General features: G+C 48.7%; 2 protein-coding genes across 2 annotated transcripts; one reads left to right on the top strand and one right to left on the bottom strand.

Moving 5' to 3' along the window:
- The first annotated feature begins 1,009 nt into the window (after positions 1 to 1,009).
- On the top strand, positions 1,010 to 12,357 carry crmp1 (collapsin response mediator protein 1). The gene is made up of 14 exons (XM_037473269.2): positions 1,010 to 1,605; positions 2,860 to 2,948; positions 3,125 to 3,309; positions 3,400 to 3,564; positions 3,899 to 3,960; positions 4,062 to 4,142; positions 4,924 to 4,992; positions 5,070 to 5,190; positions 5,313 to 5,469; positions 6,684 to 6,825; positions 9,410 to 9,580; positions 10,509 to 10,688; positions 11,746 to 11,911; positions 12,056 to 12,357. The coding sequence occupies exons 1-14, from the start codon at positions 1,255 to 1,257 to the stop codon at positions 12,145 to 12,147; spliced, it is 2,031 nt and encodes a 676-aa protein (XP_037329166.2). The 5' UTR covers positions 1,010 to 1,254; the 3' UTR covers positions 12,148 to 12,357.
- Positions 12,358 to 29,048: 16,691 nt separating this feature from the next.
- Positions 29,049 to 64,896, bottom strand: pcdh7a (protocadherin 7a). The gene is made up of 5 exons (XM_037472230.2): positions 62,388 to 64,896; positions 59,623 to 60,799; positions 53,634 to 54,416; positions 33,142 to 33,346; positions 29,049 to 31,452 (listed from the first exon to the last, which is right to left on the bottom strand). The coding sequence occupies exons 1-5, from the start codon at positions 63,809 to 63,811 to the stop codon at positions 30,908 to 30,910; spliced, it is 4,134 nt and encodes a 1,377-aa protein (XP_037328127.2). The 5' UTR covers positions 63,812 to 64,896; the 3' UTR covers positions 29,049 to 30,907.
- Between the last annotated feature and the right edge of the window lie 6,394 nt (positions 64,897 to 71,290).

Genomic DNA, 71,290 nt, shown 5'->3' with positions numbered 1-71,290 from the left:
ACTTCCTGCCTTGTCTTGTGATTGCGTGATTGTCTCCACCTGTGTCCAATCACCTGCACTTCCCTTGTGTATTTAAGCCCTGTGTGCCTGTTGTCCTTTGTCGCGTCATTGTCTAATGTCCCTCGTCGTTGGAGCACGTCTTCGGTTTTGTTTCAAATAAAGAGCACTTGGTTCGAGAAACTCTGCGCTTGAGTCCTCCCTGCAACCTGCCCCAGCCCGATTGTGAAACAGATATTCTAATGTAACCATTTAAAACTCATAACGGCCCTTTCTTCTCTAGAAAAAAACTTAAATGATGCCATTTGATTATTTTAATTATTACTCGCCCACAACGAGTTACACGTTAGGAGAGGTAGCTAACGTATGTTATTTGGGGGTTAAAAACCCACTTTTCATTTTGAAAGCTGTATATTCAACTAACTAGATATTTTCTAATGTTTCTTCTGAATTTCCAATATCATCAATATGCAATATTACGGCAAGTGAATACTCTAAATTTTATATATATATTATCAGGACATTTTGTGTGAGTAATTTTGTCTGTATACGTTTTTTTATGGGAAGTATCTCAACAATTAGAGGTAAATGTTGTTTGGTGTCATATTAAAAAGGGGTTTGTGCTCTTTAAAAGGATAGTTCACCCACAAATGAAAATTGTGTCATCATTTACTCACCCCCAACTTTTTTTAAACCTGTATGAATTTCTTTATTCTGCTAAACAAAAAGAAAGATATTTTGAAGAATGTCGGTAATCAGTTGATGGACCCCATTGACTTCCATAGTATTTTGTGGGGGGGGAACGGAACAGTAGATAAGCATATCTACAGGGACCGCAAGGATAGTGTACTCGTTGGTGGTTGTGTCCGACCGATTGTGGTGGGCCGGTCTGAGCAAAAAATGCCAGGGCCCTTTTTTTGTCCCAGTCCAGCCCTGTGCTGGTTTAATCCGCTGGTGATGTTACCTCCTCACGCACCGCCCCCCCCCCTCCCCACACCTCCTCCAAAGAGAGAAAGACTTGCTCTCCTTTTGCAGAGCGGATGCTTCGCATAAAAACTAGTCCACTCTCCACCACTCCCTAAACTGGATCATACAAATATATTTATATATTGATGCATTCTGAGCTGTTTTTTTTTACAGTTCATAGCTTCGGCGCGCGCTAAAGGGGCGGGGCTGCGCGTGACCCCATTAAAATAAGCGAGACTCCTGTCTCCATCCTTTCAGACAGGCTAGATTCCGTCTGCCGTGAATGCTACAATGTCCGACTGCAGGAGGGAGTGGAACCGGGAGGATGAGCTGCCGGTCTACCTGGCGGGTCCGATTGCCACCGGGCCGAACCAGAGGAAAACCTACGGGATGTTCAGCTCCGTAGAGGGGGCGTTCGATAGCAAGACCATAGACTTCGACAACTACGCGGTGGGGAGGATAGGGAGCCGCACCCCGAGAAGCGGGAGCCGCGAGAGGGTGTTAGACGCCGGGGTTCCCGTCGGCAAGACGTCCAGCGAGGGCCGGGAGGGGTCTCAGACCGACTCGCCCGGGGAGACGGAGGATGTTCGCCCCGGTGTTGTGGTCCGATATTTGTCGGGGATCGAAAGCTCCAGCGGGGAGGTAGGAGTGAGGATTTAGCTCCTTGGTTTTTATATTACTGTGTGGCTTTTTGTCGGAAATTCCAAAATTCTTGTAACTATACAACACGCTTCACGATTAAGACGTTGTGTTAAGTCGGTTCTAATAACGGAACGCATGCAATTAAATGATTATTTGTATTCTATAATGTAAATGGGTTGACGCTTACTTCAACATTCCCGCGGGAGTTTTTGTTGTGAGACAAAAGCCTCAGTCTGCATAAATTCAGAAGTGTTGTGCTGCAATGCAGCATGCCTATTTTAATTTACCTCCACCTAGCTCATAAAACATGAATCGATCTGTTTCCAATGAAGCGCGTGCCAGTCTGTGGTGCTGAACTGGACAGCGCCGGATAGCTCTCCTCTATATTGTAGTTTTTTTTGTCTATGCTTACCTCACGTGAGCAGTTTGCGTGAACGCGTACAGACGTGTGCAAAACACAGGCGCGCTCACACGCACGCACGACAGCCGGCATAGGGGGAGAAAAAAAGTGGGGCGCAGAGTGTCTTCACAATCCGAGTTTTTTGCCAGAGGGAGTGGGGGTGGGAGGGAATTGTTACAGCTACCAGGAGGAGAACGACACCCCCCATTTAATGGTAAGAGACCCAGCCAGCTGCAAAGCTCCCTGCTCGCATGCAGAGAAAAGAGGGATTAAAGCACAAGGTTTGATACGGGATGTTTGCAAAGATGCATCCTTTTCTTGGCACAGAAAGCATGCATTCTGCAGAAAGCCTCCTCTTCATCACTAAACATTCACTTCCGTGTGAGTGATAGAAAGTATTACACCCCCTTATTACTGGACAAGCATCCTTTGTGGTTGAAGATGATGATAACGCAGCAGCGCCGTCAGCTGCCTTCACCAGCGGATGATCGCTGGTTACCATGGTGACACACCATCCTCTTAAAGCTGTTGCTATGCAGGCCCCATCTACAGTGGTAGAGGGTGTGGGGGCATAGAGAATACATGCTTCTACATTCTGAATACAGGGTATATGATTGTATTTATAAAATCAATCAATCAAAAGAAAGTACTAATATAAGCTGTTGTGAGACCCCCCCTGCACCTTTTGAACATTACTTGTGTTGCTGCGTGTTTCCTTCCACCATTGTCCACCACTATACAGTGTCATAATACCTCTGTGAGGTCAAGGATTACATAACTGATTGTGCAATAAATGAAGATGTCAGGATCGAATTGAGCTGCTGCCTTACCTCCCTCTCTCTCTTCCTCTGCAGAGTGAAAGGCTGCTGATCAAAGGAGGGCGAGTGGTCAACGATGACCAGTCTCTTTATGCAGATGTCTACATTGAGGACGGGCTCATCAAGTACGTACACAACGAGCAAAAGTATACCAAATATTCCCAAACACTTTTACAGTCGATAATGATTTTCTTCCTATTTCCCTCCTTATGTCCCTCCCCCTCCTCCTTCCGGCTGCTGCATTTCTCCTCCCTTTCCCCCCTCATCCCTTTGTGTCCCGCGTATATCTTATCCTTGGCAGGCAGGTGGGGGAGAACCTGATGGTGCCCGGGGGCGTCAAGGTGATCGAGGCCAACGGCCGCATGGTGATACCGGGGGGGATAGACGTAAACACCTGTCTGATGAAGTCCCACCTCGGCACACAACCTCCAGATGACTTCCTCCAGGGGACCAAGGCTGCACTCGCCGGGGGCACCACCATGATCAGTGAGTATTACAGTACACACCTTAAAACTGTATATATTATGAGTGGCAGTCTTTCCACCTCAACCTTTGCCTCCACCCCTCGCCTCTCAGTTGACCATGTGACCCCAGCGCCCGGACAGAGCCTGCTGGAGGCATTTGAGAGGTGGCAGGAAGCCGCAGATAAGAAGGCCTGCTGCGACTACTCGCTGCACGTGGACATCCCCCAGTGGAATGAGACGGTCAAAGAGGAGCTGGAGCTGTTGGTGCAGGACAAAGGTATAGGCCCGTTTCTGCAGGAGTTCTCCTTTTGGCTCCGCTTTTGTCTTCAAAACCATTTTACTAGATCAACGGGGGGCATAAAGAAAGAATTTGGCGGAGTGTTGAATCCTCTTACAGCCGTGCTGTCGTGGTGGTGTACAAATTGTCCTTGTAATCTCTTTTTCAGCTAGTTGTGTGTCCTCATATCCTCGAACATGAACTTGAAAGATTGCAATGGAGTCCATCTTGTCTTTATTTATTGCATTTCATGATATCATATTTGGGTGATATATGGGTTTTTATGGCGGGTCCTATGGCCTCACCTGATTTTCGTCTTCCCAACTGTGTCCAGGCATCAACTCCTTCCAGGTGTACATGGCTTACAAGGACTTGTACCAGCTGTCGGACTCCCAGGTACGTGTCACAATCACTACTGCCCATAAATCCACCACTCACTGCTCCCACCTTTTACTGTTAATCCTCCCCTCTCTCGTTTCTCCTCATCCCTCCCTCAGCTGTACGAGGCTTTCTCCTTCCTGAAGCAGCTGGGCGCCGTGGCGTTAGTCCATGCTGAAAACGGAGACCTGATCGCTCAGGTGAGCGCTGCGTAGCCTCCTCTTGTTAGGCTCCCGGAAATGTGCCTCGTCACACAGCTCGTCGGAGAACATTCCTCTTACCTAACTCCCTGGCTCTGGTGGATAGAGAGAGAGAGAGAGAGAAGGAGAGAGAGGGAGGATTAATGCTGCTGCCTCGGCCAAGTACGACAGGTTCTTCTCATGCCAGCATGGCGCTGGACCGCCGTTACACTAATGATGATGATGATGTAATGGTGATTAAGGTGCTGAGAGCGAAGGTGCAGATTGCGCTGACGGCGGTGATGAAAAGTGGAAGTTGTGGTGCTGGAGATGGTGGTCCCGATTAAGGGGACAATTAAGGCGAGAACCGTAACGCAGGTGGAGATGAATGAGGGTAATGAGCGATAATGGGAGCCCCGATGAATGATAATGACGTCCTTGTTAACCTGACTACGGTGGGAATGGGGAGACGGGCGATGAGGATCATTTGGAAAAACCAACCCTCTCGAGAGCAAACGATGAAGTTAAACGTACTTTTTACAATGGCAACCAGAAAAGGGGAGGTGGCGTCTGGTTTTCATCCCAGTTCTGCTGCTCCCCAGAAAAGCTCCGTCAGAAGACCAGAGCAAAAAAGCTCCCACACAAAGAGCTGGTATTCAAGGGATCACAATGCACACTGTTTTCTTTGATAGCCTGACACACTGAAGGTTTGTCATTCGCAAAGCCACTAAAACCAGAGTGTTGTGGGTTAAACATGATTTCACAAGGGCTGCAATGTGAAGATAGTTATTTGTGTTTTCAGGAGCAGACAAAGATCCTGAGGATGGGGATCACCGGACCCGAAGGCCATGCCCTGAGTCGTCCCGAAGAGGTGATCCTAGTACCATTTATTATCAGTCCATCCATCCATCCAAGGTCTAAATGTTCATTTACTTCCTGTCCGCGCAGCTGGAGGCTGAAGCGGTCTTCCGTGCCATCACTCTTGGGAACCGCGTGAACTGCCCCGTTTACATCACCAAGGTGATGAGCAAGAGCGCAGCCGACACTATCGCCCAGGCCCGCAGGAAAGGTCAGCCCCTTTTTATATCTTCTCGCTCCAAGGGGATTTGTTCAAACCACTCTTCCAGCTTGTTTTTACGCGTCTTCCCGTTGCATCCCGACCTTCATTTTCACGCTCCCGCCCCGGTCCAGGTTCTGTTGTTTTTGGCGAGCCAATAACAGCCAGCCTTGTCACTGACGGCTCCCACTACTGGAACAAGAACTGGGCCAAGGCGGCGGCGTATGTGACCTCCCCGCCTCTGAGTACAGACCCCACGACCCCAGACCACCTCAACACACTGCTGGCTAGGTACGTCCTCAACTTTCTTTTTAAACTAAGCTCATATATTTACGTCACGTGATCATTCTTTGACAAAGTAGCTGATGTTTCATCACTGGGACAACGTCAAAGGGATGTCTTTCCCGGTGATACAAAAATACCAATATGTCCTTTTACCTGCAGAGCAGGCTGTGCTATGCTGCGCCACTCATACTTCACACTTTGGGGTGAAATGTCAAGTTAAAACAGAGTGAGGGGCGATTTCATTTAGCTGCAGCCTGGTTTGACACCAAAGGATACAACGTCAGAGACAAAGGTAAACAGATGGAGAGAAGGTGGGGAGAAGGTTGTCCCTCCCAAGGATGTTGGGAGGGACGAATAAAGGACGACATCATTAGTTGATAACCAATTTATATGCAGTTAACTCTAAATGTATGTAGTAAGTATAATAGTATATGCACACTATTATCATTACATAAAGGAAAAAGATATTTCGGTAGTTTAGTAATTATCCTAGACAGAGAAAACCTCACAGGACCAAACCCATCTAACTCCTTACATCACACGCACACAGACACACACACACAGACACACACACACCTACACACACACCCGTTGCAAAGACCATCTCACTGTACACTTCTGACTCCTCCGTTCTATAAATAGCACAGGAACTAGAATCCTTCATCCCCTGTTGCCTTGGTTACCAACTGCCTGCCTCCTCTTCCTCCTTCCAACTCTCCCTCTCTGCTCCTCCGCCCTTTTGTCTGCAACTCCAGGCGGGTGTGTGATGTCACAGCGCCGCTGGATAATGCTGTTGTCTTTTCAGCTTTTGCTGAAGCGACTTTCAGGATCGAAAGCAGCAATAGTTTTCCTCACATTCCAGCCATGCCCTGTTGTTTTTATAATGAGCCTGGTATGTAAATGGGTGTATGGTATTGCAGTGCATCTCTATGTACTCTGGGATAAAAGGACTGGTCCCGCCGCTGCATCGCTTCATTCTGACTGGTTCAGCTGGTTGTTTTTTCTGCCTCTGGCAGCCATATGACTTTAGGTCATGTGCTCTATGAGGGCACCTGGTGGCCCAATAGTAGAAATACAGATATTAAAATTCAGCACATTCTGAATTGTCATCTGAGCACAAAGCCTGAGCAGTCTGCAGTGAAAAATCCAACATTTCACCGGCTGATATTCCTGCATTGGGGATGTGGATCATTTCATAACATTCTGTTGCCTCAATTCAGCGGGGACCTGCAGGTGGTGGGCAGCGCTCACTGCGCCTACAGCACTTCTCAGAAAGCCATCGGCAGAGAAGACTTCACCCTGATCCCAGAGGGAACCAACGGAGTGGAAGAGAGGATGGCTTTCGTCTGGGACAAGGCCGTGGTGAGCGACAAGGACACGTGCCTGCACTGAAAGCAGCCGCGATTGTCACGGTTTGGCTTCGCTTCCGGTTTTAGTTTGAAGTTTCATGTCTCTTGTGGTCCTGGGTTAACTTCACTTCCTGCCTTGTCTTGTGATTGCGTGATTGATTCCACCTGTGTCCAATCACCTGCACCTCCCTTGTGTATTTAAGCCCTGTGTGCCAGTTGTCCTTTGTCGCGTCATTGTCCATGTCTATGTGTCCCTTGCCGTTGGAGCACGTTATTGTTTTCTTGTCAAGATTAAAGAGCACGTTGTTCGAGAACCTCTGCATTTGAGTCCTGCTTCCGCCTGCTCCAGCACCGTTCGTGACAGAATGACGCGACCAAGGAAGGACTCAGCAGGGTTTTACCCTAATGATAAATATTTGGGAACTCGCCTTGCGTTTGGGGGACCACGGAGCATGCAGCAGGCTGCCCGGCGAAACACCGGCATGCCAGCGGACTCCTGGAGCGACCTGGGGCCTGACTACCTCGACGTAAGAAGCCCATTTTTTCAATGGAAGACTGATGTCGTTGTTGGCCCCAGGAGCTACCAGGAGGAATGCTTCAGGCTCCGGGACCTCCTCAATCCGAGGAGAAGGAGCCGACGAACCCCCGCAGTCCCGGCTCCCGACTCGGCCCCCAGATATCCGTTCCAGCCTGAGCGGGCCCCAAGACGCTCGTTTCAGCCTGAGCGGGCCCCAAGACGCCCGTTTCAGCCTGAGCGGGCCCCAAGACGCCCGTTCCAGCCTGAGCGGGCCCCAAGACGCCCGTTCCAGCCTGAGCGGGCCCCAAGACTCCCGTCTCCGCCCGTTCCGGCCCCCAGACTCCAGTCTCCGCCCGTTCCGGCCCCCAGAGTCCAGTCTCCGCCCGTTCCGGCCCCCAGAGTCCAGTCTCCGCCCGTTCCGGCCCCCAGAGTCCAGTCTCCGCCCGTTCCGGCCCCCAGAGTCCAGTCTCCGCCCGTTCCGGCCCCCAGAGTCCAGTCTCCGCCCGTTCCGGCCCCCAGAGTCCAGTCTCCGCCCGTTCCGGCCCCCAGAGTCCAGTCTCCGCCCGTTCCGGCCCCCAGAGTCCAGTCTCCGCCCGTTCCGGCCCCCAGAGTCCAGTCTCCGCCCGTTCCGGCCCCCAGAGTCCAGTCTCCGCCCGTTCCGGCCCCCAGAGTCCAGTCTCCGCCCGTTCCGGCCCCCAGAGTCCAGTCTCCGCCCGTTCCGGCCCCCAGAGTCCAGTCTCCGCCCGTTCCGGCCCCCAGAGTCCAGTCTCCGCCCGTTCCGGCCCCCAGAGTCCAGTCTCCGCCCGTTCCGGCCCCCAGAGTCCAGTCTCCGCCCGTTCCGGCCCCCAGAGTCCAGTCTCCGCCCGTTCCGGCCCCCAGAGTCCAGTCTCCGCCCGTTCCGGCCCCCAGAGTCCAGTCTCCGCCCGTTCCGGCCCCCAGAGTCCAGTCTCCGCCCGTTCCGGCCCCCAGAGTCCAGTCTCCGCCCGTTCCGGCCCCCAGAGTCCAGTCTCCTGGCCCGTCCCCACGGCCCCTGATCGTGCCCCCTCCCTCCCATCCCTTGGTCCTCTCCCCCCCACCCCTGGGGGCCGTCTGGGATCCGGCCCTTGAGGGGGGGGTGGGGTCAGGGGTTGGGCCGCCGCACTGCTCGGCGCCCCCCGCCACGACGACGCCGGAGCCGCACAGCTCGGCGCCCCCCGCCACGACGACGCCGCAGCCGCACTGCTCGGCGCCCCCCGCCACGACGACGCCGCAGCCGCACTGCTCGGCGCCCCCCGCCACGACGACGCCGGAGCCGCACTGCTCGGCGCCCCCCGCCACGACGACGCCGCAGCCGCACTGCTCGGCGCCCCCCGCCACGACGCACGGCCGCCGACCCGGCAGACCCCCCGAGACCCTGAGGCCCGGCCGCCGGCCCGGCAGACCCCCCGAGACCCTGAGGCCCGGCCGCCGACCCGGCAGACCCCCCGAGACCCGGAGGCCCGGCCGCCGACCCGGCAGACCCCCCGAGACCCCGAGGCCCGGCCGCCGACCCGGCAGAACCCCCGAGACCCCGAGGCCCGGTCGCCGACCCGGCAGACCCCCCGAGACCCCCACGCCTGGCCGCCGCCCCGGCAGGCCGCCGGACCTTAGCTGTCGGGTCCCCACCCTCCCTCCCCTTGTCTGATTTTTTCCGGTTCTGCTCCCCTTTAGGACCGTCTGGAATTCGGTCCTTGAGGGGGGGGTTCTGTCACGGTTTGGCTTCGCTTCCGGTTTTAGTTTGAAGTTTCATGTCTCTTGTGGTCCTGGGTTAACTTCACTTCCTGCCTTGTCTTGTGATTGCGTGATTGATTCCACCTGTGTCCAATCACCTGCACCTCCCTTGTGTATTTAAGCCCTGTGTGCCAGTTGTCCTTTGTCGCGTCATTGTCCATGTCTATGTGTCCCTTGCCGTTGGAGCACGTTATTGTTTTCTTGTCAAGATTAAAGAGCACGTTGTTCGAGAACCTCTGCATTTGAGTCCTGCTTCCGCCTGCTCCAGCACCGTTCGTGACAGCGATGGGTTTGTCCGTCCCTCTAATCATGGGACCCCTCTGCCTCACAGGCCATGGGCAAAATGGACGAGAACCAGTTTGTGGCGGTCACATCTACCAACGCGGCCAAAATCTTCAACCTGTACCCGCGCAAAGGCCGGATAGCGGTGGGCTCGGACGCGGACGTCGTCATCTGGGACCCCGACAGCTCCAAAATCGTCACTGCCAAACAGCAGCAGTCGGTGAGAGAGTCAGGGCAGAAATGGATAGATTGTTGGATATGATATGATGGAGAAACAGGGTAATGAAACTGAGGAGGCAGGAGAAAAGGGGTTTCATATGTGAGAATGTGGAGATTGAAACAAAGGGGAAAGATCTCAGAGAAAATGACTTCAAAGCCCGGTGTTGCTGAGAACAGAACGATGCCTTTTTCCATAGCCTTGGTTTTATCGAAATAATACAATATGTGCAACACATCTGATACAAAAGCAAGGGTTATTTAAGATAAAGTTTAAAAAACAGTAAAGGATTCATCTTTGGTGAGTCGGTAACCCAAATTAAAAAAGAAAAATTGATTGGATATTTTGAAATCTTATTTTGACGATGACATATTGTTTCAATAGAAAGTTGCTCTGGTGGGGTGGGGTTATTGGGACGCCTAAAAGACATGCATCATAGTCAGGCGCTTTGCAATGGGCTGGCATCAAAACCTACAGGCATATTTTCTTTCTCTTCGTAATTTTGCACAAACCCAGGCTTTGAATTGGAAGCTTTTTAGACCATGAATGCACCACAGCGCAGTGAGGACGTTGGACAGTGGTTGATGTATTCAATCTGCTCTGCCACTCTGCAAGGCCCTAATCCCGAACTGGCTTTAGGTCATAATCCCCCCTTCACCCCTCACCCATTCTGCACCATCTCCCCCTCCCCATCCCCCGGTGTTCACTGCATTGCTCCCCCCTGTATGCCCCCCACTTCTGGTGTATTCATCCGCCGTGTTCTCAACTGCTGGATTTCTCCTGCATGCATGTACTAAGCCTTCGGACACAAAGCTTGCTGGAACAGCACAGACATTGCAGAGACATTGTGTGAATAGTAGGGGGGGGGGTGAAAGAGTTCTCCATCGTTCATCTGCCTAATCCCCTTTTCTGCTCATCGCCATCCACACAGGCTTCAGAATACAACATCTTTGAGGGTCTGGAGTGCCGTGGGGGCCCGGCGCTGGTGTTGAGTCAAGGTCGCGTGGTCTACGAGGAAGGCCAGCTGCAGGCCCAGCAGGGCGCCGGGCGATTTATCCCCCGCAAGCACTTCCCCGACTACGCCTACCAGCGCCTCAAATTTAGGAACCAGGTACAGTGCACAAGTCATTTGAAGACATTTTCAAGAATATTTTGCATTAAAGGAAATGATGTGAAGTCAACATCCAGTTCCTCACAGCTGAATTAATGCTTCATTAGACCCGAAACAAAATATATTAAAAGCACCACTAACTAATTGTTCACTTTAACAGGAAACACTCATGTTGCATTTTGGGTTTCGGTCTATTTTACTTACACGTCTTCTTTCATCAGAGTTACACGTGTTTATTTAAAAGTCTATTTGTGTCTATTTGTGTCATGAAAGTTACCATTAGATAATGCCTCATTTGTAAACATAACATTTTAGTAAATTGTAATACAAAACCTAATTTATTTTACCCTATTCCCTCGAATAGTGTTCCATTTTAGGATGCATGTCTCCAAAGGCTCCTCCACCTACACACAAGAAAACAATTTAGTTTCATTCCATCTACATCATGAGGGGTTTTACTGAGGGCATCATTAATATTTAATTCATTTCATTAATGATTCATTATTAATTCATTTGAGCCATTGAGGGTATTTTATCATGGTGGAGTGATCCAAAGAGATGCCCACAAAACGAAACAAGAACAACAGTTTTGAACCATACAATGTTTTTGCACATTTAAACATTTTCAGGGAACAATGAAACCAAAAGGCCTCAATGTAAATAACTAACTGGGGCAGATTCATGGCAACACCTATGAGATGAGTGTTTTATCCTGTTCACCTCCCATTGCCTCTGATTACTATGGTTTGCTTTCTTGGTGCATTCTAATATAGTTTTATTGACACCACACATGAGACTTTGTAAGGCATTGGACGAGAAGGTTCAGGATTTATTTCCGTTCCTGTTTTAAAAGGGAAAACCTTCTAACGCACGAAGCATTTGCTGTTTAACATTTATAAATATTAGACAACTAACAATGTAGAAAAACAAAAAAAATCTGACAATCGTCACGATCTGACGCTTCAATGTCATTTTACCTCAGACACAAGAACAACTCACAGTGTGTGCGTGTGTGTGTGCGCGTGTGTGTGTGTCCGTGTGCGTGTTCTCTACCCAGGCAAAGAGCGCGCAGGGCGTTACCCGCGGCATGTACGACGGCCCTGTGTACGATGTCTTCAGTGCCCCCAAATACATCACACCGTCTCCATCTGCCAAAACCTCCCCCACCTCTCACCAACCACCACCCATACGCAATCTCCACCAGTCCAACTTCAGCCTATCAGGTAACAGGAATCTTTTGCTTTAGCTTTTCAAATCTAATCCGCTGACTCCTTTGAGGCTTGGAGCATATGAGGTGTCACCATATGCGATATGTTAAATGAAATGCATTTCAGGTAAAGCATGTTGATTGTGTTTCTATTTCCCAGGAGCGCAGGCTGATGACTCCGTTCCTCGTCGCTCTGGCCACCGTATCGTAGCCCCCCCTGGTGGTCGCTCCAACATCACTAACCTTGGCTGAACACTGGACTATGCACTAAGTTTGTCCACCTCTCCAGTGTGTGTGTGTGTGTGTGTGTGTGTGTGTGTGTGTGTGTGTGTGTGTGTGTGTGTGTGTGTGTGTGTGTGTGTGTGTGTGTGTGTGTGTGTGTGTGTGTGTGTGTGTGTGTGTGTGTGTGTGTGTGTGTGTGTGTGTGTGTGTGTGTGTGTGTGTGAGAGAGAGAGAGAGAGAGAGAGAGAGATTTTTTGATTTTTAAAAAACCTTTATTTTTCCGTAAAGCAATATCAATCAACAATCTAACAGGTATATAATTTATAATTTATTTAATATAATCAATCAAAAATCAGTCTCTTTTCCAGTGGGCCGCCCCGCTCAGGAACCTCCTCAGCCGGACTGACGCCTCACTCGGTCCCGGTTGTGCTCCCCCCTTCTCGGTTAAGCTTGAGGAGGAACTTCCTCAGCCTGTAGACCTCCTGCTGAGTGAAGTCTCCAGCTCCTTTCTTCATGCTGCCGTGTCGGGCAGAGCGAGCGAACTTCTCCACGTCGGAGAAGTAGTCCTCCAGCCTCACTCCCCTCTCGTTCTTGGTGGCCAGCAGGAACTCCTTCACCTGCCCAGCCCCGTACCTCCTGGAGACCGTCCCACCTGAGGAGACACTGATGGCAGAGCCCCACCCCGAAGAGGAATCGGACTCCCCACCCCCCGCCTCCCCTCTGCTCGACGCCCCTCCCCTCTTTGCCTGAGAGCCTCCTCTACTGGCCCTCGTCTTTCTCTTCAGGTGGGGGACCTTAAAGCCCACCCTCCCCTCCTCCATCTCCTCCTCACTGTCGGAGACGCCCATCCCACCATCGAGCGACCCCCTAGCTCCTTTACAGTCGCTCTCACGACTCATCCCACTCGTCCCCTCTTTCACTCTGTCACACACGAGACTCGCCCACTGGGCTACATTCACTTCTCCATTCACTCCTACACTCACCCCCTCACCCACCTGACCGACCGGCTGGGCCACGCTCACCCCCTCACCCACCTGACCGACCGGCCGGGCCACACTCATCCCCACACCCACCTGACCGACCGGCTGGGCCACACTCACTCCCTCACCCACCCCCTCACCCACCTGACCGACCGGCTGGGCCACACTCACTCCCTCACCCACCCCCTCACCCACCTGACCGACCGGTTGGGCCACACTCACTCCCTCACCCACCCCCTCACCCACCTGATCGACCGGCTGGGCCACACTCACTCCCTCACCCACCCCCTCACCCACCTGACCGACCGGCCGGGCCTCACTCACCCCCTCACCCAACTCTCCAACAACCTCCTGGGCTTCCCCAGCCCCCTCTTCCTCCCCGGCCCCCCCAGCACCCTCCCGGTTCTGGTCCTGAGAGGAGGACTTCACTGGACATCCCCTCGCCAGGTGTCCCTCTCCACCACACCGGAAACACCTCCCATCGTCCGATGTAGCGAACATCACGTATTCGAACCCCTCGATCCTCACCTTGATCACCAGGTTGAGAGCCTGGGTCTTGGTGAGGACCATGTGGAGCTGTCTCCTGTGCGACACCACATGTCTCAGCAGAGGAGACCTGCAACCTGAGGACACCTTCCTCATTTGGGACACCACCGTCCCGTGCTTCACCAACTCGCCGAGCAGCGCATCGTCCGGTACGAACGGCGGAACGTTCGAGACCGTGACTCTGACCGCCGGCTCGGCGAGAGGCAGCACGGGAACGAGGGTGCCGCGCACCACCACGCCGCTCGCCACCACCTTGCGCGCCTTCTCCACGCTGTCCACGAAGATGACCACCGCGTGGTTCATCCGTGCAGCGGACTTCACGCTACCGTGACCCACCAACCCCCCCACGGCTAAGCCACAGTCCTCCACGGAACACGCGAAGCACGGCGCGAGCTTCAAGCCGTGCTTCCGCGTTAGCCCCGTGAGGTTCATCTGTGCGTGCTGCACGCCGATCGGCTACAAACACGCACAAATTAAGACAGACAGAAACCAAAAATCACACACACACACAACCACACATTTACACTAAAAGATCCGAAATTAAACGAAATTACAGCTAGAAATCACAATCAAACAATTCACCTCACGCCACGCTCCGTTCACTCCGCACTCCTTCCACTCAGAGAGAGAGAGAGAGAGAGAGAGAGAGAGTGAGAGTGTGAGAGTGTGAGAGTGTGAGAGAGAGAGATTTTTGATTTTTAGAAAACCTTTATTTTACATAAAACAATATAAAACGAGCAACAAACATGCAATCAGACGACAACAAAATGCACTGCAAGCCTATGGCTCCTCACATCGTGTTGAAGGGAGGTTTAAAAACTAGTTCTTTTCCAGGCACACAACACACTATTTCCCCGTAACACCATTTTTCATTAAAATCTTTCATGTTATCCATGCTAGTAAAAAACCTAAAATCAACCCAGATTCTGGCTCTGACTCTTGCAATGAAGATATTCAGGGCCTCCTGCCCTACTCTGTCTTCTACTCTGTTTTTTCTGCTGGTGTAGATTGCCAGTTTTGCCTCTCCAACCAAATGGTTGAGCAGTTTCCCTTTTGCGGCGTTCGTTTTTGTGTAACTAGCTCCTAAAATAAATGTGACCCTGGACCAGGTCTCACCGAACCCTTTAAAAACATTCTTCAGTGTGTTAAACAGGTCACAGAGCCTCACACAATGATAAAAACAGTGAAACACAGTCTCCTCCTCTTCACAGAAAGGGCAACTCTTGGAAACTGTGGGATTAATAACTGAAATAAAAGTATTAACCGCAATGGCACCATGTAGTATCCTCCACTGAAGATCTCCCGTTCTCTTTTTTATGGGAGGTTTGTATAAAACCCTCCACACGGGTTTCACGCCAATGTCCAAGTTCAGATTCTGCCTCCACACTGTGTCAGCTCTGTGGTTCAACTTTTTCTTATTAAGCGCTTTCACACACTTTTTGTATATTGCCTTCCCCTTCACCATGTGGAAATCCATGGGTTTTCGATCAGATTCCTGGAATAGTGGTCCTAGGGCCCCATCCAGGTTCGGCATTAATCCTAGATCCGGAAAGGGATCTGTAGCATGTGGCGTTTCCTCTCCTTCTCCGTACTGCTGCAGCATCTCCATCTCGTCCTCGGTCAGCCTCCCTGCCCACCTGCTCAGGATCCTTCTGCTTTGCCGGATGGATTTCAGCCCGAGTCGAGATGCTACTGCCGATGCGTCTGCCAGTTCAGGACCAGCTACATCCACCAGTCTCTTCAGGGTGGTGGTTCCAGAGGAGCACAGCATGGTGGTCAGCCCTGGTGTCGTGTCATCTTGGATGTCCAACCTGGCTCCAAACACAAGTGGTTCCTGAAGCAGCCAGTGTATGGAGCATGTGGGTCCTAGTCTCTCCCATTTAAAACATTTCCATGCTTTCAGGAGTGACTGATAAAATAGCGATAATCCACCCAATTTACAAAGGTTAAAATCGGTTAGAAAAAGTGCGGTGTCCAGTTCCAGACCAGCTGCCGTCCGTAAAATGCAGTCCGTCACCCCTCTCCACACCACTTCCGTCTGACTTGAGAGATATCTTTGTAAAAACTGAATCCTAAAAGTGGTCACTCTGCTTTCAATGTGCACAAGCCCCTGCCCTCCTTCCTCTTTGGGTAAAAACAGTACACTCTGCGGGACCCAGTGCAGCCTGTCCCAGAAGAAATCTGTAAGGATGGCCTGTAGCTTCTGTGTGAGGCCTTTAGGAGGGTGTATGCAGGCCAGCTTATGCCACAGAGCTGAGGCTACCAGATTGTTAATTATCAGAGTCCTGCCTCTATATGACATCTGTGGCTTCAGCCACTTCCACTTAGCCAGTCTTCCCTTCATTTTCTCCTCAACCCCCTCCCAGTTCTTCTTTACCATGCAATCGTTCCCCACATACACACCAAGGTATTTTAACCCGTCTTTTTTCCAGGTCAACCCCCCCGGTAGGCTGGGCAGACCCTGCTCCCAGTTCCCTACTGCCAGTGCCTCGCTCTTTGCCCAGTTTACCTTTGAGCCTGACAAGGTGCCAAAGTTTTTAACAATTGTGCTCAGTGCGGTGATTTCCTTCTGGTTTTTAACAAAGATGACGACGTCGTCAGCGTACGCTGATAAAATAAAACCTTTATTAAAACCCTTTAAAACCAGGCCTCCAATGTTTGCTCTGATTTTGCACAACAGTGGTTCGATGGCCAGTGCATACAGCATTCCTGAGAGAGAGCAGCCCTGTCTCACCCCTCTACACACTTTAAAGGGAGCGCTAAGGCCCCCATTAATTTTCAGCACACTCTCAATGTCTTGGTACATCACCTTAATCATGGCTATGAGACCTGGGCTGAGGCCAAAACTCTCTAGGGTCTTCCAGAGGTAAAGGTGCTCAACCCGGTCAAAAGCCTTTTCCTGGTCTAATGAAATGAGACCAGTTCTCATGCCCAAAGAACCAGAGATGTCCAAAATATCACGAATTAAGGACACATTGTCCAGTATACTCCTACCAGGCACGCAGTAGGTTTGGTCTTTATGGATGACCTCGCTCATCACCTCTCTTAGCCGGTTGGCCAGTGCTTTGGACAGGATTTTATAGTCTGAGCACAGAAGGGAAACCGGACGCCAGTTCTTCATTTCCTGCAGGTCTCCTTTTTTTGGTAAGAGAGTAATCACTGCCCTTCTGCAACTGTGCGGTAGCATCATGTCTTTAAAACTCTCGTTGAACACGGATAAAAGATCCTCTCCCATCTCGCTCCAGAACTCTTTATACAGCTCCACCGGGATCCCGTCTATTCCAGGGGCCTTGCCGCCCTCCATGCTGAGCAGAGCAGAGTGTAGTTCACCTGCTACCAGCAGACTCTCCAACCCGGCATTCACCTCTTCCGGGACCTTTGGTAGCCTTCCACAGAAAAAGTCAAACAGTTTGTTATTGTCCTCATACTCGCCAGAGTACAGGTCTGAGTAAAAACTTGCTGCTCTTCTCCGGATATTTTCCGTGTCTCTGAGTTCTTGCCCTGAATCAGAGCGTATGGCGTGGATAACTCTCCTCTGCCCGTTCTTCTTCTCCAAACCGAAGAAAAACTTTGAGGGCGCATCCATTAGCGCTGCAGCCATGAACCTGGACCTGACCAGCGCCCCCTGAGCCCTGGTGCCCAGCAGGTCTGCAAGAGCAGATTTTTTAGAGTTGAGATCTTTAATATGACCTCGATTTCCAGTGGATTCTGCTAGTTTCTGCAGTTCCACAATTTCAGTCTCCAGATTTCTCATAGATTTGGTGATGTCCCGTGTGACATTTTGAGTGTACTGTTGACAGAGCTGCTTTATCTCAACTTTCCCCCTGTCCCACCACTGTTTCAAAGACGTAAAACTATGCTTTGTTTCTTTAAAACTGTTCCAAAAAAACCTAAATACCTCCTTAAAATGTGCATCTTCTATGAGGGACGTGTTAAAATGCCAGTATGCGCTTTTTGCCCTCACGTTTGGGATGAAAACATTGCACAGAACCAGAGCGTGGTCAGTGAACCCAACAGGCAGTATGCTGCATTTTTTAAATATGTTGAACTGGTGTTTAAAGCAATAAAACCTATCCAGTCTGGCCAGGGACATTAAATTCCCTCTGGAATGTGCCCATGTGTATTGTCTTTCGTCTCCGTTTCCCCTCCTCCAGACATCGACCACCTCATGTTGCTCTACCAACTGCCTCAGTGCTCTTTGTGACGGCCTGTGAGGTTCCTGGTGGTTCCTGTCTTTGGCATCGTCCTCCGTACAGTTAAAATCCCCTCCTAGAAATAAGAAGTCCTCCACCTTGACTCTGCTCAGTGTACTGCTTAAAATGTTTAAAAAGACCACTCGTTCAGGCCCAGAGACAGGTGCATACACATTTACAAAGATGAAATTAAAACGTTCTAGTTTTGCCCTCACCACAAGCAGCCTGCCCTCCACCACCTGCTCCACTTCTAGGTCCTCCGGGGCACATCTTTTGGAGAAAAGGATCCCCACCCCCCCACTGGTGTTGCTCTTGTGACTTAGCACCACCTCACCCCCCCACTCCCTCTTCCAATCAGTCTCATTTGTCGAGTCACTATGAGTTTCTTGTAGAAACATCACATCAACCGTTTTTACTTCCATTATCTGGTGAAGTAGGGACCTTTTCACAGAGTCTCTGGCTCCGTTCATGTTGAGTGTGCATATATTTAACAGACTCATAGTTAAATAAGTTAAAAACAACAAACAAAACTTTAACTTGAGGAAGATCTGTGCGATCCTAATGTTCATCGTCCCCTTCATCATTTTCAATTTCCTTATTAATTTTTAAAACTATCTTTTTTACCCTGAAGACTTCTTTTGTTGTGAAGCCTCCTTTGCTTTTGCTGCTTAAATGTGTTTTTAATATGTTAGCGAGCTTCTCCTCGTCAGAGAAGTAGTCTCCTAACTCCACTCCCCTTTCACCTTTTGTCTTCTGTAAAAAAGCTTTTATTCTCCCCACACTGTACTCTTTGGTGACCCTACGGCTACAAGGCCTTGCGCCGGCCTCGTTGTCAGCAACCGAGTCCTCTTCCATGCTGGACTCACCCTCTTCTGCTCCTTGGCTTCCTTGTGTCGTGCTTACTGCCACTTTTTTAGCCTGTGAGCTTTCCCTACTCCTCGTCTTTCTCTTTAAACGGGGGATTTTAATCACCTCCTCATCTGCCTCCATATCCACCTCACTGCCCGTCAGTCCAGTTTCTTTCACCACATTTTCACTCCCATTTTTTCCTTCTCCTGTGTTCGGTCTCTTTCCTGTCTCCACCTGTCCTCCAGTGCACACTTGGCTGTTGTCTTGTGCGCTTACCTGCACCACCACTGTCCCCTCTTCTTCTCCCTGCTGGACCAATTTAGTTTCCTCTTTTCCAACCTGTTGGCTCACCTCTGTCCCCTCTTTCTCTGCCTGCTGACCCACCTCTGTCCCCTCTTTCTCTGCCTGCTGACCCATCTCTGTCCCCTCTTTCTCTGCTTGCTGAGCCATCTCTGTCCCCTCTTTCTCTGCCTGCTGACCCATCTCTGTCCCCTCTTTCTCTGCCTGCTGACCCACCTCTGTCCCCTCTCCTTCCACCTGCCGCACCCCACTCGTCCCCTCCTTGCTCACCTGCTGCACCCCACCTGCCTCCTCTTGGTGTTGCTCTTGTCCGCCCTGCTTGTCTCTTCTGTCCTGCTCATTGTCCTTCTGACTTGGGTTTTTCTTGGTGCTGTCCTGTTCAGCAGATTTCTTTTGAGGACACGCTCTGCTCTGGTGACCCTCTCTCCCACAACTAAAACATTTCATGTTGTTGGAGGTTGCAAAAATGACATAGTCAAATTCTTCCACTCGCAGTTTGAACACAAGGTTTAGCTCTTCGTTCCTGTTATTTAGTATCATGTATAGCTGCCTCCTATGTGACACCACATGCTTCAATAATGGAGACTTGCACCCGAAAGACAGTTTCTTGATTTGAGACATTATTTTCCCATACCTCGATAGCTCTCTTACTATTGTCTCGTCCTTAATAAAAGGTGGAACGTTTGACACGGTGACTTTAACTGCCGGTGTGCTTAGAGGAAAGACAGGTACATACGTATCAAAGACCACGATCCCTTTTTCCACCACCGTGTTTGCTTTAATTACGCTATCTAAGAAAATGACCACAGCATTGTTCATCCTAGCAGCGGACTTCACGCTGTTGTGACCGACTAACTCCCCCACTGCCAGGCTGCAGTCCTCCGCTGAACACGGGAAACACGGCGCGATCCTCACGCCGTGTTTCCTGGTTAGCTTGTGCAGCTCCATGCTGGCGCTTAGCGCGCCGAGCAGCACACGCTGCCCGACTGCACCAAACAGACAAAACAATCACACAATGCACACACAGTCCTGTGGCCCCTACACACCACAACACACTCTCATACACAACTATCCAGAAACCAGATCAAAAGATGATCGTTAGTACCGCTCTCACAACCACGCTCCGTACTCTCAGCACTCCTTCCTGAGAGAGAGAGAGAGAGAGAGAGAGAGAGAGAGAGAGAGAGAGAGAGTGTACACACACACACACACACGCAGATCTGGTGTCGGACCGCACGCCCCTCCCGCCCAAACGTGAACCCAGTGCTGTGTCATGATGTCGTTTTTCTCCTTCCTCCCCCCCTCTCCCCGGTGCCCCAGGTCTCTCTCAGCGTGGGTCCGCTCAGACACGGCGCTCCTCTCCACAGCCGAGGGGGGGGGGGGGGTCCACCACATCTGCTCTCTAATCACTCGGATCCGCCGCACATATTGCATGGACACGTCTTTTTAAATGTCGCACCACTTGGTGGTTGGTTAGAGGTTAAAGGAGGAATCCGTACGCCATCACTCGAGGCACGTTTTGGATTCCGCAAACACCCCTGGGACGTTCCCCGTGGACACGTTCATGCAGCCTCATCCTCTCTAATGTCACTGTGAGCTTCCATGAAAGCGATGAAACTTCCCCAGACACCTTGTGCAAGCGTGTCAGAACTCTCCCACAAAGCATGACAGTAGGTGAGCCACCGGGACAAATGCTCCAAACAGATGCGCACTGCTAAAGTCTTTCCAGGTAGTTGCGCTGTAGAGACGTAGAGACGTTACCGTGTGTGATCGTTCTCCGCCACTCATCACTCATGATCTCGCCTCAACACGCTGCTGTAAAAGGGCATCATCAAACCCCCCCCCCCCCCCCTCCCCCCAGCGCTTTAACACTTCACTGACAATCAGTTTTTCATCTTTATTTCATTGATTCTGGATGTTTTGTTTGTACCTTTAGTGTTTCTATGCCGCTCTGTCTTGTTGCTGTTGTCTGGTGTCTCCAATGGAACCACTAATAATGATCAATAAAGACTTGACTGTTGTCAAGGTGCTGGTAAAAGAAACCTTCCTGGAAGTTTAATATTGCCTTTACACAAGATGTATTACATATGTCACAGATTGGTTTGGATTGAATTTCTCCCAATAAATTCTGTCAGGTTGAGTTTGCAAAGTCTTCAGTCGGGACAAACATGGGTTCATCACACAGCAAGTGAGACGCAATCACTTGATCCAAATTCTACTCCAATATCTCACCTGTGTTGTATTCATCTCATGGTAAAATGTATTAAAAATCAGATCTGCATCCTGGAAAAAGACACATTTATCTGGTTGACTGTTTAGTTATGGCAAAAGTGTCTTTAGGTCATTTCGTTAGGGTTGTTTTAGGGTAATCATTATGTGTTAGAATTAAGCAGATTGACTCAAATGCAGAAAAATCACAAACTAAAGAATGAATAAAAGTTTCAACCAAGAACACAATGCAGAAACCGTAGGAAGAAAAAAAGAAAAAAAAACCCGAACAAACAAGACGGGACAAGTGTGTGTGTGACAGATGATGTATGACGTCATAGCCCCAGGTCTCTCTGTGCAGGGACCACGTGGCTGTGCAGGTTTTAATATCTGCCTGTGGGTGGATAATGTGATCCACCACAATCAGGATGGAATATCAGCTGTAATATCATTAGAAAATCTTCGTGGCAATCAATTTGGGGGATGGGAGCGCCGGGGAAAGGAAGGGGAGGACACGCTAAGTGTTAGATTGGATAAATGCAATAACAATTAAACTGATGTATCCGACGACTAAAGTGGTCTTCAAACAATCAGCTCTGTGTGGACGGGGTGAAAGCTTTGCGGCAATGAGATTAATCCTGTTTGCCTCATTTCAGAAAATGAATTCTGACAAATTGAATTGAAAAAGCTTCGGTGGGATCCCTCCGTCGTCAGTTGTTGGGGAAACAAATTGGGGACAGGAGAGGCACTAAGTGATTTATTAAGGTGGACGTGTTTTAGTGACATGAACACTGTGGCCACGTTGAAACAGAAAGTCATTACCAAGCTCAGGTTGGAAAGGTGTCGTTTTAAAGCTTTGCGTGACACTTGATTACGTTAACTTGATTACACACTCAGCAAATTGTTCTTTTCCCGTTCTTTGCCGTCTGGCTTTGTACGTGTAAGGGCTCGAACCCTCCGCGCGCACATTAGAATCTCCCCCCCCCCCGCTGGCCCTCCGGCCCAGAACTGCTCGTGCCGATGATGTTTGCTCTCAAATTTAAAGAGCTTCTGAAGTTTTAATTGTATTATTTCTGCCCGGTGATAGCAGCAGACTTTCCAATGGGGCTCATAGAAGCATTGGTGATTAGCATAATGTCATTTCCCTTATCAACTAGCAACTGGCGGACTATTAAAAGTGATAATAGCATCATGAAAGGTCAGTTAGAGCCCAGTAAAATATTTAGTTGATGTAAAACATCCCAAGCAGCACATGCATGGATATTTCTATATGTGGAAGGACTCTGAGTAAAGGCTAAATAAGAGGGTTGTTTTACTCATACAGAACTGGAAACATGTTTAAGGCGTTCATTTGGGTCTGTGAACTTAAGTGTAACACCCGGTGGGGGGGGACAAGTGGTCTGAACCGAGTGCTCCCCTCTGAGCCGTGGACCCCCCCCCCCCCCAACCGTCCCTCTGAATAAATGTTCAGCCCTAGATAAGATATCTTGAGGCATAACATGACTTTCACTTGTACTCTGTGAAGAATCTAGTGGCGAATGACAACAACGACATAAAAAGATGATATCGGGGATGTTCAAGCCCTGTTATCTACGGCAGATGTCAGCTCCATTGTCTCAAAACACTGAGTACAATTTATAATGCTGCATCTGGGTTTGTTCCCAGGGGAACGTTTCCTCTTTTTTTTCACGGCGCCTGGCGATAACTAATTTACTTCACTTCGCTTCCACGTTTCATCTGGCAGAGACTGGCAGCACTCTGTTTTTAGAAGGGTTTTCTCCAAGGAGAAGTCGCCGGATGAGTTCGTTCCAAACTGCGTGTTTCCTTTTCAAATGTACTCTCCTGAGCTGATAGTATCACACCAAAATGCTCTCGCTTTCATACATTTGTCAAACGAAGGATCTCCACTGTTTGTCCGAGAGAAGTCAGTACTGTGTGTAAATAAATGTGTCATTTCCATCCAACCCTGGATGTTTTGTGTGCGTTACACGGCGTCCTTGGCCTCCGGCGGCAGAGCGGCTCTCTCCCTCTGCTTGATCGTGAGTAATAATAAGATCGCAACGTCTTTCCGCGTGCCGCATCTGACATCTGACAGGATGTGAAACGGAGCTGTGTTTCGGCAAAACCGGAGAGTTCTGTAGACGCGTGAACGCGTTAAAGGTTCGGTGCCCGGCGTTCCTGCAGCCACGTGATCTTCCCCAGGAGCGCGCTTCATCTCCAGATGAACCGATTCCAGATCACCTTCACGGAGACCGAACGGAAACCCACATTCTGCCACCGCCATCTGCTCCGGGAGCCGATACCAAAGGGATGCGGCGTGGAGCTCGTGAGGCTGAAACGGGGGCCCCTTTCCGCTGTCGCCAGTCGACACCATCACACAGAAATGGAAAACACAGTGTGTTTGTGTGAGCGCCCCCCACAGAAGAGTGGACGCGCTGAAGGCCCCTCAGGGGTCACTGATGCGCTTACAATAAACAGAAAATGGGTTTCATTTGTGGGGGCGAATCGTACCAAACAATCGCACTTAGTAACAGAACTCCCTGCTGACCTCAGCCAGTCCAAAAAGGCGTTTACAAGTTACGCAGCTGTAGCCGTGAGCCGGTTAATACCCGCCCACAAATCCCTACTGTCACAGCGGCAGCGGGAAGCCATCACTTGTCCACACAGGAGCCCAACATGTTGGCAATTAGCAAGCGCACAACAACACAACAGCATCCGTGCAGCCGTTTGAGCAACAACGAGGGAGGGCGGCCACGCGGTGTCTCCGGGCTTCCAGAAGGCCAAAGGCCTCTTAGCTAGCTGTCAATCAGCCGATCAGACATCACCTCTGCAATCAGTTGGAATATTGCATGGAACAATAATCACTACATCAAATCGATTTTTCATTTTTTAACTCTTTGAGAAAGACAAAATCGACAAGACATTTCATTTATGGCTTCTGTTAAAATGAACCGGAAACTGGATTCAACACATCGCAATAAAATGGAGTCCATGTTGAGTTTTCAACCGACGTCTGCCAAGTAAATAAATGTATAAATGTTTGGGGAATAAAGGGTGTAAAAAGCAAGTGAAAAGGAGCACTGATCGTCACCACCTGGTCTCTCATAGGTTACCTCCTGCACCTTCACCTCTAACGCCGATGGCCCAACTTTGATGACCCATGTGACCCTGAAAAGAGGAAGAGACACAAACGACAGCCCGCCGACGAGCGCAGGAAAGAGTCAAATCAACTTCTACCTGCGTGTCAGAGAGAGAGAGAGAGAGAGAGAGAGAGAGAGAGAGAGAGAGAGAGAGAGAGAGAGAGAGAGAGAGAGAGAGAATGTTTCCAGTTTCCCTTCGACGCCGACACAACTCATCATGTGTGAACATTTCATCGTGTTACACGATTACATCGCTCCCCCTTTCTCTCTCTGTCTGCATGCAACGGAAACTCAGCTCCATTTTTCACTCGGAAAAAGGAGTTTTCGTAAAGCCCTGCAAGCATCTGACAACTCCAAAGACCATTTGATATCCTGGACAGTGTGTGTGAGGAGGTTGACATTCTGCAGTTTACCTCTCCGGGCGCCTCCCTCACAACATTTTCCTCTTTATCTTCATGAAATCCATAAAACGCAAGTCGACTGGATCTTTCCCCGGGATTTGATTAAGAGTTCAAAGTAACCCAGATCCATTTTTTTCTGCAGTGCAGACAACTCCTTGTCCATTTATCTGGTGAAACAGCGTGATTTATTTACAAGGCCTTTTACGGTTTGCACTTAAAAGAGATGACTTCCGACTAGAGGTTGATTGATACGATACCTGATGCTTTTGATGCTGCAAAAGGTTGCAAATACCTTTTACGGTGTGGTTTAACGATTTGTCTTTTATGTGCGTTTTGATGTCTTCATTGCAGGCTGCAGAACCAGCGTCCCTACGGGGAACGCTAATGTGCGGCCGAAAACTGTGGTCAGTAATTCATCATACTTTTAGTTGAAGGCACTTTTGGTGGACATGATACACGCTATCACTTTAATTAAAGTGATTATACTAATTGCGGATAATGAGGTGACAAAATGATACGGCCCTGAAAGCCATGGATTGGCATCTCATTTAAAGTCCCCATCAACCTTAACCACAATTTAAAAAAAAAATTTCTCAAAAAACAAAGAGATTTCCTTCAACCATACATTAGAACTGTGTGAGGGAGGTAATTAGTGGGCGCTAGTGGAGGGGGCATTAAGTGATGGGCATGTGGACCAGAACCAAGTGCAGACCGACCCGTTAAGATGGAAATCATTTGGTTGAAGATAACTGATCATTAAATTATGTTTGGTTTTGGAGTAAATTAAATGAATAAAATCCTAGTTATGACCTTATGTCCTTATAGTAGTACGGAGCGTTGATGCCATTGTTCCTCTCGACCAAGAGTCCAGGACCTTCACAGCGTGGTCTCGAGACACTGAGACAAAGACAACTGTTTTTTATCCCCAGACAGGTCAACAGGGACCATTTTCTTCATTAAAATCATTCAAATGCCTTGGTGTTGTCCAATTAATTCACTGTCCTCACTGCGACTGCTAACAGGGAGAAGAAAAGGACATTTGTCCTTGTGGGGACGGCCCACTGAAGAGACAGACAGAAGAAACAATGGCCAGGCTCAGTTTGTCTCAGATTTAAGCTTCTAAAAGACACCCAAAGTCAATGTATCATCCATCTGGTACAACATTAATTGTAAAATATAAACAGCCTTCCACTCAAAAATGATTCTTTTCCAGATTGATATGAATTAAAGTCGCAGCTGTCAGCTCAGAAGACTTAACATGCAAAGAAAGATATTTATAGCTCTTCAGTTCTGCATGAATATTTTTAGAAACGGATTTCTCGCCTTTCTCAACTTCTATCATTCACTTGGACCAAAATGAATTGAAAGGAGAACAGCTCCTAACATGTTTCAGAAGGAGCACGTGAAGGAGCACAAAGCTCAGTAGTGCTGGACCCTGGCCACAAGATGGCAGTGTAGCACACCGGACAGGAGCACTTATTTCTTTGACATTCCGAGTCCTTCACACTAATCTTTGCAGCGGTTAACAACTCTGAAACGTTTTCTGATAACTTTAACTCCAAATTGCCCTCTGTGTTTTAAACGATTTCCTGCAGAAAATGTACCGTTCGGAGATAAGGTGGATGCATTGGGGCCTAATTTGAGTGATATCCTAAAAACATATTGTAGTCAGTACGCGCTATCAGCCAGGTGCGAATCAACGTTACACATGGAAAAAACAATAGTATGGAGACATCGTTCTGCTAAATGGGGGGGATTCGGGTCTGTTGGTCGAACACGAAAACCTTGACGATGTCCCGGCATTCGCACCTCAACGTCCGGGTGGACATTTATTGTGGAGGTCTGCCATCCAACCCCCCCCCCCCCCCCCCACCCCCGCCCTCTCCCCCACCAAAGTGAGCAAGTAGAGATTGAATATAGATTGTTTGCCAGCAGTTTGGCATCATTTCCTAATACGGTAACATTTAGGTTGCAAATGTTAACAAGGCATGAGTAAAAGGTCACGGGGTGGGCGGGGGGGCCGGGTGTTGAGTCAACAATACATGCAATGGAAATTTTATACGTCACCTGGAAGCTGGGAGCCTGAAGGTTAATTTGAAATAAAGCTCAGCACTGTGTGACAGGCCATGCATCAGGAAGGAGAATTAATTGATTCAAATAAACAGTGAAAGTGTAAAAGGGCGTAGAACATTATGATGAGTTTATTAAAGTATGATGCTATTGCCATGCTAACGTATGTCTACAAATTCCTACAATGATAGTTGACAAAAAAAGATAAGAAATCCATCCCAAAAAACTTTAACCTTGAGAGATACAGAAAAAATCCATGTCGTGATTTGTAGTAATCACAAAGTTTTGGTAAAAAACTCATTCAAACTCAAGTTTCATCATTATTCTGGAGGTCATAAAGGTTGTTGGATACACACGAGTCTCAGCATCCCAATCCATCTGAGACTGAAAAACAAACAGACAAATGGCCGGGGAGTCCAACTGCTCTATATAATACTTGTCCATGTGCATCATTCATCCATTAGTGATTATAAGCCCTATTTTAAAGGTACCCAATTGCAAAGTGTCGCGAAAAAAAATATTGTTTCTCTATATTTGGTTGATCCCTAAGTCTTGAAGCAAATATTTAGTTTGTAGCTGTTTTCTTTTCTTTTTTCAATTGTTTATCTCATTCTTATTATTGTTTCTGTTACCGTATTACAAAAGCTGACACAAAGGAGTGTTTGAAGTTTTTAATGTCAAAGTCAAACTTTTACATGATTCATCTTCATACCAAACCATTCGGCGACAGCACCTCCTCTTCCTCATCATAGCAAATGCAATTAGTTCATTATGTAATTACAGGAGTGGAGCAGCAAAAAAACAGAGCCAGCCCCATTAGAAACACAAAGTAGAGGAAAATAAAAAATAAAAAAAACAGTTGGTTTTTTTTTGTATCTTTTTTTTCTTCTCAAGTGCAGATTTGAAGACCTTAGGCATGCCATTGTCTGTTATGGGTTCCAGTTGTCTGTTCTAGCGTGTAGTTTGATCTGTACATGGCTATACGAGTAACAGCACGAGGGGGGGGGGGGGGGGGGGGGGTGGGGGGGGGGGGGGGGGGGGGAAGAGAGAGACACGATGGACTGAGTGTTTTCCCAAAATGTGTCGACTCTCTCCTCCCTGTCCGGCTCCCCTCTCGCTTTTGCAGTAGACTGAAGATATTCATGTTAAACGTGCAGTATAAAAAAAAAAACACACAAGGAAAAACACACGCACACTGATTCATGTACAGCTCGAGTTCACTCAAACACGCAACGGCAGTCTTTGAAAAGTCCCCGCGTGCAAGTAAAAGCCACAAAACGGGCGATTCGGAGAAATGGCCGCCACTCGGAGGAGGCGGGGCTACGCCACGAGTCTCTCTCCGAAGCCCACGGGCCTCGCGCCGTCCCAAGTGACGGAGAGCACGTGTGTGTCCTCTTTTCGGTTTACGACTTCCACAGGATGATTGTTTTTACCCCCCCACCCCCCCCCCATCCAACCCAAAGTGTCAGCGAACAGATGAACTCCACGCGTTGGGTCCGGTACGTCCTCCGTCAGGGGATTTGGCGGGTAATGAAGGCTTAGGGAGTAAGTACATCGGCGGCCTGGAGCGAGCTAAAGGGAGTCGGTCACACAGTTCACAGGTTGAGGGTATGTACAGATAAGTAACCACAGGGGGGGGGGGGGACCCATTCCTCAGGGCGCTGTGAAAGTAAAGCACAGGACACAAACACACACACACACGTGCTACCTGAGTGTTGCGCTCCTGTCCCACTAACTACACGCTCCACCAGGACCCACGAGCTCCACCCGCAGCACGCCCCTTAACGAGCGCGTCTCTGCGCCTCACCGGCCCCCCGGAACCCCCAGCAGAGAAGAAGAAGAAGGAGAAGACCTGCACCGGCGCCATTGCATCCACCGATCCAGACGTTAATGCGATCAGCGCAGATCAAGGAAAGGAAAGGAGAGGAGGAAGGGAGCTCATTAAGACCACAGGGGCGACCTAACCCCATTATCCCCACCGCGCACCAGCCAGCCGCACACTGATGGTGGGAATTAAGATGCGCCGGCCTCCAACCGCAGGCGCAGTGTGCGTGTGTGTGTGTGTGTGTGCGCGTCGTGCGGTGACTGTCGGGGCAGTTTGGTGCAGGGGAGTTGGGGGTCGGCACTGCGTGGTGAACACAAAGAGGGGGGGGGGGGGGGGGGGTCCGGCGGTTCTCCGCGGCGGTGGTCTTTGTTTATTTAGTTTGTGGAAACTGAGAGAAAGGTTACAGCCCCCCCCCCCCCCCCCCCCCCTAACTCGCTCCCACCATTGTGTGGGGAACAATTTAATCCACTGAAGCTGACTTACTCCTCATCTCCACTTCCAGCACGCGTGCGCTCACACGCACTATCTCTCTCTCTCCCACACACACACACACACACACACACACACACACACACACACACACATATAATACGGATGTATCCAAATAGGCGTGGTATCTAAAAAAGGCGCATGGTTTAAAAAAGACAGGGACAAAGTCAGCATTTTCTTTCGTTCATGCAGAGTCCTTTTTTTCCTTGCAGAGATTTGGTTTTTCTTTGAGTCCTACTTACAGAATGCAGCGTCTATTGTTACATTAAGTCGACGACATGTCTGAAATCCCTTTTAATGTCGTCCAACGTCAGCTAGAGAGATGAGTAATTATTTAAATACATATCATGTTTAAATACTGTCTGGAGGGGGATGGGGGGGCAGGCAAAAATGCTACAGCTAGTTCAATGAGAGGCAATATGTTGATTAACAGCAAATACACACATTGTGCGTATGACTTGCGCACATCATATGAGTCTGTATGTTTTAGTAGTGTGTGTCTGTGTGCTTAATGAGTCCTGTGTGAAAGCTAATGCAGGTTATTATTATATAACTTATGATACACTGCCACCTGTCATAAACTGTGACCCTATGCAAGTTCACATCCTGTAAATGTAACTACCACTTTGTGTTAACATGCTCAGCTCTGTGTGTGGGTGTGTGTGTGTGTGTGTGGGTGCAGGTGTGTGCATGTGCATTTGAAAACATTTGTGACACAGGAACACTGGGAAAGGGGGGCCGGGGGGGGCCAGGCGTGGCAGGCGTCCTCGCCCCCCCCCCCCCCACCCTTCACAATGGAAACGGGTTACGGCATCAGAGAGTAAAAACCTGCCGTCTTATCAAATACGCTATATATGTACATACAGACTGGGTGTGGAGGCGAGAAGGATGACACGTATTTTCACACACGCCGGAGCTCTGTGGCACTACAGGCGCTCTATGAGCACCTCGTGTTTCCAGGGGTTACACTTGTTTAACCTTAAAAAAAGTCTTTTTAACGTCGTTGCGGTTTGTTTTGAATACTTTTTTTTAAAGATACCCGATTTTAGAGATCGGCACTTTTTTTCTTTTTCTTCTCTACGATGAAACTGTACAGTCACCACACTCTCGGTACGTTGTGATTCGTTCGTTCGAATCAGCAGTCAACCCTGTTTTGAGTTCAGGCGTTAGAACGTTCTGCTCGTTTGGAATTAGATCCACAAACTCACTCCAAGAACGTTGCTTCTACTTCTTCTTCTTTTTTTTCTCGGGCCGCATAAAACCTTTTTTTTTCCTTTTTTTTTTTCAACAAGACGGTTTCTCCAGTGGGGTCCTACTCTCGCCCAGCTGGATCCTCGGTGAAAGGCGTCGATAGCATCAGGATTCTCTCGGGTGTTCACGCGGACCCCGTGGCAGAGGGTCAGGCATGCACGAGAAGAGGAGAGGACGTCGTCCTTCCCCACCAGGGCGTAATGGGATCATCGCACGGGGGCAACCTTCAGTCGAAGGGAAAAAAATACTTTTACAATTTTTTTTTAGAAAGTACTCCTGATCAGAGCTCTCACAAAGAGTCGATCCTCTTTTGCTAAAGTTTAGGTGCCTATAAATAGTAGTCAGAATCCAGAAGTCCTATTTCATCTACGGCTTTTGGAAAACATTTTTTTTTCACCTTTCGTCGGGTTTAAACGGTTTAAAGCGGTTTAAAAGGCCTTTTTCCAGACTGACGGCGGTAAAGTCTTGACCCTCCCTGTTTTACTTTTTTCTTTTATCTCTTTGAGAAAAGGGAGGCGTCGCTTGGATCGAGGAGCCGTCACAGGTAGACCTCTCGGCGGGACAGCGTCAGGCAGGACGTGGTCTTGTAGTCTCCCCCGGTGCGCGTCAGCGGGATGACCTCGGCCGGGTTCCGGCCTTCTCCCCCCCCCCCACCCTCCTCCTCCTGCTGGCGCCTCCCGAAGCCCGCGCTGCTGAACGTGTCGTAGGACGCCGAGGTCATCTTGCGGTTCAGGAGGTTGCGGTTGTGGTCGCCCATGTTCCTGTTGCGGTCTCCGTCCCCCAGGCTGCCGAGGGGGTCCCCGTTGGCCAGGGGTAACCTTTGACCCTCCTCGCCGCCGACCACCCCGGGCTCCGAGCTCCCCGCGCTGCCGGCGCTCTCGCTGTCGCTCTCGTGGTCGTTGCCGCGGAGGTTGTTGTTGTCGTCGCCGGGGGCGAAGGTGGAGAGCCGCGGCGGGGGGTCGCTGCCGTGGCGCTGGCGGGGGGAGGGGCGCACGGGCATCCAACAGGTGTCGGAGTGGCCGAATTCGTCGCACTCCCTGGTGCACTTTCCTGTCAGGGCTACATCGGGCAGCTGTCTGGCATCTGGACACGGAGAAGACGAAACAAGAGGCACGGCGGTGAAAAAGACAGTTTAGAATGTCACGATTCACATCTTTAAAATGATCCAGTATCCAGTTTCATTCCTCTCTGTCTCAAGGTTTTACTGAGGGGTTAGTTCACATATCAAAGCCTGATTTATACAACAATTTATTACTGTAAAGATGGAATAAGGATTGTTTTTTTTTTATGGCTGTTGACAGTTGTGTGTGATTCATTGCGTGATACAAAGAGTCCAATATTCCTTCTGTCCAAACTCTAATATGTCAACAAAATGATACATTTTCATTTTGTACCCTGCTTTATCCAATGTTCACAATTGCTGTCGTGGACAATGTCTAATTTATATATCTAGATATATCACTTCAGAAAACGAGTAAAAAAACACAAGTGCCCTCCATGAATGAATTGACTGTGGAGGCTTTATAGTCATATCTATCAGTTAAAGGCCTTTTAACCTCATTGATCCCCTCAAATGAGAAGAAAAGCATACGGTTAGAGAACAGGAGAAAGAAAAGAGCGCAAGCCAAGAATGCCGTCCAAGCGAGATAGAAATTGCTGACTCGAATCACGTGTTCCAATTCCAGCTTTGCGCACTCGCATGAGAGGTCAAAGGTTAAGTCAAACAATTAACTGTTGGAGTCAAATAGAAGATTATCCCAGTGACAAATCTGAATGTCCTCCCTCATGAGAGGTAAAGATCAAGTTAAATATCGAGCCTATCACAATCCCATGAGCGCTGGTTCAAAAGGCGTCAAAGGTCTTATCGTGGTCAACTCATCTGTGTAATCTAACGCCGTCATAGTGTTCAGCGGAGACGGTTACGATGCCAGATGAGCTATGTGAGGCTTTGCAGGGGGGCCACGTCACACTTAAAGGGAAAGCGCTGTTCTATTATAACAAGTTGCTGAACAAAACCCACATTTATTCACCGTTTAGTATTTCTAAACTCTGCTTTGTTAGAGTGGAACACGAGAAATCAAATATTCCTGTTGTATTTGGTGAAAACTAATTCCAGGCCCGCGCCTTTGTTCGGCGGCGGCAGCCGTAAAAACCGTGTGAAGCCAAACAAGCACATCATTACACAGTATAATTATAAGCACCGCAATGAATTCTCCGCTCAATGCTTCCCTCCCCCTGACCGCGAAGGAAACTTATTAAAACTCCACAATACTCTCAAGACTCCACACGTTGCTGAGAAAGCAGCATTTAACCCCCGAGAGAACAATCAGCAACTCGCCAAGGTCGCAGCGACCTTGGCGAGTTGCTGCCGAGCCGGCGCCGGGGAGAAAAGAGGAGGAAAAGATGGAATTCAAAAAACAAATTAAGAACAATTTTTTTTTTCTTCTGTGCCAGCCTCCATTTTTTGACAAAGACCAGCCTCAGAAAAAAAAACACAATTTTGTCGGCGAAAGGGAAGTTCGGGGCCGCCGACCGAAGGCAAGGCCACCGCCGAGAAAACCGTTAGCTTTACAGAAAAAAAAGCTTTTCACGTGACGCACAGAGGACAATTGCTTTATTCTATTAAGCACATTCTCGTCACTGAAGGACAGGAGCAGCTCCCGAGACCCTGGCGCCGCGCCGCGCCGAGGCTCCAAAGACGCTTTGTGCGCGCGACTGTGTGTGTGTGTTCACGGCGGAATGGGCCGCTGTTGCTGTGCGTTCGCCGCTGACCGTTCTCCACGTGCTCCTCCTCCCCCACGCTGCCCTCCGGGGTGGTCCGTTCGTAGCCCTCCTCCGGCAGCGGCAGCGCCCCGAGCCGCGGCGGCCCCGCCGAGCTCTTGCTGCTCGGCGTCTCCGAGTCCTCCAGGCCGCTGTCGTAGCAGCCGGCGTCCTGGGGCTGGCTGACCACGGAGAAGGTCACCCGGCGGAGGGTCCCCTGCGCGGGACACAGAAGACACACACAGGATATGGGATTAATCATCCGGGATTCCTAATCTGAGGTTCTAAATCCGGGGGTGGTGGGGGGGGGGTCCGCAAAGACATATTGAGATTATCTAAATCGCGTTCGCCTTGATTATGAGCTTAGCGGCCACAATGCCGGGTAATAGCCGCCGACCAATCGCTGCGGCCTTTCAAAGTTTTGTGTTGGCTTTTAATCCCAGTTTAGATTACCGCTGCTGGACGGGGCGGATGTTTACAAACCCCTGGCCGCCCCGGAGACACTTATTTCCCCCCCCCCCCCCCCCCCCCCTGGGTGGGAGTTCAGTAGTAGCAGCTGGCCGAGCCCCCTCTAATGAAAACACCGGGGACAGAAGGATGTTGGAATCTAGATGTCTATGACGGTAAACAAAGCCCATTCGAAGTTAAATCAAGAACAAAGTGCAAACGCATCGACCCTGTTGCCTCTCTCCGAATGCCCGACCCGCGGCTTGTGATGAAACCGGGCGGTGCCACGGGCGGCGTGCTGCTCCACAGGGGACGCCGTTGTGCACTGGGGGGTTCTTGTGAGGTCGAGCCCGGCTGCGTTGACCAGCTGTGTTTACAGAAGGGTTTGTGTGCATAAATATTTAGGTGACCAGATGTGTCTTGCACCCGCAGAGGAAAACCGTTAAGGAGAGCACGGCCTGTCCGTAGCACGTTGTGGTTTTCACGAACCTTCCCCACGCTGATGACACATCACATTATTACGTCACGTTACGCTTTTATGCAAAGCCACCCACAATAAGGATTCAAACTCCGAAAGAACAAGAAACAAGAAAGTGCAATTTTATCAACACGGTTCCAGGAGTCTGAGGATTAAACATTAAATCCGAAAATATTGAACTGTTTTAGAAGATTTGCATCTTCAGAATGCTGGATGGGAAAGTATGAATCTATTGAGAGACAGATTAACACATTGTTTTTATTGGATTTGTTAACATCACCAGCCGTATCCTTTAGCTTTGTTAACCCTTCAACAATTTAAGATATAGAATAATATGGAACTTTATTGGGATCGAATTCACGAATCACATCTCACCTGCCGCGATTTCAAGACTCCAAATCACCCCGCTCTAGTTAAGCGGCTCTAACTATGGACGAGAAAAGACAATGAAAAAGGGCCGTGATAAGTCTGTGCTGAGAGCTTATCAGAAGGAGTTAAATGACTCCATCTGGCCTGGAGGGATCACCGCGCCGGAAGCCCATTCCCATACAACGCCACCCCTATCTCGGCTCATGCTCGTTTATCTCCTCGCGAAAAATTACAACCCTTTCAATTTAGATGTGCTTTGAAACATGCGGCGTGTAGCAAGGAAGAGAGGGGGGGGGGGAAGATTAGGGCCCAAAAAAAACAAATTCAGCTGGGAACTGTGCCTTCGGGATAATCTGGAGGGAAATGGATGGACGGCTCGCCGTACAAAAAGCCCAAACCGAACCGATTCTTCTTTTCCTTCCAAACACCCAAAGAAAAATGGAACGTTTCACCTAATGCTCAGCAAAACTAATTAAGCGAGAGGAGAGGGGCGGCGGGGGAAGGGGGGGGGGGGTGTAACGGACCACTTGTTTCTTCCCCTGTTGCTTGACACACCCGGTTGGAAAGAGGGAAAGTGACTCTGACTCTGAGATTGTGAGCCTAAGCAAGACCGAGTGGGAGCTATTAGATTCTAATGGAGAAGCGGCGGTTCTTGGAATCTCAGTGGCTTCATCTCAACTCTCCTCAGAGAGAGAGAGCAATGTATTTTTAGAGCAGTAGTTCAGGGGAAGCAGTCCAACGTCTCCTCCTCTCGCTGAGACCACGGAGAAAGCGGCACAGTGAGAGAAAAGGTGGTACAAACGAGAGAGAGAGAGAGAGAGAGAGGGAGAGAAACAGAGGGGGAGGAAACGGGTGAGGATCAGGATTTGTTTTCTTGCAGCGACGAGGGAGTTAATCGTGAGGGCTCATCGCAGTTAGTTGCTCTCCAGAGCAAGGACGTCGCAAGGCAAAATCCTAATTTTATGACAAAAGACTGATTATTTATTGATAGTGAAGTTTTAAATTACATTTTTAATTAAATGATGGATCTCCGACCTTTTCCTTCAGAGGTAAAATATGAGAGAGTAAGAAAATGAGTTGTTTGGATTAGCCACATGAGTCACTGAGCAGTGCATCAGATTGTCCAAAATATCTTGTAAAACTAAGAATACACTTGATGAGGATTCTGGAAATAGCTTAAGAGCAGTGAAACAACGCCTTAGTTTCCGAGTCCCCGTCCAAAACTTAAATTTGAACGGTGCCTGAATTTGGATTTGTGGCTCCGAAAGTGTGACAAACCTTGCCAACCCTGAAATCAAAGATGGAGGCTCCTCCATCTCTCCTCTGTGCAAAAGCTGTAGAAATATGGTGTTTATGAGCACTTCAGTCTTGTGTTTGTCTCGTTTCATCACTGTCCAACTATGGACATGTTGCTACAGTGTGTGTTCGGGTTGTCACCTTCAATACAGAAAGATAAGGGACGTTACGGGGGGCGGTACGGGAGGACAGGCGGTGCAACATACATATTAAGGACGGGTGGCCACCCTAGTGTTTGTATCCACCAAATATCGGCGTAATGCGTTGTCATCGACCTGGTTGTTGTATCTCAGCGCCATCAACTCAGGTGTGATTTGACGAGGGGACGAGTGTACGGCCACGCTAGTAGCTATGTGAGACTCACTGGCACTTTAGCTCCAATGCTAACGTCACCATGCTAGCATGCTCACCAAGTCAAAGCTAACAGGGAGATGCTGAGTCAGTGCTCTTTTGTAAGTAGATCTGACTTGATTGACAGCTGAGAAGAGAGACACTGCTGTTGCAGGCCTGCTGCTGTTTGTTATCTGTGTGTGTGTGTGTGTGTGTGTTTGTATTGTTCTGTTACAGAAATCATCTGTTCAGCCATGACTTCATCTAATTCAATTTCCCTCAAACTCATTTTCTGTCCAGAGCTGCCACCTTTCATTCCCTCATCATGATAATTCTGTTTTCTCCTTCTCCGCTGGCTTCATTCGGACCGTCCTGCTTTAGTTGTAGCTCTCCCTCTTTACTCTGTCCTCTTACCCTGCCCCCCCCCCCCCTTCTCCCCACTTCTCTTGCACGTCAGCTTTATGACGTGGCAATCGATGATGTGTCCTTGACCTCGTTATGAGTCCCTCTCTTCCCAACAGCAGGCTTTATTGAGCCCTCCTCCTCCTTTTCTCTCAGCCTCTCTCCTCTCCATCTCATTGACAAAACCTCTCTGTGGTCCCCTCTGGCATCTCAGCATTGATGGGGTTTTTGTTCCACCCAAATTTGTCTTCATGCTCGTTTACTCATACATTTACTCTCCAGCCATCTTACATTGCTTCCCAATAAGCTCTTTTTCAAGCCCCCTCAAACTGACCTCTTTATTTCCTGTCTGCTTCACCAGCTCTTCTTCTCTTCTGAAATAGGGTCCCTTGATGTTTTTCCAGCCTGACTCACACAGCACGTTTGCGTACGCTGTGCACGCTTGCTTTTTATTTGTCGAGGCGCCATAATAAAGGCTGATTACTAAATGTGTGAACGCTGAAGCACGCGCCCATGGTTTCCGACACGGACGCACGGGGATGAGTTGGCTCGGGTCCAGCGCGGCCCCATGAATTCATGCCTGATGGAATATTAATTGAGTTTGACGGAAGGCATTAAAAAAAAAACTTTCCCTTAATCTGACACGGGCCATTACGGTTCAATAGTGACATGGGAGCTTTGCTCATTTGTGAGTCTCGGAGAGCGTGTCCGAGTGGGCGTGTCAGGCGCGCGCATGTGATGCCACTATGCCGGCTCATGAGTGTTCCTGATACAGTAGCGTAGATTTCCATCAAAAAGCCATGAAGCAAACCCATGCATGATGGGTGAGAACTGAGAATAAACCACCTGAATGTTGCAGTTCTGAAATAACCTTGAAAAAATGACAAGAAAAAATGTCCCTATATTGCTTTCATTTGAGGCTGACTATGTGTGTGTGTGTGGGTTTGTGCATATGCTTATGAGTGAGACTTTGCACCTTTGTGTTTTTTACTGCTGCTGCGTGTGAGACTTTCAAAGCCTCCGAGATGTGTTATGTCAGCCTGTGAGAGTACAGGTGTGTGTGTGTGTTTTGCAGTTCGAGGTGGCGCATATGTGCGTGCGTCCTCAGGTTGGCTCAGTCATCAATGTAATTAGTGTGTAAACCTCGTCGCTGTCGGTTCAAAGAGAATTAACGAGCTCTGGTTAATTAACAGTCTCCCTCTCTCCTCGTTACATGTGTACATGTGCGCATTCAACACGTGCGCCTTTTTCCTCGCGCGCATATGTGCGACATCCTCACGTCTGACACGTTGCCGCACGTCCCAACGCGCTTCGCAGAAGCGCGTTGGGACGTTGTTTTTGTGTGTCTGTTTGTGTTTTTGCAACTGCATAATGAATTGACAGGATGCGGCTTCTATGCATGAATCAAAATGACAAAGACGGTTGTTGTCCTATGAGCTCGATCCACAGAGAAGATCATTATACCGCCGATGGTGTTACTTATGAGTTTAGTCCAGGGGTCTTCAACGTTTTTAAGGCCAAGGTCCCACAAACTGATAGCGAGATGGAGCAGGGACCCCCTATTCTACGGAGTTTGGTCCGCCATCTTTTATTTTTCAATCTTTGCGCTCTTTAGACGTGAGCATAAACGCGATCTGATTGGCTAGTGCCTGTGCTGTGGTATTTTGCATGAAAGGTGCTGTGAATGAACCCAGCTTGAGAGAGCTCCTGTAGCTGAATGTGTGCATTGCAGACTGAAAGAGACGTCTTCTCCATCAACAATAAATACAATTCTGATTCTGAAGACATTTGGTTTAAACAAGAAAAGAAATAATTGTGTTGTCAACCAACAATTTTAGCGACCCCCCCCCCCCCCCCCTGGAGTTCCTCCGCAGACCCCTTATTTTATTTTTTTATTATTTTGCAACATCAGGAAAGTCCTGTCAGAGGAGTCATGTGTAATCCTCGTCTTAACCCTACGTTACATATCTGCTTAAGAGCAGCAAGCAGCAATAGTAAGTAAACCAAACTCAAACTCCTCTGCACCAAAATGATTTTTTTATTCCCGATCGATATCCAGTGTGTGATTATTTTATTTCTATTCGATGGAGGGGACGGCTCAATAATTACACTTGGACTAAACGGCTCTCGTTTGATTGATTCTAATTAACTATAAGAAGTGTTTTTTTTTTGTTTTTCTTTATTAAAAACGAATCAGACTGTGACAGAGGGAATTCATACGTTTTAATGAGTGATGATATCTTCTTGTGTTTCACAAATGTTCCTCGCTTACGAGAGCTGCACGTCGGGACGGATTAGGCTTTTTCTTTCGCCCACTTGTGTGTCGCTGCATGCGAGCGCGCGTTGTGCGCAACTGGAGGTAGAGAAGCTTTACTCTCTTTTTTTTTTCTTTTTCTTTTCTTCTTCTTCTTCCCCAGCGTTTGAGGCGAGGCGGAAGTCGGATAGTTTCATGAGCCAAATGTCAATCAAGCAGACACCTGCATCCAATTTGTAATCACTCCCTCCAGACGGCTGACTTTTTCTAACGGTGACTGAGCGGTGTAGCGCGGCGTGTTAATATCCTCGCCGGCCGCCCGTCACTGCGGCTTTTAGCCCTGCAGACGTGTGGTATTTAATGCCAAGCTACCATACTCCTGAATGTGATTATTTCCATGCCAGAAAAAAAACGGATTGTCTGTGACCCTCGTGGGAATACTGAAAAGTCCTCAATTAAAGGCCCAATTTATGGAATTTATGGAAGTGGCTTAGCGGCTCCAGTGGGCAGGACGACCCGGGAATGATCAGAGAAGGTGAGTGAATAAATGCTCAGAATATGTTGTACTGTTCGTACTGGACAAGCATGTATCTGATATTCAATGCAAGATCAATAGCCAATAATCATTGTTCAGGTCATTGAATTACGCCACCTCATCCTGCTTCTCATGATGCTTATTTACTGCCAAACATTATGGAGCAGATAAAATGTCAGCGTTTTGCACATCACAGCTACGTCACACCATGCCTTCGTGCCAATAGAAACTCATAGTCCACCCAGGTGGTCTCTGTTGACAGCAGCTGGGTGGACCTCATATCTGGAATGCTGATCGGTGGAGATGACCTTTGCCTCGTCTTGTGTGTGTGTGTGTGTGTGTGTGTTAACTCAAACTCTGTTTGTATTGGCTGTTTTGTTCCAAGATATTTGACTTGAAAGCTTTAAATATTTTTTTAATCTAATGATGGAAGCCACGATGTCATCGTTTTTCCAACAAGCACCTAAAGGAGGTGCTTATAATGTGAACCTTTGTAGCGTAAGGCCCCATTAATAACTCATCCCATATATCTCCTCTCAGCACTTGTTTCTACCATCCCTTTTCCCCCTGAGCCGATGAGGCAAACTAAGAAAGCAAAACGTTGACCGAGCGACGGAGTCGACGGGCCAAAAGTCTCGTGCCACATGAGCTTGAAAATCTCTGTCGAAGTGAAAAATCTTTTGAAGACCTTCTGCTGTCGACTGTTAAGTTATGCATCAAAGGCAACGGGGGTGTGTGTGTGTGTGTGTGTGTGTGTGTGGGGGGGGGGGTGGTGTTGTGCGGAGAGGTGGAGACGGTGAAATATCCTGACAGGAAGCATCTCGCGGGGGCCGTGCAGACAGGACAGATGTGTTAACAATTCATTTTCGGATGATAAATTTACTCTGGGTTATTTTAAATATAGAACTCGTCTAAAACGGTACGGTTTGGGCCGGCGCGCGTGGCGCCGGAATGCAGCCGCCCCCGGGCCATGGAGGACAGAGCGAGACGTTCTGTTTCCGGTCAAGACACAGAATGGGAAGGTGGGGGGGGGGGGGGCAGAGTGAGTCACACGATGAATAAAACCACCGATAACACAAACACAGGCCTCAATCAGTGTGTGTGGCCCCCTGAGAAAAAAGGTATCACAGATTAGAGGTGGACCGCCCTGCACATCTCTGACCACGGTATACCTGAAGTAGAGATGAAGAGACAAAGAAGGAGGTTTGGGGGGGCTGTGGCGGGGGGGGGGGGGGGGCTTCGGTCCTTTGCAGAAAGTGGTTGGGTTGAGACTCGGCCCGAGTGAAAGACATGAAGCAGTACGAGCGGGGTTTCTTCTGCTGTCTGACTCACAGATGTTGTTGAGCCTTGTTACCACAACACACACACACACACACTGTAGCTTCCATGCGAATACCGTGAATCCAGACATCGGGCACACCTGCTTGCTTGTGCTCACACTCGCAGGTGTGCACCTACACACTAGCTGGCACGTTCATAGCTATGCAGGCGAGAGTGTTTGTGTTGCAGTGGGGCCACCTCTGCAGTAAGAGCAATCCCCCCCTCCTCCATGCTTCTACTTTACCCCTATACACCCCCCCCCCACCCCACCCCCTACCACCACCACCACCACCATCACCACCCCTCGCACCCACTCGTATTTCTCTGCTTTTTCTCACCCCTCGCTTTGCTCTCCCTTCTCCTGTTTCCCCTCTTCTCTGCTTTCCTTTCCTCTTTCCCCTTTCATCCCTCTTACGCTGCAGTCCCCCCCCCCCCCCCATTCTTTCTCTCTCTCCCCCCTAGAAGCAGGTGATGTAGAAGGGTGCTCAGCAGTATCTGACTATCAGGCCTGACTCTGTGAGAGGAATGATAATCACTATGCTGCACTGCAGAGAGAGGGAGCAGGGGAGAGACAGGGAGGGGGAAGAAGGGAGGCACGAGGATGAGGGAGAGGGGGGCAAGTGCGTCAGTAGGCAAAATGAAGCAAGAGGGGGGGTGGGGGCGGGGGGGGTTGAGGGAGACAAAGAAATAATTACGGAAATGGAGAACTGCCTTAGTCGCGTATACCTTCTCTGTGTCGTGTTCCCTCTTCTTTGCCCACCTTCTCTCCATCTTCAGCCCCCCCACCCCCAGCCCCTCCACCCCATACACCTCCGGGACAGCACTCCAGCCACCACAATAGCTTGTAGTACAGCAGCTCCTCGGTATGAGGGAGAGCCTTAGCCTCGTGTCTGAGTGCCAGAGAACATTAACTGCAGCAGCGAGGTCATCTGATCGGCGCTATGCGGTCCCTCTCCCCCCCTCTCTCTCTCTCTCCCTGCTCCTCTCCACACTGCTGCAGTCAGCCCCCCCTCAACCCCCCCATGGCCACTAGTGGAACTGTGGTCCACGCTGCCCGTAGGAAGCACTTTTTGTTTGCCGTAGCCCGTCGTCTATACACAACTTCCTCTCACGCTAATCACCGCTCGCCCCAACCAGCCCCCCCCCCCCCCCCCCCCTGAAAGAGTGTGCGTGTTTTTAAGGTGCCGCCGCCGCGTGTGCGTTTGTTTTTAAGTGGAGCGGGGCAGAGAGCTTTTGTTACCATCAAGCTGTCCACTCAGACATCAAGCTCTCTCCCTTCTCCCCGTCTCCATCTGGGCTCTCTCTCTCCACCCTGCGGATCCACATTGAAAATCACTGACTCTATTCACCGCGTCGGGCCTTTGAAACGTTTATCCTTTTGTGAAGCAGTGGCTGTCCAATAGGGGGGGGGGGGGGGGGTGGGGGGGGGACAAAACAGAAACAAAAAGCTCATAGAGTGAGAGCGTAAAGCGAAGCTCACCGGACAAATGCCATGATTCAGATTAGCTCCTTTGTTGGGGCGTACTGGTGCCTGCGTGCGTACAGTCGGGATGTTCATTGCTTTCCACTCCCGAGTCCCTAAAACAGTCATCTCTCTTAATAGCCATGACAGCGGCCATTGTTGAGGAAGATGCAAACAGGATGGTGGCGCACAAACCGCCCTTCTGTGTGCATTTGTGAGTAAGAGAGACCATACATATGCAGGCCGGCTATTTAGATGGCATTTCACTGACCATTCTCTCTGTGTGTATGTGTGTGTGTGTGTGTGTGTGTGTGCGTGTGTGTGTGTGGACCATTAGACTAATAGTATGCGTGTTAGGAACAGGCTTTCCCCACCCACTGGTATTGTCCATTAAGGTTGACCAGAGGAGAACAACGGCTTCACTGTGGGGGCCACTGTATGAAAAGCGTAAAAGTGAGGATGAGACTATGGATACGGCGTCTTGCAACACACACACTCACACTCACACTGTGACGCACACACACTCACACTGTGACACACGCACACACAGAAGCCCAACCCTCCCGTTGAGAGTGATTAGAAGTGCTGCTGTGAACAATAGACAGAGTCAATAAAGGACCTCGGAGACATCCGGATACAAGGTCTCTACCCCCCCCCCCCCCCACACTCTCCCGCACCACCTCGAGCTATGTTTCCTCCCCCATATTTGTTCTCTGCATCCTGTACACTCTCTCCTCTCTTTGTGTCTCAGTTGTCTCTCTCTCTCTTCCACTTTTCAAACTGTATCTATCATCTCGGACCCCGGTTTGGCCCGCTCACATTGTCTCGCAGTCCCTGTCCCCTCTCCCTGTCTGCCTCTCTCATATAATTAATACACTGTCTCCTCCGTGGCGCCCCTGTCTTTTTTGGTAAGATGGGGATAGACGGGCTGAGCTGACAGCGGCTGACGGCCCGCGACGCAGAGAAAAACACCGGCGCGTTGAACTGAAATCCATCCCGTCAGTTCAGACTCAGCGTCACTCACTTTGCAAGGTTAAAGATAGCGTTGGCTAACGTGCTGTCACACGCAAACACACACCGCTCGGGCCTTTCGCCGCACGCACCCACTCACTGCCTCACCTGCACGACCTCGTACGGTAACGGGGCAACATGTGTGTGTGTGTGTGTGAACCCCACATCGGCCCTATCGTCCCTTCCCGTGACAGACACAGTGACACAGACGTGTCTTGGGGCGCCTCGCCAAGGCGTCTCCAACAATAGTCTCAGTGTGTGTGAGTGACAGAGGAGTGACTCGGGGACACAGAGGGGGCGTTATGTAGTAGACGCTAGGCACGCACTCACTCACACACACACACACACACGTTAAAAGGGGGAAGACAGTGCACTCTTTCACCCCCCTGCCGTGCCCCGGCCCAGTGCTGATCCCTCGCTCCCTCTCTCCCTGACGCAGAGACTCCATCATTCTCACCCCGTGTCTCCTTCGACGCAGAGGAGTAACATAAAACAAGTGCTCCCTCTCCCTCTCCCTCCCCCTCCCTCCCTCTCTTTGCGCGCGTGCGTGAGACTGTATAATTAATACGCCTTTCATTTTCACTAAGCTATGAAGTATGCTTTTGGTATGCAAACAGACCTCTTGCATGAGAGTGGATGCGTGTGTGTGTGTGTGTGTTTGTGTGTTCTGTCGGATACACCAGGGTGTAAGTGAAGCGTCGGGGGCCATTGAGTGGGAGAAGGAAGGAGGAGTGTTAATGAGAGAGCGAGGGAGAATCCGACCCGATTGCCATTGATAACCCTCGCGGGCGCAGTGCAAGCGCACATACATACTTGGCTCCATTTTTGCAGGCGCCTTTTTAAGATGACGGTCGGGCATTGAGGTTAAGGAGCGACTCCAGTGAAGTCGTATCCAGAAGGGTTTCAGAGGAGTCGGCCGGATGATTATGCGACTCCCGGCATTAGAGAGAGAAAAAAAAAAAAAAAAGGTTTAGGGATGCTGATTTCTCCAAAGCTGCAGTGAAGGAGTTTAGTAAAGCAGTCGAAAACAGGTTTTCTGCTAACTAGAAGTCTGGGTATACACCGCTGGAATTGGTCCTCATGAGTCATGGCTCCTGCCAGGGCGTTAATACGTGCGTGCAGCGGCTCGGTGGGGGACCTGGCGACGGCAGTGATGCTTTGTTTTCGGGTCTGTATGTTTGGAAGCATACTGGGAATGAAGGGTAAGGATTTGGCCTTTCACATGCCAAGAGAAGGAGGTAAAAAAAAATGGCACCAAGTGGATGACGTTTAATTCCTCGCTTTATCCAACCCACGTTTCCAAAATGTAAATATATCCATTTCTACCTTTTGTGAATTTCGCTTTGGCGATATGAATAATGTAGGAGTAACTTTTGGTACTTTCCCAAAATATTTGCACAATGAGATTATTGATGGAACAGGCTTTCTAGTTCCTTAAGATTAGGAAATTGATTGAAACCAGACCAAGTTAATACGATATCCATATCAAAAACAATATCTAGTCACAAATAATCAATAGATTTATTGCCCAGCTGTAATTGGACAACTAAAAGATCATCAAATGTAGTTTCTCTTGAGCGATCAACTGATCAATCATTACTTTAGATAAACTCCTTCTTTTGTTTTACTTTCTTTCATCAGTGACATGATATTCTTGTTTTAAGCTTGGAGACCATTAGATAAATAACACAATACAGTGGGTTTCTGACGCTTGGATGAAGAAAAGATTAAGAAAACTCATTATTCCCTGAAAAATCAATCCAAAGCACGAGGCTCACAGGACACCAGGCCCTCCAAAGCAAATCAAATGTGCGTGTGCTCATGTCTCTGCAGCAGATCTCTGACTCATATTATACACGAAGCACCATATGAGTAGAGGATGAATTATCCAACCATTCATAATAATCACACCATGCGAGGGAAACACCGCTTTGTAAAAAGAAAATAACGCCAGCTTTTTTTTTCAAAAACGCTTTGTTTAGTCGATCATTTTGATAACCCTCGAAACAGACGGGATGGCAGAGCAGCGCACTTCACTTCTGCCTCTCGGAGAGAAACCGTGTGGGAGGGAGGGGTGGTAGAAATAAAGAAATTACCACGGAGAGCCTTTTGAGGTGAAATCGACAGCATAATTTTGACGGAAGGCTGCGCTGGATTTAAAAAAATAAAGAAAAGAAACGGAAAAGGGCCCCTCGTCAGCGGGGGCCGCTGCCTCATCTCACTGTGATCAAAGGCCGCTCCTTCTGAACAGCCGTGACAGCTTTCATGTTAACACGACACCGCGACCGAAGCTTTGGTCGCGCACTGAAGAAGCGGCCTGACCGCTCAGCGCCGCGCGCCTGACTCGATCCGCTCCTCTCATCTTACCGGGGACACTGTGTGTGACTCCCCATTAATTTGCAAGCACCCGCAACCCCCCCCCCCCCCCCCCCGATATCCTCCCCCCACGTGTGCGGGAGAGTGTACATGGATGTGTTTATCCTCCCGACCCGTCTCAGGTTTGGCGGCTCAGATGTGAGCGTCTCTTTCTATCCGGCCAATTAGAGGTTGCCATTTCATCCCCATGGAAAACCTTTTTGGGGGCTCTAATTGGCAAATAGATTTGCATGGCTTTGATTACATTTTCCATTTTTCCGTGCGCGTGTGCCTGCACGCGCGCCGCGCTTGGTGTTTACGCGTCTACTGAGAGACGTTGTTAGTGCCGGTTTGGTTTCCCACTTTTTCTCAAGTGCTGTTTGCCGCCCTCTTCATTATAGCCCTGTGTTTGTGAAACAGGAGAACGGAGCCTCGTCAATAATGCACGCGTGACTCTTGCGCGCGCGCGACCAACTGACCCGGCAACGAGCCGTTTTGTCGGTACTCTGCTGTGCAGCCACCGCGCCGCAGTTCAAGCGAAGAAGAAGAAGAAGAAACGACGCGCGATGGCTATCCGTCATGGCCGCAGGACTGCAGGTGTGTGAGCGCGTGGTAATCAAGTCGGCGCGTGTCAAGCGGGTCGAACTGTTTTAATGCCTCGGTCTCATGCTGCGTGTCGTATCTGCTCTGTCTGATATGAACAGGACTAAACAACACACACAAGTACACACACACACACACACACACACACACACACACGTACACGCGCATAACCAGCGAGGGGCCCACTCAGGTTTATATAACTCCTGCGATAGGCAGGTGGAAAAGCTCCCATTCTCTCACACACACTCACACTAAAATAGCCCAAAGAGTATATGAGCTTGCTTTACTCTCAGAGTGAGCCCCCCCCACCCCCCTCTGCTGCTAACCCTAGACCCAGATACTTATTTTCAATCATTTTCTGTCCATCTCCTTCTCCATTCTCTCCATCGCTTACCCTAGGCGATACCTAAGAACACATTCTCTTCTTGTATCTCCCCCAACCACCCCTCTCACATCTTCCTGCCTGGCTTTCATACCTACCCCCCCCCCCACATCCATTCCATAAATGTTCATTCCAAGCCACAGAATGGCTGACCAGGAATTATCTTTTCTCCTCTTCCACTCACTTTCATGTCTCTTCCTCTCCGCCCGTTGTCTCTTTCTCTATCTCCATCTTGATCTTCTGATTTATCTGTATTCCACCAACAATTCGGAAACAGATGGCTACACCACGCCCGGGGCAAAAACATTGGCTATGGACTACAGCGCTACCGGGACCAGTATTTCACACTCATGCAAGATCTAATAAGCTGATATCCGGCGAGGAATGGAATGTGCTCCGATTTGCCGGTGGCACAAATGCATAAACCATATTGCACAGTACAGATATTCACACCTAGGGCCTATTCCTTGGTAGCGTGCTTAATTTGATCCAATTGGGGAAAAAGAAAAAAAAATGAAACGCAAAAGATTAAAATGACTCTAACCACAAGACAAGCAGAATCTGGAGTACAATATAGATAGGGTTGATACTTAAGAGCCATTTGTAAAATTTGAAGAAATTTAGAGGTGTTACGAAAAAGAAGACGTTTGGAGCCATTCAATAAGCGCCTTGTGAAAAGATGGATCCAGATGGAGAGTGATGACAAGAGATGAAACCACTTAGGGAGAACAAAGGGATCAATCAGAGACAGACAGAGGAGGAGGATGTGTGTGTGCGGTGGGTGAGGGGGAGGGGGGAGGGGGGGGCAGACAGACATTGGGGATAGAGGTTTGGAAAGAGACACTTTTTTATTGGATGACTTACACAGCGATGGCGGGAGGAGCAGACAGTGCGGGCCATCGTCTGTGGAAGATTAAATCATTCAGAATGCTGCACTTTTCCTGTCATCTCACTTTTGGAAGTTCTGCACGATCCACTCTCTGCAGTTTGTACATTCGGCTCTGCGTGTGCTCTTGGGCTTAACATTTTGGAGTCTGAACATGACTTCCCTGCCTGCGTACTCAATTGCAAATTTGTGCATTCAGTTCCATGGCCGCGAGCTTTGTTTTTTACAACTTGTGAATTTGAAAAATAATAATAATGAGCAGGTGTCTGCCTGGGTGTTGGCAGATTCCTGACAGAGCGTTCACTTATTCACACACCGTGGGAGAAAACACACCTCGTCTCACGTAAAAACTTTATTCATACATGCAGCGATGCAAATTTTGTTGTCTTGACTTTCCCAATAAAGGGTTTGAAACATTTTTGCAGCCAATTGGTTTGTTGGCCCGGAGTCTGTCTGAGGTAAACTGATGGACAGCCTAAGATCCTGTGAGCTATTCTACTGTCAGAGAAATGGTCTGTATGTATGTATATATATATATATATATATATATATATATATATATATATATATGTGTATGTATATGTCTAGGGCTTTAATTGTGAAAGGTTAGACTGGAAAGACTGGATGTAGTCTGTATTCGTAAATGATGTTTATTTCGTAATGTATGAGTGAAATAGGCCACAGAGAGGAGGACCCGTGAGGGGGCGGGCTTGCTGCTATCAGAGACCCGTGCAGCATCTTTGATCACTCCTCCGCATTTTGAGTTGTCCTTTTGGCACAATATTGGTTGTTGTCTTTAATTGGCAGTACGATGGCTCAGAAAGATATTCCTTTCCGGAAAGAAAAAGACACTTTTTTTGCCAATTAGTATTTTTAATCCGTTTTTAAACTACACAGGATAAAAAATAAATGTGTTGCCGAAAATAAAAAATGGAATCTGTATGAAGCCTGAAATATATAAATGTAATAAATGGCAGACTCCGTGTTTCCAAACAGTCGGACCATCACGCCCCCCATAAGGTATATACGCATTGAGTAAACAGTTCTCATTGGGGGGTTGATGATACAGCCAGGTCTAAAGGCGCCTACTTTGCATCAGCCACACAACATTTTGGAGCTGGAAAGACAACTTGTGTAACTTTCTACCACACAACATTGAGCTCAAAGCCAGACAGACCTGAAAGTAGGAACCTTCAGAAGAGAGTTTAATAGTCAGTAAAAAAGGACATGCAGTTGTATAGCCCATTCATTCAATCATTGAAAGCACTTAAACACCGATGGGAGGGGCCACCTGCCCATCAGGACTATGTGACCATTCGTAGGTTCTTCACACACTGTTGGCACAGTGGCAATTTGCGGTGAAGTGTCCTTCCCAAGGAGACATCAGCATAGTGGAGCTCACAATCACCTCACGACGCATCAGTTAGATTACAAGTACCAAAAAAAAAAATCTGAATTATTTCATTAATCCGAGTCCAATTCTGTTCAACTCTAAATCCATTCGAGTCCTTTTTAACTCAACCTCGACTCAACACCACTTAATGCAGCCAAGACTCTTTTATGTGGGCGGATGAGACAAATCGCGGCGATACTAAGCTGTCTTGAATCCCTGTCCAGTGTGAGAACAGCAGCCTTTTGTTTTGCAATATTGGGTAAAATTGCTCAACCAGCACACAGCCATAAAGGTAATGCTGCAAGGCAGACGAGCCGAATGCAGAGCTGTTCTACACGAGCCGAGTCTTCAAGAAGCAAATAAAAGGAAGCATTGCAGCGAGGGGCTTGCTGTGTAGGTCTTTGTGTGTGTGTGTGTGTGTCAGGGAGTTTGGCATCAGAGAGTGTGTGAGCCTTTACAGATGTGTGTGTTTGATTCTAGAAGACGGCGTGCCCGGGCCTTTGCATGTGATGCGATCCAGAGGGAATGGAAGAAGGAGAAACTGATGTAAGAGCCGGAAAACTTTACTCCCCGCTCGTGTGTCATCATATTCTTATCGGAGCCCGCCTGCTCGCTGTGAAAAGTGTATATGCATAACGATCCGGGAAGGTGTGTAATCATGTGCTATTATGTACACGCGGCGTGTCTGGGGCGCGTGCGCCGGAATGACATTCCCTTGCATTCTTGCCATTTTTGGCGGAGAGAGCCGGAAACCCCCAAAAAGCTGAAGGGAGGAGTTGTTAACACGGCACCATTATCGGCCCAGCAGCCTGTCTCCGTTATCTCTGATGTGGTAAACACAAGAAAAGTGTTGGTGGGTGGCAAGGGGGTGGTGGGCGGGGGGGGGGGCGACTTCCAATCACATTTCCCAGCTTGGGTGACCTTGATGTGAGGGGAAACCATTTCTCTCTTTTCCTCGGTCTGACTCGCACAATCTCACAAGCTTTGTCTCTCTGTCTGTCCCTGGTGCTAACACACACACACTCACCCACTTAGAAACACACACACGTATTTGATTGAATGCGTTTGTTGAAGACGCTCTGCTGACTATCCATCCAAACCTGTACCTCAGCCCTGTTACGATCACCCAACATTGGACACCTAATGTCCGTCCAACTGAGGACATTTGAAGTCACTCCTGCATCGGCCCTTAAGTGATCTCGAGCCCTCGAACCCCTTGAGTGATTCGCTTTGCGGATCCTGAAGCAGAGACGTAGATATTCTAGCCTGCACCTCTTTGTAAACGCAGCGCATGGGTTCGGCGTGCACGTGACCCCGCCGAAGCAGAAAATCAATAACTACAGTGTAAGCGTCTGTTTCCACCCCCGAACACAAACACACATTTGTCTCCCTTGTCCCGCGATGTCCTCCGACTCCCCTCACCGCCTCTCCCTCTCTGGCTCGGGTTCCTTCTCTCACCTCATCCCCCCCCCCCCCATCCCCCTCCCTTCTGACTCCGGGTCAGTGTATCAGGTTTCGGTCTGACTCGCCGGGGCCATCCCCGGTTTGGTTACCTGGTGCCTCTCACCTCTCGCTTAACCTCACCTCATGACCCCCCCCACCAACTCATCCCCCCGCCCCCCTCCCACTCACCCCGGTAGCATATGGTCGACCTGAACTCGCGGTGGCTTTTAATAAATACATCAGGCTGCTGGTATCGCTGTGACAGGGGTCACAGGGCGATTACTTGTGTAACAGAGGCTTGGAAAGTGTGTGTGTGTGTGTGGGGAGGGGGGGGTTGCAGAACTGTGGGGGTTTCTGGTAGACGATACCTTCTACACTCTGCATGTTATCGCAGGAGCCGTGCGCGTGCGTGGATGCCGTGCTGAGTGTGGGTGGTGAGGTGTGGGGGGGGGGTTTCTAGTGCTACTCTGCGACAGACGTTCATCATATTTAATCCCGGAAGGATTTCGTTGAAATGAAAAGCTGCTTTTCAATTTTATAATCCAGTGGACCTAATCCCTCCACCGGCGCCCGTTCACACAGTCCAATTAGATGGACAGGTCCGGGACAGATGAGTCCCACTCGCCACAAAGTTATTTGCTGTGGCTCGTCCTTGCGTGTGTCAAAAACACAGCGGCGGGCCGACCTTCGCCAAGCGCTATAAATTTGTGAAATGCCCCAAAAAAAAACTGCGCTGTCAACCCACCTGTTTCCACTGCGGTCCTGGCCTCATTGATTAGAGATCGGATGTGTGTGTGTGTGTTTGTGTGTGTGTGTGTGTGAACGTTTGGTTGGACTCTGTCTTTGTTGCTCTATCCTAACACCCACCACACACACACACACACACACACACGCGCGCGCCGGGTCCAGGGAGAGAAAGTGCTTACTGCAGTAAAAGAAGAAGTCGCACTAGTGAAATAGCTGACTCGGCTCTATCTCCAGGGATGGGGGGGGGGGGAAAGACGCAAAGGTAGTGGAGGGGAGGTCTTTAGAAAGAAGGCCAGAGAGCGGCAGAGCAGGAACAGAGCTGTGACCTTTGTTGTGTGCGATGGAGGGCAGCGGCACGGTGGCACAGCGTGCGCTGTGTGCGGCCGGTTAGAGGGCATAGCGAGGCCACTTTTGCCATATTGACTGCAGTGCCATGTGACTGCTGTGATCATTAATGTGTCCTGATGCCAACGGGTATCCTGATGACCCACATCTCAGCAGTCCACTCTCTCTCTCTGGCTGCCACCCAAACTAGACCTCTCTCTCTCTCCCTCTCTCTCTCTCTCTCCCCCTCTTTCTCTCTCTGCATCTCCCCAAACAAATACTCCGTTACACTTTCTCCATCAGCAATGAGGTCTGTGGAACCTCCTTTCTGATACCTGCCAAAATATTTAAAGGTTTTAAATAACAATTGTGATGGTTTCAGACTTTTTGAGGGTTAGTATTTAGATGACATTTAAGAACTTTTTTTATATAAGGCACATTTTGTTATCTGGACTGCGACTACTGAAGGTATCATGTTGGCGATAGCATCAGAAAATATCCCCATAATCAAAATGCAACACACGCACACACACCAGCTGGCAGACCAAAAATAAGTGTGATGTGTTGATAAGTGTGACGCTTCTGCATTGTACTTAATAAATGCACTCATGCCATTATTCTATATTTAATTAAGTTTCCCCCCGAAAACCAAAACAGAAAGGAAAGAAGAATCTCAAACACGCCCCCTCTTTAACACGTTCTCATTCGTTCACATGGATATGGATGTTCTTCCCTCCCCTCTGTGAACAAATTTTGCTTTCAAATAAGAGAGATGAGCGAGCTGTTTTAATCATGTCCATCATGCCTCTTTAATGGAGTCCGTGGTTTTCATCACTTCTTTCTCATTTGTTTATTTCCTATAGCGCCCAGTTGTCTGATGATGTACTGACTAAAGATGAGCCGTTTTGGGGAGTTTCCACTAACCAAGGGAAGTAGCCAAGGGAGCTTCTTATTTGCTCTGTCTTCCTCCCCCCCAAAACTCCTATAATTCTCTCTTACTCCTGGTCGAATGCTATTCCAAGTTCTGTCGGCGTCCCAGTTCCTGCGTTTGGCACCTACACGCCGCCTATTACTCCTCGAGTCTATCTCTCACCCGCACTCACGTATAAAAAATGCCATGGTGAAATAAGCGGTGCCTGAAGCGAGGGTGACAGGCCCCCGCCGACGCAAACCTGCCCGCCAAATTGCTGGAGTTGACACATTTTGACACGTAAGTGAACGCGTGTGCCCAAAAGTCTGAGGCACACACACACACACACACACGCAGGTCTGAGTCCTGGGGTGGGGCGGCATACTCCACTGCAGCAGAAGAGTTAATTACCCCATACGATCAATAATTCATTAAGCCGTCAGGTTGTGTGTCTGCGCGCCTCCGTATGTGTGCTGCCATGTTTGGAGTGCGCGTAAGCATGAACGCCAAACTCTCCCAGTAAGCATTTTCTTTCCCTGGGAACGGCAGATTAAGCGGATTGACTCCGTAATGGATTAACCTCTCTGTGTGTGTGTGCATGTGTGTGTTGAGCAGGATCCGAGAGCCCCCGCGTATGAATTGATTAGCCGTAGAAGAAGCTCCTCTCCTTCCTCGTTTTAAGTGACGGCATCAGCACTTTTTTTGCACCATGGGGATGACGAATGTTGAGCTGTCCGTCAAGGAAACGAGCCGACGCCCCTCTAAGAAGGGTTAGCTGTCAGTCACGCATGGCTCTCGGGGGCCGCATGCCGTGGACCAGGGGGACCACTGCTGTGTCAGTGTGTCCAACATGATAGATGGTGTGTGTGTGGGGGCGTGGGCACAGGGGCGAGCAACAGTCTGCACGCGGTGTTCATTCGTCAGCAGGACATCGGCATTTAGCCGGAGCTTCTGTGGAGCAAACACCAAAGCCTGCTCATCCATTTTCGGTCCAACTAATACCGTTTGCAGAACAAACATATATGCTAAATGGAAGAAAGATAACAGCGTGACAAGGGAGGCAGGGACGCGAAATGACCAATTACCCCGCTGGAAGCAACTATCCGCCCACTCCCTCTGTGTCCTTACTCTAACTGAGATCCTCAGGGGTGTATACCGAGGGTAAGCACGTCCCGACGCACGCACGTCGCACACACAAACACACTGCGGGGGTGGACTCATGTCCCCTGCATTAGATCTCGCTCATCGGAGGGCTGGCGCTCGCCACGGAGCACACACATGCTCTGACAACGGGGGGCCGGCACGCCGCTCGCAGGCTCGGGACTCTGTGGCGACGAGATGGTGTTCCGACGCGATCGTATCGGGGGGCGGGGGGGGGGGGGGGGGGGGATGTGTGGGGAGGAACGGATGGAGCCAAGGAGGAGGAGGAGGAGGAGGAGGAGGAGGAAGTGGAAGTGTGAACAAAGGAACAGATTTTGGAGTTGGATCGGCATGAAGAGTCGCCGATCCATCTTAAAAATCACAAAGAACCCTTGGCTGGTACCGCTGAGCTCCTACCTGTTTGCTGTACTTGTTCCCAGTCTGGCAGCCATACTCCGAGCACTGGTCGGATCCCAGGGACATGGCGTCGGCGTTGCCGCTGCCCCCGCTGCTGCTGCTGCTGGAGCCGGCGCTCCCCACGCACCCGCCGCTGCCCACAAAGGTGTTGGAAGGCGGCAGGTCCTGGACCGCTTGGTGCTTCTTGCCCTCGGCCGGAGGGGAGTGGGGCTGCAGGTTGACCGCGGGGAGGGGGGAGCTGGATTTGTAGTGCCTGGCCAGATCCGGGCTGGATTGGTGCCTCTTGCCGCCGCCCATCCTCGGGCTGCCGGGGTCTCCGTCCATGGCGCAGTAGCGGGCGGCCAGGCGCTCGCTGGCGCTGCTCAGATCCTCCTCGTCGTCGTCGTTGCCGTGCCGACGCAGTCCGTTGACCGTCACAATTCCGCTGTAGAGGGACCGGTCCGCCTTGCCTCCTCCGGCAACCGCGCTGGTGCCGCCTCCGTTGCGCTTGTCCCGCCGGGGTTTGCGCCCGTGGTCTGACCCCCTGCCGCGGCTGGCCTGCGGCTGAGCCCCTGGGGGACTGAAGAAGTCCTCCTCCGGCTCCTTCTTACCGGCCTCGTAGCCATTCTTGCCCTGAGCGCCGCATTGCCGGGCGGTGACTACGAGCAGGATGACCAGGATGACCGCCGCGGCCCCCGCCAGGACGCCGATGGCGACGCTGAGGCGCTGTTTCCCTAGCGCACGCTCGCTGTCCGGGTCTCCTGCAATGTCCAGGGACAGCGGAGCCATGAGACTTCGGGCCACCTGGAGGGGAGGAGGGAGGGGTGGAGAGGAGAGGCCCAAGGGGGGAAGAAGAAGAAGAAGCAGAGTCAAGGAAAAGCAACAGAGACAACATTACTAAGAAAAAAAAAAGAAAAAGTCCAACTGTGACTGACTGTAAAAGATGACACAGTGGGTGCTGTGCCTCAGAGAGACATCAAACAGCATCTTCCACTTAATTAAACTCATCACTGCTTATTTTAGTGCGGGAGCCTCTCCATTATTCCCAGGCACAAAGAATGTCACTAAATATATAATTGCTCTTGCTTCCCAGTTGCAGCACTTCAAGTCGCGCCTGTAATTTCTCCGCTTGTGATCTCACATCATCTGCTCTGGTACACGGAATGCCTGGGATTACGCTGTTTAAAGCTGATTAAAAGAATAAAGGGAAACTTTAGGGTCGGGGACAGTTGGGAGAGGGAATAGAAAAAGTGGGAGAAACAGTCGATAAACGTGCAAATAAAGACAGCAGACGTGCTCTGATTATAGCCCCAGAACACAAACACATCTACTGTCTCGTCGTCCAACAATGGCCCTATTGTAAATGATAGCGTGGGCGCGGATTTACGGAGCATTTGCTATCGCAATTTATTTCGCGGCGGGAATGGGATGGATGGACGGATAGAATGTCACTGTGTGTGCTCCGTGGCATCACTCCCCCGGGGTTGTGTTCCCTGGTCCTGGGGTTCGTTAAGCCAGGCTATTCCACGATGGCCCACTCTGATCAATTTGTACTGCCCTCATAAAATATTTTGTCTGGGTTTGAGATGGAGGAGACAAATAATGGATTTCCATAATGAACACATGTGTATGGCTGGCCGCACACACACACACACACACACACACACACAAACCGCACACAAACAAATTCATGCTTGGAGATTGTACTCCAACCAAAACATAATTACAAGAACGGGGGTTATGTTGAAGCACAAACAGAGCAATTACTGGTTATGGAGACAATGAGGCTGTGGAGTTCTGGTCTGACGAGCCTTGCTGGGAATAAGGGGCAAGGTCATGAATCTGCATATGTCCAATCAATACATGGCAACTATGTTGGGGACAGTGATTATCTCGAGACGAGACAAACACAAGCAGGATGAAATGCATGCATGCCCCCACGCCGGCCCACGCCGTGCGTGCGTGTGTGTGAGCTGTCCATTAGAGAGACGACCTATTCTGCAGCCCTGACACCTCGTCTGCGAGCGCCGCGCGACATTTCCTTTGGCCCGTCAAGGCTGGAAATTATATACTCGTGTAATCCCTGGTGCCTTCAGAGCGCCGGGTAATAAAGCTCGCAGGAATGAGCGCGGGAGAGACGGGGAGCGGAGGTGAGTGGGAAGTTGCATTTCAGCCCCCCCCATGGTGGGCGATAACCGAGTAAAATAACCTTGAGTGTTACACCACAGAGCGCCGCTCACACATGTGCGGCGCGGGACTTGACTATTACATTATGTGAGACCTATTATTGGGCTTACTCGTACCGAGGCACATTAGTCACTCTCACTTTCATCCCCCACCAATAAGCGCAGAGATAAGAGTAGAGACGTGTCGTATTGAATTGTTTCGCCGCCACTTATCGTATTGCTTCTTTTTTTTCTTCTTCTCCCGAGCAACTTGTGATGCTCCTGTTCCATTATCCCGCTTCCACTGCAGAGGGCCTCTCCCCCCGCCAGGCTCCGCTCATCCTCCTCAGCCCCATTGTTCTTCCCTTGCCTGCAGTATTTTCTTTTTTTTCCCCCCCATTCTCATTCTGCCGGGCATCTCGCTGCCTCAGCGGGAGCAAAACACAGGGAAAATAGCGACGCAGTGCCGTATGCACTTAACCTATGCGAGAGGCGCGAGTCAAGGCACATGCTAAGTGCCAGCTATGTATAGCCTCGTCGACGTGCAGGTGCGTGTGCAGAGACTGTTAAAAGTGTTTGGTCGCCGCCTCATTGGTTTTCCCTGACGCACCCCTGGACTCGCGGCGGAACCCTCCGTTCTGCAGCATGGGCTTTGTTTCGGGCCGGGGCTCAACACCACCATCCGTCTATATACCTGTCCCTTGCACTCTCCAGGTACTCGGTCATGTGCGTTGTCACCGGCGACGAGGAGTTCTCCCCCCCGACCACACACTATTGACCCGGAGCAGCCTGGTGTTGGCTGTCGATCGATGTGTGACCGGGAGCCGTCGTTTCGGTAGTTCTTAACTATTATTGCTCTTCAAAGAAAGCTGTTCATACCTCCGAAACCAAAAAAAATGACTAAAAGAACTCTGAGATTAAACAGCGATTATAAGAATGGGAAAATGTCATCACTGAGAGCATTAATCAGATCTACAAGACGGCTTACTTCCGATGAACAAAGCACCTTAAATATTCCCAAATGACAGCCGTGCCTCGTATATCACAACTGCTTCCTCCAGCTTAGACTCTGCAGTATCACATTGTGGCTAATTACCCAACATGTGGTTCACCCAGTACCGTTTGGATGGAAAAAGACTTGAGTCATTTTCTGCCGCGGCGCTGCAGCAGTAGCAGACGTTCTACTCCCCTAATTACATCTGGCATCCATCCACCCCTCGGTTTGATTTCATTATGAGATGGAGGTGTTCTCTCTTCAATGACTTCTGCTGAATTACTCTGCCAAGTTCCTCCGTACAATCAAACTAAACTATGCATATTGTAATCAAAGGCGGCTTTTGTACTGGCCCGGACATTTTATACCCTATTGTTCCACTCAATAGCCTGTGCCGTTTAGGCCCGCTGCGGTTGATTCCGCCTGTCAACACTATTGTTCCTGCCGCTTACAAAGCGTTCCGGTCCAATTCTCACCAACTTGATTGTTTAATCTGTACTTCATTCTACTCTTACTGTACCAGTCAAACGTTTGCATACGTTTTCCCATTCAATTCAGTGAGAAAGTGTGTCCAAACCGGTACAACGTTACATCTATGTTCTACTTAAAATGCTAAAGCTTCTGTCTGTGCTCAGTTTGTTGTCTTTGTTTTTTAAAAAAGCATGTATATATCTATATATAGTGCCGTAAAACACAATGTATTTTTGGACGCCAACTTGTCTCTGTATGTGAGGTGAGTCAACACTCTCATGCTGTGATTACACGGGATGTTGTTTTCTTGCCAAAACACGAGATTTATCTGTAAGTGTCGTGGATCCCGAGAACCCAAGGGGCAGACAGAGCACGGCGTTATTGTAGTTGCTATAATACTGCAAAAAAGAGCTAGACAGTCACATCGGCGGATGGCTGATCATTCAGTTGGATGATTCACAGTTTTTCAATGCAATAGCGTTGTGTGGAAATCACATATTGAGAAATCTCAATAAGCGGCTTCATCGTTTCACTTAGGTCCATTCAAGGTATCGGTAGGCACTTTACAATGTGGTTATTTCATATTCAATATTCATTTTTGTAATCATCAAAAAACACGCCTTATTGTCATACATATTGAGATGTGAAATTACTTATATTGGGATCAAACATTTTACCAATAGGAACCTGCCCTTGTAACATCCTAGAAAATGAGAAATAAGTTTATGTTACTCAGTTGGAAATATCCAATCCCAGAGGGGCTCCTGTTTTTCCCCGAGTTGAAAAGCCCAGGGAGGCACCACAGAAATCCTAACATGCACAGCTTGCCGTGGCGGGGCCCTTTCTTCCAACATCTGCGGCTCTAAGGCGTGTCTTCCTCAGAGATCACCGTCTTGGGTTTAGACAGAGTGCGATGAAACACTTTTTTTTGTTTGAGCGTGTTGATACAAAAGGAGCCTATCAAGGTATTCAAGGATGCCGTGGTATTTCGGGTTGGCAACACGTTCTTCGCTTGACGCACTTTTGGGAAATTTCTGCTTGTTATCTCTTTTACTCTCAAATGTCTCGGCGCTGACTTTGGCTCACACTGTTTACGTCATGTTACATGCACAGACCTGACAGCTGAAGACCTTTTCCTTCGGAGAAAACGTGTTCTGAACAAAGTTTTGTGTGTGTGTGTGAAAACCACAGACGGCAGAGCAAACACAGTAACCACAAAGCCGCTGAGGCGATTTAATTACCAGTCAATAAAATGACTTTGGCCACGCCACAGACGCATGTTTTAGTAATTATTACCTGCCAGAAATGATAGCTTGGTTGAACATTTTTCAAAGCATAATGGGAAGCGCATTTGATTAATACAATGAGGGCAGAGAAGAGAGAAAGATTACCGGCAGCGTAACATACGCTAAATTTGAAACTGAATGGTATTTTTGGTTTCTGCAGTCTAGTCAATTACCTCCTCGACTCAGCGTGGATCTTTCATGCCAACGAGACGTTACTCCAGTATTTCACTTCATTCCCCCTGCAAACATAATTCATATAGTGCTTTTCTCTAAGTTTGTGTCCTTGTGCTGTTCTGCTCAGCGTGTCCCGCGTAACACAATAAAATCAATATTCAGGCCTGTTGTGAAGGGAAACTACCAAAGCAAAACTTCCATTTAAATGAACACACTTTAACCTATTCTCTATTAAAAGACCAAAACTGGGAGGGGGCCATCTCTTTGTCTACCTCTTTACCCAACTCATCCCAAATGATGAAAGAAGGACCACTCCCAAATAACACTTATTTTAACCACATGGTCATTATAAGAATGCATTCTGGACAAAGAACACTCAAACTACAAAGAAGCAGGAATTGCCAATGGCCCTCAAAAGAGCAATGGGCTTCTTTATCTGGGATAAATATAGATGCAATTATTTCGTCAGAAATGGGCAGAAAATTGCAACACCATGCAAACTGTGGAAATTGTACATTCGTCTCATTGTCAAAAAAATAAATCTTCTTACCGGTTTAGTTTACACAGCCACAATAGGTTGTCATTACCGCCCTCCTTCATTGTAATGCGTTATCAGAGTAGCCATTAGGTGAATTGATTTAAAGGATAATTATGAGTTATCATTACCATCTCTGGAACAATAGTGGTCCCTGCACACCAAAACAGCACAGTGCCTTTCCTTCATTCAAGTTACATGTGTTTCATTTTACTTCACTTGCTTTCACTAAAATAACATTTCACATTTCAAATGCTTTAAATGTATCTATTGCTTTGCTTTTAAGATATTTTAAAATGTTTTATGTAAAGTGACTTTGAGCATTTGGAAAAATGCTATATAAATTAAAGGTATTATTATTATTATTACTAAATAGAAAAGTTACCTGAGCATCCACAAGTGTGGCGTTGACCAAGCTCTCGTTGATGAAGACATGTACCAGGGCGATGGCACAGAGGGAAGGTGCCCCGCTGTCATTGACCCGGATCACCAGGCGATGCAGGCCTCTGTGGCGCCGCTCCAGGGTTTCAGCCAGAGTGATCACCCCATTGGTGTGGCCGATCTCAAACAGCTGGAAGGGATTCCCCCCCACTAGGGCATAGCGAAGGTCCGCATTGGGGCCGGTGTCTGAGTCTACGGCTGTCACGGTCCTGACGATGGTGCGGGCACTGCTGGCAGGCGGAAGCAGGGTGTAGGACTCATTGGCCGGGGATGTGACAGAGGGGGCGTTGTCGTTCTCGTCCGTCACGAAGAGCGAAACCGTGGCAGTGGAGGTTTTACGAGGCTCCCCTCCGTCCACAGCTCGGACGCGGAAGGTGTACGTTGAAAGCTTTTCCCGGTCAAACGACGCCGAAGAGAAGATAGTTCCTGTGTTGTTTTCAATGGAAAACACCTCTTCTTTCTTTTTCTCGCCATCTTCGCCATCCACTTTCTCACCGGCCTTCTTCGCATCGACCCCGTCCATCTCGACAAACAAACTGAGTTCGGCGTTCTCCCCTTCGTCGGCATCGGTCACGGTGACCATGCCGACCGGCCTGTTGGCGAGCAGGTTCTCTTTGACGTAGAATGTGAAGATTTCCTGAACAAACTTTGGCGCATTGTCGTTGCGGTCGGTCACCTGAACGACAACAGTGGTGGAGCCTTGCAGGGGAGGTGTGCCTTTGTCCTTGGCAATCACACGGAGTTCATACCTCTCTCTTAGCTCACGGTCCAAAACCCCCGTGGCACGGATATCTCCATTATCTGCATCTATGTAGAATGGCCCATTCCCTGCAGGGTCAAGGGAGTACGCAATCTCTGCATTCTTTCCACTGTCTGCGTCTGAGGCTACAACAGTGACTACCCTTTCACCAGGTGAGTTGTTCTCAGCAAAGTGGACCTCCACGACGCTCTGGGGAAAAGCCGGGGCATGGTCATTGATATCCACAACTCGCACCATAAGTGAGCTGTTGCTGGATAGGCTGGGGCTGCCAGAATCTACCGCCACAATGGTGACACTGTACTCTTTGGTGGCCTCGTAGTCTAGCAAGGCAGAAGTATGTAGGAAGTATTTTTTCTTATTCCTGTGAAAGTAATTCAAAAATAGATTTCATGAATGTGGTTGTTACCGTAGAAAGGAATAATACAGATATTGTTAATTAAAAATAGTAGCGCTGCTCCATTTCAGTGAATTAGCTAACTTCACCAAAGTCGCCAGTCACCAGTTGCAGCGTTATTTTAGTTTCACCCAAGGTGATTGTTTGATGACTTCCTTCTATTCTTCAACATAGTTAAGAAAAATCAACCTCACTCCAACAAATAAATGTTGCCCCCTTTCCATTGCATTACAATCCTATTGTGATTAACAAATGACAAAAATGAAAGAATGTCCCATGTATGTGAAGGCCTAAAAACTCCTTTTGTTGATTAACCAACCACCAAAGCCAGTGATGTGTAGATCCAAAGAAAAGCCACATCATTTCAGAATTGGAGAATCAGAGAATTACTGCATATATTGGCTTATAAAACTGCTGAAAACCTTAATTGATCCTGAAAGTGGTTGGCAATCCATTTTCTCTAAATCGACTAGTCAATAGATCTACTAATCCTTTAAGCTCTACAACGCTTTGGTCTTGAAACACACTTGATTTCAAGAAGTTTTCCTGAATGCCGCAGAGACACAACAATACTGGGGACACTGAGACGGTTTTCTTACTTTATTAAATCTACTATTTAATTTGTTGAAGGCCTATCATGATTAGTACTCTGACTTAGACGTTCTTTCGTCAAGGACAGCCCTAAAACTAATAAAGCAACCAGCCATATTGCACAGATGTCATAGCAGTGGCAGAGATATCCTAAGATGGTCTCTATTTCTCTCGCTCTCTCCATTCAATACCTCTATAAGATATCTTAACAATGGAATGAAGGGTGCTGACATTTACAACCTGCACTGCAGTAGTAACTTAAATAAAAAAGTCTATAACCCTTGACTTCAATTAAAAGTACTCTGTAGCATTAGTAAATGAGCTGAAATGAAATCTCAAAGCATCAACACTCTAATCTCATCGGAAAGAAATAGAAATTGTAATAATTCCTAATTCCTCCCGCAGCAGTAGTTGGTGATATTTGTAGCTACTGCTTGCTGAATGTGTAGTCGTCGTGGTTAGAAGACACATTGGATAAAAATAGTACTAACCTCTGGTAAAGAACCAAAAAACAAAATGTTTCCCCGTGAATGATGTCTGATGCGTATCTAATTATCATGGCCATTCTATCAATGAATGAGAACCAGTTTTTAATAAATGGGTCTCGGTATCTGCAATTAGGGTCCTTATCCAAATATTATTAGCTAATTATGTACAAAGTTGTTTCTGTGCCACCTCATGGTGCCTTTTACTGAGTTATTATTTCTTAATGATCACCTCATCATTGCATGGCAATTTGTGCTCCCTCAAGAAAAAGTGGTGCATCACCCTTACCCAAATGCCAAGAACTGATCATTAGATTGTGGTTTATTACTTCAGTATCAGAATCTGTTGTCTAAGTAATGTATAATCTCTCATATAATTCTTGAATTCAGAGTACATTCAGGATGTACTCATCAATAAGTGGCTAGATCTTTCCTTTTCCTTTAACATGCCATTAGTGGTTACCTTTGGTTTGGCTTACCTGTCAAAGGCTTCGTCTGCAGGTAGGGGCGGGAGTGCCGTTTCCCCAGCTGGCTTCAGGGTGAATGGGACGTCCCCTACAACTGTGCACGTCACGGCCCCATTCTCTCCCTGGTCTCGGTCTGACACCTGAACCAAAGCCACAGGGGTGTCCACCAGGACGTTCTCTGGCACCAACGCGGCTCCATCTCGAACTGGGATCCGTCCGATCTTTCGGATCTCCACGACGGGCACGTTGTCGTTCTCGTCCCGCACGGCCAAAATCACGGTGGTGCGGTCGGTGCGGGGCGGCTGACCACGGTCTCTGGCCGACACTGTGAACCTCAGTTGCGCCACGTCTTCCCTGTCAATCCTGTGGAGGACGCTCAGCCACCCGGTGGCCTCGTCCAGGCGCAGGAGTCGCCGTACAGATTCAGTGGCAGCTCCGAAGACGTACTCCACCTGCCCGTTGACTCCAATGTCGCGGTCTGAAGCTCTGACCTGGAGGACGGGCGTACCTGGAGGGGCATTTTCTGCCATTTCTGCCTCGTATGTGGACCTCTCAAACTGCGGGCTATTGTCGTTCACGTCTGTGATGGAAACGCGAAGCAGGGCTTGGGAGGAACGCGGCGGGTTCCCTCCATCTCGAACCCTGAGAACCAGCTCGTAGGAGTCTTTTTGCTCGCGATCCAATGTGCCTTTTACAATGAGCTGCGGTTGTTTCTCTCCATCTGGTATATCTGCAACTTGCAGTTCGAACACTGTGCTTCTGGGTCCTCCTCCGCTATCACCACTTCTACCCCTCCGGTCCACAAGTCCCTCCACTCTAGCGATGGGATTCCCTGGGGCCACTCGTCTTGTGGAACCTGACCCGGTCGCACCATCTTGAATCAGCTCGTAGCGGTCGATGCCATTCCGTCCAAAATCTCTGTCTGTTGCGGTGGGTAGCAGGTAAAGGGTTCCTATGGGGCGATTCTCCTCCACTGAGAGCTGGAGCACAGGTGAGGGGAAGGAAGGTGTGTTGTCATTGATGTCAGTTATGACCACGCGGCCCTCGAACAGGTCCACCCAGCTCTGCAGCGGGCCAATCACTGACACCTCGAAGTCCAAGAAGCACTCGTTCTCGTCAAATATCATCTGGCACTGCGGAAGTTTCTCCCGGTCGATGCGCCGCGGGCCTGTTGTCAGCTCACCTGTCACGTTGTCAATCTTAAAGAACTCGGAGCCACTCTCCAGGGCAAAGGTGACGTCCCCGCTGCCCGTGCCAGCAGTGAGGCCAAGGTCAACGGCCACGTTGCCGATCTTTACGTCGGGGGGACCCTCCTCCGCCACCCGGTACCGGAGGGCTGAGTCTGCGCCGGGCAGCTGAGTCAGCATCTGCAGCGCTAGGGCCACGAGGCTGAGAGCCTGCGCCGCGGAGGAGTGCACTGCGCCAAGCCTCTGCATGGCTCCCCCTGCTTGCGTGCGCTCTCTCTCCCTCCTCTCCTCTGTATTGGTGCCCTGTGGTCCGGCGCGGCTCGCAGCGTGGGTGTTGGATTTATCCCGACTCGTACCTTCTTCTCTATGGCTCTGTGAGGTCCGGGGGTACCGCTTGCTCGCTCTCACCGTACAGTTTTCACCCCGGCGGTGCGGGCTGCTTTTGCTTCTTTATTCTGCCCGTTCACACTGCAGTGCACCCCCACAACTTTTATAAGAATAAGGTCTTGCGGGGCTGTTCACGCCACAAAAAGCCCATCCCGCAGCGAGGAGGGGAAAAAAAAGGAGCCAACTAATTTACCAGCGTTTGATTAAATCCACTTCCCCCCTCCTTCCCCGGTAAACCGGAGAGATGTCCCGCTCTCTCGCGAGGACGGCGATCAGCTCATAATGCCAAGTTCTTTTAACAAAAAGTGTATTCCAGTCACACGTGGGACAGCCGCTTTCTCACAGTTAGAAACTGCAATGCAGCAGCACACAAAAGAAGAGCAGCGCACTGCCAAGCGCACAGGACGAAGATCAGTTGGGAGGAAAAAAGTGTTCGGGATGCTGCTGTCGGATCTCCTCTCACCTTCAGCAGCGAGCTGCTGCGTTTTCCTCCTCCTTCCTTTCTTCTTCTCCGCAGTGGAGCAACGTGCCAAGGCGGAGGATTCCTCCACGTAAGTTGTGAGGGAGACAGGAGTGCTTCTCGGGGGCCAGTTTCTCCTGATATTTCAGATGGTTTCCCTCATCAAACCAAAAACAACAACCGCGAGAGCCTCTCTAGGTTTGGGGCTAGAAAGCAGATTCCAACATCACCATCAGCGGCGTCAATCCAGCGTAAACCCGAGCAGCCCGTGTTCGGGTTAGATGTCTCCGTGACGGACCGAATGTAGTAGATGCGTCTTTTTCCAAGAGTCCCGCATTCTCTCTCTCTCTCTCTCTCCCTCTCTCTCTTCCTGTGCGTGTGTGTGTCTCTCTCTCTCTCCTCCACATGCGCCTCCTCCCCCCCTACTCTTCCCCCCCTCCTCTCACCTGCACTGCTTGGGACTGCTGCTGCCGATCTCCGCCGATGCTGCAGTCTCTCTCTCTCTCTCTCTCTCTCTCTCTCACTCTGCTACTGCAACATTTTTACCCCGTTCGCGTAACTCGATCGCTGAGCTGTAACGGGAGAGGCGGCAGAGGCAGTGTTGGGTTGCCGTTTGTGCATGCGTGCGTGTGTGTGTGTGCGTGTGAGTGTGTGTGTGTGTGTGTGTGTGTGTCGGTTTACCGGGGACAGACCTCGCCGCCCCTTGTCATATAGACATAATAAATGGCTCGATGTCCCGACTCCTGACAGCTCCTGGTGGGAAAATGTCTTTATTCATACAGTCATACAAAGGACAAAGGGAGACATGCGGGGGGGGGGGGGGGTCTTTAGTACAAGTCAGCTCAGTCATATTTCTGCTGGTGCAGCTCTTTTTCCGGGGCAAATGTGGAGGGCTTCATTCATTCCTTCCTGAAGGAGACAGAGATGGTCACTTATAGCCTACTTAATGGGGAAATTGCTACGACGTTCACGGCCTGCAGTGATTTATTCAATAATTATACACCAACTATATACGTATATACACATATATCATATATACCGGGTCGTGTTTTTGTGATTCTTAACTGACAGATTCCTCCACCTCGCGCACACACACACACACACACATGCACACACTCACACACGCGCGCACACAGAGCTGTGAGGACCGACCTGCTCGCCGAGGAGCGCATTGCAGCATCGGGTCTGCTGCTGTATTGAACACCGCACCGGGGCTTCCGCACCGGCACTCGGTTAGAACCGCCTCTGCATGTCTGATTTTCCCGAGTCAGTGAGACTCTGTGCCTGGCCAGAAAAGTAGGGAAAAGTAGACCCCCCCCCACCCCCCCCCCTCCATCGTAATGCTTTGTTGACCAAGTGAGGTCTGTGTTGCTATTATAGTAAACAGTTTATGGGTGACAGACAGTCAACAAAGACTGAGACAGCCCCCCCTCTCCATCTCTCTGTATATCTCCACCCTCTCGTTCTCTCGGACTTTTCTCCTCCCGGTTCTTCCGCACACTCCTCCTTTTCCATCTCTGCTCTTTCAGCTCCACCAAGAAGCACTTGAGTGTGTCTGTGTGCGCGTACTTGTGTTTGTCGATCGATGTGCTTTACATTCCAAAGGCATCAGCACGCGTCCGCTCCCAGCGCACCCACGCCCTCTGTCGTTCGCCCTAAACGCACTTTAACACACGTTTTTTTTTATTTTTTATTATTCCCCTCTGAATCAAGCGCAGGATTTTGCCACGTGTCGTGTGCGCAGATGTGCAGGTAAACTGCTGCCTGGTTTTGACTTAGTTTACGTTTAGTACAGTTGTCTCAAGAAAAAAAAACCTGAAGTAAAAATCATCTCCAAATAAATCTGCTGACCATGAGCGTGCCTTCATATCCAGGCCATTAAGACATAATTGAACATGAATCCTCTTTCAACTGCGGTTTGAAATTTGCATATTGAATGAAAAGTGAAATGCTGTGTGTGTGTGTGTGTGTGCGTGTGTGTGTGTGTGTGTGTATGTGTGTTTGTGTGTTTTCTGATTAAAGGCAGAATATTCTTGTTTGGAGAAACACAACCCAGTCTCCAAAAAAAGCGTGAAATGGCTACGTTGGTCCACCGTGATAAACGTAGTCATGTTACGTTTTCCCCCAAAATAACGTTACTATGTTACGTTTCTTTTGGCCCATTCATTTACATTGCTTTGCAAATAGGTCACGTGACTATCAAGTTTCCCGTTAGTGAAAAGAAAAACATGGCGGACGGTCAGCATAATCTCCGTGAAAAACACAATATTTTAAGAAAGCATCAGCATTTGTATGCATTTCGATGGCATTTCTAGCGAGAAGTATGCGTTATTCTTTCATAATCTTCTATCAGAGACTGTAGAAGACCTTCCGTTTATTCGTTTCTGCGAAGATTTGAGTGTCCCTTTGGGAAAGCGTGATTACGCAACGCCTTTAACGGCGCATTATTAAAAAAACACTTCCAGTGGGGGCGTTACCGTAAAGAAGCGTTCAGCCTTAAAGCCACTAATCGCCAAACAAAACAAACTCAAAGCACTCGAATCACATTATGACTTTTTAAACATAAATTCCGTTATTTTTATGAGTTTTCAATGAAAGAATGCATCATTTCCGGGGGTAGGCATGCCCGGGACATCCCGAATTATGGGCAATTTTGATTTGTCCAGCTTTTTGACAGCTCCAGTCCCGACTTCCAATCACAGCCTCCTAAATCAATGACGCGCCTAAAACTCTCGGTTCGAACATTACGTCTTGTTTACATGGGAAAGGGGGGCGGGGCTTCGCCCTCAGAGCGGAGCGTCATTTCTCGCTCCACACGTCTCCTCTTTTTACTGGCCAGGAAAACGGGCGATCTATCCCACGTGGGTCTGGCTCCATTCCATTGGCTCTGACGAATCCATAGAGAGGCGGGACTTATAATTTGCCCGGCAAACGGAGAGATTTGAGCTGCATTGCTTCCACTGTGCGTGAAGTGGCCGTGAGGCCTCCACTAAAGTCTCTCTCTATTTGTTCTGCTTTACTCAATAAAAGTAAAACCTTTACAGATATACTGTCCACACACTAGGCTAACATAATGGAGACTTCCAGGCTTCGTCCTTTATGTTTTATGGGGATAAAGCCCCTGTAAGTAGTTTTTTCCCAAGCAAATCTGAGTTTCTTCTTTTTTTGTGTGTCCCATACAAATATCAAAATATATATACTGATTTTCACATCCAAACACACTCACTTATGTTCCCTTTTATCATGACAACAAGAAATTTCAAGATAAACCTTTTGCTTTCATAAATCATACAGTTTTAGTGTGTAAATGCCCAGCAGTGTACGGTCCGGGGGCCCCTATCGGGCCACTTGTTAGATGGTTCGATTAGTCTATCACTACTATACTTTGATCTGACGACTAATTTGCACATCATGCTCGTACCGGCATGGCTTCGCCCTTCCCAGGCATAGTTCATCATCTTCCGGGGTCCTATAGCCAGTGTTGGGAAAGTTTACTTTCTACATTAACTAGTTCAAAGTTTAGTTTACAAATTTTAAAAATGAACTAGTTCAGTTCTTTTTTTCCATACGTTGCTGCGAGCTATTTTTTTTTTAAATTATTGCCACAGCCCAGAACCACAGACAGCAATTATTTTATCAGTTTTAACACTGAAGCGATGCATCAGATTTAATCTTCTTATCCAATTTGAATCCTTATCCAACCAGGGTTTACATTAGCATTGAGGGGACAGCATTTCCCTAATGATTCTTTGATGCTATGTTGCTGTCTATTCACTCCACACTAGCAGCAGTTGCAGAGTTTACCCCTACACTACATTCTCAAACACATGCTGCTTAAATGGTCTTTTTTAAATAAGGAATTATTAAAAGAAAAACAGGACAGTAATCATTAAGGTGCAAATGTTTGCAAAGAAAGGTCAGATTCCTCCCATCCTCACCGACCTTGTCAGTAACTTCATAAACTCTTTAAAATTATTATACGCCGCCTCTTTGCTACACTTATTAATGCGCGTTTATGGTGTGTTTTCTATAGAAATCTGGTACCCCATTGAACGATGTTAAGCTGAACGAACGCGCCGTTCATAGACACCAGAATGAACGAGAACAGTGACGTTCATCGGGCATTAATACAGTACGTTCAGTTCACGTTCGCCCAAAATATCAACAAGTTCATGAACTATCGTTCAATGAACGCGTTCAGGCACAACACTGTCCCAAAAGGGCCGGGATCGCACCTCACCCAGCATGCCTCGGCCTTCACTTTTTTCACTACAGAGTTTTGTTGCACCCTGTGACTCCGGCGTTAGACTCCTTCGACTGAGTTTTAAGATGGGTTGGATGGGTTACTGACTAAAATTTATGCCCCCACCCCCTAACTGCCTCAGGGAAACTTGTAAATATAATAAGTCAAATAAGTCAAACAAGCAAGTTGTATCTGGTTTAACCCTTTTATTCCTGTAGGCGTTTTTTAGGTCTCATGCTGGAAATTGCATTTACACACTAAAACTAGGATAACGCATGTCTGATGATAGTGACAGTGAGTCTGTCGATCAAGATGAGGATGGAGACATAGTAGAGGTTGAAAATCCTCCTTGTTGAACACCCCACAATACATTCTGTGCTCCCTCTGGCATAACATTTCTAATGATATCATGTCCCCCCCTTCAGTATTTTAAGACATTCTTCAGGTTATTGTAGGCCAGTTGAATGTGTATGCCATAAAATTTGACACAAACAAGCCCTTTAAGTTTACATGTTTTGTATGTGGATTTTGTACATACAGTGTTGGTCATTTAATTTCTTTGTTTAATATTTTTGAATTTATGTTTGAATCCATTTGTGGTTAATGTGCTCAAAATGCACTACTTTCTTAATGCTTACATTGCTTGTTTGACTTATTATATTTACAAGTTACCCTGAGGCAACAGACCTAAATCAAGTTAGGGGGTGGGGGCATATATTTTAGTCGGTAACCCATCAAACCCATCTAACAAGTGGCCCGATAGGGGCCCTCGGACCGTACACTGCTGGGCATTTACACACTAAAACTGTATGATTTATGAAAGCAAAAGGTTTATCTTGAAATTTCTTGTTGTCATGATAAAAGGGAACATAAGTGAGTGTGTTTGGATGTGAAAATCAGTATATATATTTTGATATTTGTATGGGACACACAAAAAAAGAAGAAACTCAGATTTGCTTGGGAAAAAACTACTTACAGGGGCTTTATCCCCATAAAACATAAAGGACGAAGCCTGGAAGTCTCCATTATGTTAGCCTAGTGTGTGGACAGTATATCTGTAAAGGTTTTACTTTTATTGAGTAAAGCAGAACAAATAGAGAGAGACTTTAGTGGAGGCCTCACGGCCACTTCACGCACAGTGGAAGCAATGCAGCTCAAATCTCTCCGTTTGCCGGGCAAATTATAAGTCCCGCCTCTCTATGGATTCGTCAGAGCCAATGGAATGGAGCCAGACCCACGTGGGATAGATCGCCCGTTTTCCTGGCCAGTAAAAAGAGGAGACGTGTGGAGCGAGAAATGACGCTCCGCTCTGAGGGCGAAGCCCCGCCCCCCTTTCCCATGTAAACAAGACGTAATGTTCGAACCGAGAGTTTTAGGCGCGTCATTGATTTAGGAGGCTGTGATTGGAAGTCGGGACTGGAGCTGTCAAAAAGCTGGACAAATCAAAATTGCCCATAATTCGGGATGTCCCGGGCATGCCTACCCCCGGAAATGATGCATTCTTTCATTGAAAACTCATAAAAATAACGGAATTTATGTTTAAAAAGTCATAATGTGATTCGAGTGCTTTGAGTTTGTTTTGTTTGGCGATTAGTGGCTTTAAGGCTGAACGCTTCTTTACGGTAACGCCCCCACTGGAAGTGTTTTTTTAATAATGCGCCGTTAAAGGCGTTGCGTAATCACGCTTTCCCAAAGGGACACTCAAATCTTCGCAGAAACGAATAAACGGAAGGTCTTCTACAGTCTCTGATAGAAGATTATGAAAGAATAACGCATACTTCTCGCTAGAAATGCCATCGAAATGCATACAAATGCTGATGCTTTCTTAAAATATTGTGTTTTTCACGGAGATTATGCTGACCGTCCGCCATGTTTTTCTTTTCACTAACGGGAAACTTGATCGTCACGTGACCTATTTGCAAAGCAATGTAAATGAATGGGCCAAAAGAAACGTAACATAGTAACGTTATTTTGGGGGAAAACGTAACATGACTACGTTTATCACGGTGGACCAACGTAGCCATTTCACGCTTTTTTTGGAGACTGGGTTGAGAAACAACCATGTTTGACATCCATTTTCATCCTGATGGCTCCATTGCAAAAGAGGATCACAGCTTCATCCTACGGCCCACCAACCATAACTGGGGAGAAAAGGGAGACGAGCTTGACATACATTATATTCCACAACTATTCAAGTGAAGCGAAAGGGATCAAGTTGGCCCGATATTTTTGAAAAACATTTTTCAAGGTATGTCGGCTTTATGCTCTTCCATTCATCCATCTATTCTTTTGTTTTTGTTAGACACAAATCACAGCAGCTCAGGCAAGACCCTTGAGTTTCAGTTCCTCTGATTTCAAACTGCTGGCAAAAATAAATCACTTTTCACACGTCGATGTTCAATAGAAAACAGGACCGGACATTTAGCAATCAGACGTGTTATCCCACTGCCGGTTTCCAAACCACTGGTTCAATCCTTAAGACTTGTTGTTGATATAGAGTTATTCTCTTCTTTATCAGTCTGTATTGGTCGGAATCCAAAATTTCAGATTTGTGTACAAAGTCATATTTTTTTTAAGTAAACACTGGAGAAAAACTCAAATACTTCCCCTGGAGATGTCCCCACGGAAACCCAGTCAC

This window comes from Pungitius pungitius, chromosome 9 (assembly GCF_949316345.1).
Source record: "Pungitius pungitius chromosome 9, fPunPun2.1, whole genome shotgun sequence".
NCBI lineage: Eukaryota > Metazoa > Chordata > Actinopteri > Perciformes > Gasterosteidae > Pungitius > Pungitius pungitius.
This window is presented reverse-complemented; position numbering and strand designations above follow the sequence as displayed.

What these genes read in the sequence shown, in the direction of transcription:
- crmp1 (XM_037473269.2), top strand. Translation starts at nt 1,255, where the DNA reads ATGTCCGACTGCAGGAGGGAGTGGAACCGGGAGGATGAGCTGCCGGTC. An exon ending in ATTGAGGACGGGCTCATCAA is followed by an intron (nt 2,949 to 3,124) that starts GTACGTACACAA and finishes TATCCTTGGCAG; the next exon opens with GCAGGTGGGGGAGAACCTGA. An exon ending in CTCAACACACTGCTGGCTAG is followed by an intron (nt 5,470 to 6,683) that starts GTACGTCCTCAA and finishes GCCTCAATTCAG; the next exon opens with CGGGGACCTGCAGGTGGTGG.
- pcdh7a (XM_037472230.2), bottom strand. Translation starts at nt 63,811, where the DNA reads ATGCAGAGGCTTGGCGCAGTGCACTCCTCCGCGGCGCAGGCTCTCAGC. An exon ending in CCACACTTGTGGATGCTCAG is followed by an intron (nt 54,417 to 59,622) that starts GTAACTTTTCTA and finishes CCTCCCCTCCAG; the next exon opens with GTGGCCCGAAGTCTCATGGC. An exon ending in GGAGGAGCACGTGGAGAACG is followed by an intron (nt 31,453 to 33,141) that starts GTCAGCGGCGAA and finishes CTCCGTGTCCAG; the next exon opens with ATGCCAGACAGCTGCCCGAT.